At 39.0% G+C, this 72,089-nt stretch overlaps 1 protein-coding gene and 2 long non-coding RNA genes across 3 annotated transcripts; 1 reads left to right on the top strand and 2 right to left on the bottom strand.

Moving 5' to 3' along the window:
* Nucleotides 1-37,457: 37,457 nt before the first annotated feature.
* On the bottom strand, nt 37,458-51,205 carry LOC126913204 (uncharacterized). Its single transcript, XR_007707906.1, has 4 exons — nt 50,943-51,205; nt 40,103-40,245; nt 39,061-39,208; nt 37,458-37,634 (listed from the first exon to the last, which is right to left on the bottom strand). It is a non-coding gene; the product is annotated as an uncharacterized LOC126913204 (long non-coding RNA).
* A 3,508-nt stretch (nt 51,206-54,713) lies between these two features.
* GDAP1 (ganglioside induced differentiation associated protein 1) lies at nt 54,714-65,456 on the bottom strand. Its single transcript, XM_035563155.2, has 6 exons — nt 65,090-65,456; nt 64,589-64,781; nt 63,194-63,367; nt 59,799-59,893; nt 59,220-59,334; nt 54,714-56,864 (listed from the first exon to the last, which is right to left on the bottom strand). The coding sequence occupies exons 1-6, from the start codon at nt 65,159-65,161 to the stop codon at nt 56,482-56,484; spliced, it is 1,032 nt and encodes a 343-aa protein (XP_035419048.1). The 5' UTR covers nt 65,162-65,456; the 3' UTR covers nt 54,714-56,481.
* LOC118256310 (uncharacterized) lies at nt 64,994-65,607 on the top strand. Its single transcript, XR_004781189.2, has 2 exons — nt 64,994-65,119; nt 65,442-65,607. It is a non-coding gene; the product is annotated as an uncharacterized LOC118256310 (long non-coding RNA).
* The last annotated feature ends 6,482 nt before the right edge of the window (nt 65,608-72,089 follow it).

Here is a 72,089-nt window from a genome sequence, read left to right as displayed (position 1 = left end):
CACTGTCCATTTCTTTCCCAGTTTCTTTCTTAGCTGTCTGCTTTCTCCACTGTCTTTCTCAGCAGATGCAACTAAGCACAAAGTCATACCCTTAGGCAGAAATGCTGTCAGCTTCCACACAGAGCTTCTGCTTGTTGGCACTGACTGCGCCAGAAGCTGTGCAAGGAAACAGTATGCCTTTCAAAGCTGGAAACAGCTGTTGCATGCAGACTGTTACCCTACAGTGCCATTTCTATGCAAGTATAATTGGAAGAGAATTTCTTTCTTTCTTGTTGATTCATTTGGTTTGATTGCTTTGAATTAACTGGAAAGTCCCATGTCTAATCTTATTTAAACTGATAATTAGTAACTTAGACAGATAGCTTGCTATAATGCAGATAGTTTGTTTCTCTATAGCCTAGCATTAAAAACCATCCAGTTCTGTAGTCACTGGAGGCCTTCAGCTCCTATTGAAATAGAGTGTGAAAAATCATGTCAAACCCCTTTTTTTTGGAGGCACTCTTTGTTTTACCATCTTCATCTGCAAAGGTTGTGCATAAGTTCAATCAGAAGCTTAAAAGGAAATTTTTATAGTAGCATAGTAAAGGCAAGGCAGTGATTCAAATGGAAAAGACTGGCTGATGGATATCATAAGTGAGCTAAGAATACCCACTTATGGAAAACTGAAAAGATATAGAAAAGACTATGGAAGCATACATTGTCTCAGCACAGTAGTGTTATCATGAGAATGAGATTATAAGCAGGATGAAGCAAATCCCTAAGTACCTATAAAACCAGGGGACTGATACCACTTCTGTAAATTGTCATTAATACCAATAAAGCCAGTGAGCTACACAAGTATAAACTGGTGCAATGAAGAAAGAATCAGCCCTCAGGAGTATAATTTAGATCTGAATTTGGTGATGGAAAAGAAGCCAGTGAAGGTGACATAGGAAATACGTAGTATAATTAATGAAGAAAAGGTCAGTCTGGCTGTGCCAGTCCGTATGTCCTGTACTTCAAACACTGAGCATTTAAATGGGGAGAGGAAAAAAGGAACTGCAACTGAAAAGAGCATAGGTGATTAAAGCTTCAATATTTCATCTGAGAAACCTGGCACCTAGTCATAAGTTAGAGACAGAAAGAGCAAAATGTGTCAATTTGCCAGTTCCTGCACTAAGGGTGGCTTTCAGTTTTATGATACTTTTGTTTGCACAACTTTGATCGCTTAAAGGATGAGCAGTTGCCTTCTTCTGGTGGCCATGGCTGCAGTTCTGTCACAGCTCCTGTTTTCAACAGGAGATTTGTTCCTTTGTCTCTTCCTTCTCCACTTTCCCCTCCTACTCTAGGACATCTCTTATATCCCAAGCCTGTCTGTACAGCCTCAATGGGAACTCCCGTGACAGAGGTAATTTTGTGGCTCACTCTGTGGTCTGCTGCCAGCACCAATGGAGCAAGGAAAGGAAACAGCACTCAGATGTAGCTGTGGAGTATACTACAGAACTGCCAAAAGACATGCTCAGTTCAGCTCCAACCTGATGTTATAGCCCATTCTAATTAGTCAGAGATAGTTTGTAAAATATTCAGTCTAGCGTCTCTCAGCATGAGTTAGCTATATCTGCATCTCAACTGGTTTTCCAACTAAGCATATGTAAATAACTGTCCTTGAACCTAGAATAATTTTGATCTTCTTTATGTACTCCCACCTGGTACAGCCATAACTATTCCCACTGTTAGCTTCCTTTTTATTGTAATCCATATTCTTCTTCAAGATATTTTTCTTGAAAGTGTGTACTGCATGCATGACACTCACAGCACAACACTGCAGAATTTCCTCTATGAGAGATCACATGAGATCACAGGCATGAGTGATCACTTTTTATCATGAGTGAATCACACATAACCGTGTGTCCTGCCATCATTGGTACCACTAGTCTTCCTGTCCAATTAAGCTATTCCTGTAATTGTCTTTCAATGGAAATTTTTGATTCCTTCTGATGGCAAGGACCAGTGAAGCCCCAGAAATTTTCTAAAATGAATATGGTAGCCTTCAATGGGCTCCATCATCATCTAGCCGCAGCAGCAATCTACTATTGTGATGTATTTTGAGGAAAACTGTTGATGCTGGCAGTCATCTTTCAGTGAGGAAAGATGTGAAGTTCCTTACTGAAGTTCAGAACTTTGAACTGTGGGAACCACCACCTAAACACAGCCCTCTTGAAAGACCCATGACACAGTAAGCTGATGAATCATAGGATGTTTCAGTGGGTGTTATTTAATGAAGTACATGAAATAAAGAAACAGATTGAAGCAATTGTGAGAGAGACCAACAAAAAGGTCAAGCAAAGAGCAAGAAAATTAATTAAAAAAATGGTGTTGAGAAAATAAGGAGAGAGTGAGTACTTCTTGGGCAGGATACTTTCAGGAAGGGGAATTCAAGAATTTGCATTGTAAGAATCTGCCTTCTATTGTTTAACTTAATTTATATTCCAGGAACAAGATAGTCATGTAGTTATGCCTCTGAAGACATAGAATTGCAGTGAAAACATAATAAAAATTAACTCTCCTCAGCCCTGAGACTATTGACTTTTATGTAGATAAATAGATCACTTTTCATCACAAAATAATTGCCTTTGATTTTGCAAGATGGCATTAAATATTCATTTTATCAGAAGACCTTCAAAATATCCCCTTGTTCAAAGAGAGGAGATTTGGGCAGTTTTCTGAGTGACCTGTTTTCTTTCAGTGAAAATCTTTCTCCAGGAAAGAAAACGTACCACAGATCTGACTTTTCCCAAGATATTTTGGCTTTTGTCACTTTTTGAAAACAAAACAAAACAAAACAAAACAAATATATTATCTGTGCTTTTCAGCTACCCAAAATAAAATATTGGAACGCAAAACCTTTTTTTTTCTTAAGCAATTGAAAATGGTGAAACAAGCCACACATGTTTCTCACCATAACCATTCCATTTGGAAGACAGAAAAAAAAATGGAGGATGGTTTACCTATTCATATAAGTAAAAATATACTCAGGAGTAGGCTGGCTGTATCTCACTAGCATGCTTTTCACTCTCTGTACCTATCTCTGTGTTTGACAGAAAACTTATTTGAAAGATAAACACTACAAACCAGCCAAGTTCTTTTTGTCTCCTAAGACACAATAAATCAGGAATTAGTCCATTCAACCTATTACATATTCCAGATTTGAACCAGTGAAAATCTGAGCAGAATTTGGCTTTGCGTCTCAGGTGTGGCTTTATTTATGACTAAACTGGTAACATGGTAATGGTGAAAAAAGCCAGATGAAGACTTTCTGGACGTGAATTGTGCTGCCCTGACAGAGAGGGACAAAATGATTTATTTTTCCTCATAGTTGGCAGTGATAGCACTTAGAATACAATATGAATGACAAAATTTATTCTTGAGTGGAGCATAAGGATCGACTGGGAAAGATTATCAGAGCATTATTAAGTGCAAAGCAGATGGTAATGGTGACACAGAAGGGCTGGGAGATGTCGGCAGGGAACTACAGGTTGAGGCTCTCTCTGCAACCCACTTGCTTCTCCAGCTCCTACTTCCAGCCATTCTGACCTCCTTTGGGTCTGCCCAGCCCCTCACAGCACTCCCACACTTGCCTCTGTTCCCAGGATAATAGTGAGACGTCTTTACAGAATAACAGGATCACAGAATGGTTGAGGTTGGAAGGGACGTCTGGAGGTCATCTGGTCCAACCCCCCTGCTAAAGCAGACACCTGAAGCAGATTGCCCAGGACTGTGTCCCGACAGCTTTTGAATATCTCCAAGGAGGGAGACTCCACAAAGACTCTGGGCAACCTCTTCCATTGCTCAGTATCCCTCACAGTGGAAAAGTGTTTCCTGATGCTCCTGATAGAGCCTCGTGTGTTTCAGTTTACACCCACTGCCTCTTGTCCTGGCACTGGGCACCACTGAAAAGAGGTTGGCTCTATCCTCTTTGCACCCTCCCTTCAGGTGTCCATATTACATTGATAAGGTCCCTTGAGAGCCTTCTCTTCTCCAGGCTGAGCAGTCCCAACACTTTCAGCCTTTCCTCATAGGAGAGATGCTCCAGTCTCTTCGTCTTTCACCATGCTTCTCTTGCACTGGGAGCCCAGAACTGGACACAACACTCCAGGTGCAGCCTCATCAGTGCTGAGGAGAGGGGAAGGATCACTTTCTTTGACCTCCTAGCAATGCACCTCCAAGTGCAGCCCAGAATACCATTAGCCTTCTTTGCCACAAGGGCACATTGCTGGCTCATGTTCAACTTGATGTCCACCAGGACCCCTAGGTCCTTTTCTGTAAAGCTGCTTTCCAGCTATGTGGCCCCCAGTCTGTGCTGGTGTTTGGGGCTGTCTGTTCCTCCCCAGTTTCAGGACTTCATACTTCTCCTTATTGAACTTCATGAGGTTTTTGTTAGCCTACTTCTCCAGCCTGTCAAGGTCCCTCTGGATGGCAGCATGATTGTCTGGCATATCAAACACTCCTCCCAGTTTTTTATCATCTCCAGACTTGCTGAGGGTGCACTCTGCCACAACATCCAGACAGTTAATGAGGGTGTTAGGATTCAACACAGTATCGAATCCTGGAGTTCACCACCAGTTACTGACAACTGGTGGTGTGCACCACTAGTTTCTCATTTTATTCAAAGACCCTTCCAATCCCAGCATCACTGAAGAGAAAAAAATAGCCCAGAGAGAGTGTGTACCTGCTTTCCCACATACCTCATGTTGTCATCACCAACAGGGGGAAAGGAGGCTGAGGGGAAGGGGGAGAACAGTGACAGCCATGCTAGCAGAAGAGCCAAATCTTTTAGAGCTGACCTCTGAACTCTAGCTTAATCATAATGTTTGGGCACTAGAACAGTCTCCCTAGGGAGATAATCATGGCACGAAGCCTGCTGGAGTTCAAGAAGCATTTGGACAACACTCTAAGACACATGGTTTAATTTTTAGGTAGTTCTATGTGGAGCCATGAGTAGGACTTGATGATTCTTGTGTGTCCATTCCAACTCAGGATATTCTATGATACTGTTAGGCAATTATTCTTATTGGTTTTGTTAACATTTTGCCCTGGTATCATATTATGCAGTGACGTCAATAAAGTGTATTTAGCACAGTAAACCACGACTGTACTCTGCAAGATGCAACTTTATTACATAATCAGTGAGTAATAACTGTTCTCTGCAGCTGTTCTCACGCTGTTCAAAAATATAACCCCTTGACTGCTGCCGAATGTACTCACATACCCGCATCAAGCCAAAATGACACATAGTAAACACCACATTGACGCATGGAAAGGTCTGGTACAGTGCTTCCTGTCTTTATGGCCGTAACAGAGATTACCAAACAGACAGAAAAAAAAAAAAATGCCCATTCAGCTCCAAAATACTGACCTCCAGTGGCCAAACCAGATGTCACAAAATATGTCCTCTGCTTTAGGACAAATGTGTAACACATATGGGTGTTTATTTTTCCAGTACTCCCAGTTGCATGGTGATGCAAATATTCCCATAAAAAGAGTTGAGCAGAGGGCTGATTTCCTCATAGATGTCTTATCTTACACCGTGGGCCTGCCCTGAAGTACGGTCCTGGCCAGAGCCCTTCATACAAGATGGGTTCCTTTTTTTATAGAGTGAACACTTATAACCAACAGCTGGACAAAATTGTTCACCAGTCTTTCTAAATAGGCCGCAGTTTAAAGCAGACTTAAAAGACACTAATGGCATTTTTGGTCTAAATTCCCATTCTTATTTTTCTGTTTTGAAGGCACTCATCCATGTGTTTGAACTGCTTTGCCATTAGAACACTTAATGATTGCCAGACAAGTTCAACAGGGACAGTCCTGATTTTCTGTAATTTGTCCTACTGTCCCAACAAAATACCAAGTCCCTTACCATGGCAAGATCCCAGAAGCAACTGTGATGCTTTCTGCTGGGCACATGACAACATTTAACAAGCAATTGTTACAATGAGGACACCAAGATAGGGCATGTAAAAAACCCGAGATGTGCTCATGCCTCTTTAAACAAACTCAAATTTTGTTCACCATATGCTTATGTGATAATTCCACATCAACACTACGATGTGGTCATTCAGCTCAGCCAGCAGAGGGAAAATCTTGTGGACTCCTCCCATCGCTTCATAAGCCAACAAAAGAGCTTACACATGAGCTTTTCAAAAGATGTGTAACAATTAAAGTCCCTCTGTGTTCCTGTAAGCCAAATATTTCCAAGGGCTCAAGCTGGGACAATCTGCAGTGAGCTGATGTGTGTTTCTCATGGACACACAACAAACCCAGGGCTAAATTTCTAAAAAGTAATTGTGTGATTTAACAGTATAAACCTCCAATTTAGGTATCCATATTTAATCAAAAACAGGGAAATTTAAACTTTTTTATAATTGATAACTTCTAAAAATGCAGTCAAGAGTTATTAAACATGATCAAAAATTGTTTGTGAATTTTAATCACAGGTGATGAACTGGGGGAGGAATGAAGGAAACCCCAGGAAGCCACGCTGGTGTTTATCTCACTTTAGGTACTTTGCATCTGAATGTCATTTGTAAATGGGAAGACATGGTTCTCAGCAAAACAAACAAACAAACAAAAAAATGATTTGCTTCGCTCTTAATTTAAAGTTCACAAAAGCCTTTGAGTTTCATCATGAGATGAATGGCAGAAATACTTCTGGAAACACTCAAAACAGGGCTTTCTTTTTCCAAGTGGCAAACTGTTCTGAATGGCAGCTTGCCATTTTGAAAATCATTTTCTATGCCCTTTCCTTCACTCCTTAAATTTTTACAGCAGCAATTCTGTGGGAGAATGCTTAGAAACAGTAGATTTTATTACATGTAGTTGCAATGGGGCATTTATAGGCCTGATAACATCTAGGTATTTATAGCAGTAAGCTTTGAAGAACAGAGCTGAGAGGCACAAAAGTCTCCATTTGCTCTCCAAGACACATGTACACAGAAGAGTAGCATACAGCACAAAGATGCCTGCATTGGCTTACAATGAACACAGTGTAGTAGAGGGGAATTATATCGTGTACAATGGATTACAGTGAAAAAGTCCCTGAGTGCAGAAGCCCTCTGCAAAGACTATCACCTGTGTCAGAAACAGCACAATGGTCATTCAGCTCGCAGCACCAGTACTCAGCATCCCTGGAGGTACCAACCTTGTTCTCAGCTCACAGCAGGCTCAGTTTCCTGAGCTGTACTCCACAATAAGTCTAACTGTGCCCTACAGGTCTATGCTAGCACAACACCTGAGCAAGACAGAATATGCAGCTGGGGGAAAGAAAGCATAGTGGTGAACATTCTCATCCACACATGCAGATCTAAGGCATGAGTGGGCAAGTACATTCTCAATGAAACTCTGTGTGTGTGTATATGTGTGTATGTATGTCTGCAAATACATGCAGGTGACCTACCTGTTCAAAGAAAGGTTGTACATGGTGCTTACGGACATGGTTTGGCAGACACTGGTAGTAGGGTGATGGTTGGACCAGATGATCTTGAAGGTCTTTTCCAACCTTAATAATTCTGTGATTCTATGATTCTATGATTCTACTTTATCTATTGCTATTTCTCTACCTAATCCCTACATATGATAATGGAAGGAATGTTGTATTTTTATTTGTGGAGAGTAGGTATGGTTTCAGTATGGCTGCAGCGCTGAAGCAAGCTGCCTTGATAATCTTATTCTGGCACAATGAGTAACTGATTACTTCAGAATATCTATGCCAACCCTGAGCAGCTTTTGAAATAGAACATGTGCAAAGGCACATGTATCCTAAGCATCCTTGTTCTCTCCTTCTGTATAGATATGTAGGTGAGACAGTCACTAAATTTAGTAGTTGCTATAGAAGAAAGTGTATTATTGCTTTAACATCAGGAAGTAATGCATTCTCTCCATTCTTCAGTATTTACTTTTGTGGATTTTAATGTACATTCAAAAAACAGGGTTCAGACATGAGCACTGTCAATGATTACAGTCTTTTTCCCTTTTTCCTAGAATTGTCTTTCACATAATGCTTTCCAGACTAGCTCAGCTTTTCATAAACAGTGTAGTGAAACTGTAATAGCATTACTGCAGGTTTGTTGTGAGTAAAGCCATATTAACTCTGACTGGCTGTTGGCTTGGCAAAATTTGCCAGCTCTGTGATGCAAGGTTCCTCTTTTTCTTTCTTTCTTTCTCTCTCTCTTTTTTTTTCCTTTTTTATTCCCAGCACCATCCAAATTTCTTTCTCTTTTCCAGAGTATTGTATAATTTGCCAGTTTTGTGTTTTTTTTTTTTTTTCTTTTTTCCAGTGTAGTTAGCGTAATATATCCCTGAAGCAGAGAAACGGCTATATTTTGACATCTGGCAAAAACAAAGCACAGAGAATAATGGCTCAAAAACAAAGTAGGACAAACAGGCTTGTCTTCTGAAAGGTGGAGAAAAAAAAATGAATATTCACAACTGTAGGCCAAGCTTTTAAATTCCATAGGCCTAAAAGTAAGCACTAAATGAAGAACAGTCCTGGTCTGCATCACCTTAACAGACATTCTGAGAGTAAGATCACATTCATGAGGAATATCTAGAATGAGAAGCATTCAGTTTTACTAATCGTTTCTTTTTTAATAATTCTGTTAAAAGTAAATGGTCTTCTCACTAGTGCAGAGAAAGGATTGCTAGCTGAAGTATTATTCTTCAAGTGCCATATATAATCTCACAAGGAAATAAACTTCTTGGCATTCTTCTAGTTTCTTAATGCCAGTGCCATCGTAGCCAACAGTGAGGGAAGGTAGGAAGAAACTCAAGTAGGTTGTGGAAAGAACACTAGAGGGACAACTCTAAGGCACAGACTTCCAATTTAATTAAAGTCTATGAAGCCTTTTGCCGGTAGGCTAGCATTTGAATCAATGTGTTCACAAATAGAGCTGGCCATTGAAATGAATTTCCATTTTGCGATAATTTCCAAGTTATGAAAATGTTTTTGATCCTGATTTGGGAGGAAAAAACAAACTCTTGAAAATTTTCACAGAACTGAAGTCCAACCATATTTAGTTTCAGAAACTCTTAAACACAAGGTGTTTCCAAAATGAAATGTGTTTCCTAAGATCCCTGGCAGTCGCCAGCTGCATCAGACACAATTATTGTTAATAGTAACAGTAACATCTGTGTGTTACTGACTACTAGTCCAAAACTGGTTAGTGGTGAGCCTCTGCATAACCAGCATGTTATTATAGTGCCAGCTGCAGCCAGTAATGGCCAGGATTCCCCAGACAGCAGGCCCTGAGCACTTCAAACAGCAAAGTTTTGCTGCGGGAGCTGTGGGACTTAAGGTGGAAGTAGGACTGATTCAGAGATACTGAATGTGGAAACTAACCATAGATTTTCCATTCCTGGACACAGAAATCCTCATGCTCAAGGTGGACAGTTTTTCCAGCTACCTGGAAAACCTAGGGCTTTCCAGCCCTTGGCGCATTCTTTAGATGCCTACTAAGGTGGCAGGAAAGGAACAGACTGCCCAGCATAAAGAGTTGAGATTCCACCTGTCTCACTAGGATGTAGGAAAGATCTTTCTTACTCCAGCTGCTTTCTCACGTTCCTTGCCACCACTCTACTAGAAATGTAGGTACCACTATGCTATAGTTGTGTGCAGTTCATTTGCTCTGACAGCCTACTTCACCAGCTTTGGAAACAATGCTTCTTCAAAGCACCTATTTGTGCAACACTGCTCTGCAGAAATAAAGCCTTACATCTCCCACTGCTTTCAAGTTTGTGACATGAACCAGAAATGAGGTACATCTTGTTTTACAAAATAAGCAACAGCAAATTCTGTTCTTACTGAAGAACCTATTTTACTTCCTTTTTTTACCTTACTCTACCAGCAGGTCAGCTGATCTCTGCACCATTAGACTCTTTAGCCTCTGCTAACTTGATAGTCTCACTTCTGCCTCTAACATCAGACTAAGCAAAAGAAAAAAAAAAAAGGAAAGAAAAAAAAATTGGTGCTCATGGACCCTTTCTCATTGCTTTGGTATTTAAGGGTCAATCACAGAATCATAAAATCTCAGAATGTCTGAGGTTGGAAGGGACCTCTGGAGATCACCTAGTCCAACCTCCCTGCCAAGCAGGACCACCTAGAGCACATTGTGGAGGATGGCATCCAGAAGGGTTTTGAATATCTCCAGAGAAGGAGACTCCACAACCTCTCTGGGCAACCTGTCCCAGTGTTCTGTCACCCTCATAGTAAAGAAGTGCTCCCTCCTATTCAGCCAGAACTTCCTGTGCTTCAGTTTGTGCCTGTTGCCTCTCATCCTCTCACTGGGCACAACTGAAAAGAGTCTGTTTCCATCCTCTTGACACCCTGTCTTCATTTATACACATTGATGAGATTTCCCCTCAGCCTTCTCTTTTCCAGGCTAAACAGGCCCAGCTCCCTCAGCCTGTCCTCGTACGACAGGTGTTCCAGTCCTCTAATCATCTTAGTGGCCCTCCTCTGGACTCCCTCTAGTACCTCTATGTCCCTCTTGTACTGGGGAGCCCAGAACTGGACACAGTACTTCAGGTGTGGCCTCACCAGGGCAGAGTAGAGAATCAGTTCCAGCCTGCTTGCCTTTTTTTTTTTTTTTTTTCTTAGTCTGTGGAAAGGACAGACTAGCTGCTGAAGTTAAAATCTGATTGACTGGTCATTTCAAAGAAGCTGTTTCTGTGAAAGACAGAGGAGACAATATGTGTCAGCCCCATTTTCGTGTGTAAAGAATGACTAAACTATGTCTCAACTTTCTTAGGCAGAATCACACAGCATAGCTAAAAGGGTAATCTTTGGTTTTCAAGACTAGCAGCTTTGAGTTCCACCCCACCCTCCACCCTCACCCCAGAAAAAAGAGCCTGACCACCCCTTTCTGTTTCCTCTCTATTGCTCCAATAGAGGCATCTGACCTCTCTACCAAAGATATGATTTTATGGCTCCTTCAAAAAGTCTGCACTCTCTTTCAGGCAGGAAATGCCCTCACTCACTGCTCTCTCCATGAGTTGTTTCTTACCACCTATCACATCTAGACCACAAGCAGTTTATTTCTCCTCTTGGAGATTCCTCCAATGCTACATGGTTGTAGAAAGATGGTAGAAACCTCCATCCACAGCTACCTTTAAGAATTAATCAAGTGTACAGCCTTTGGCTACAGACCATCCTGGCAAGGCTTTGTTGCCCAAAGAGCCATTTGTGGCCACAGTTAGTTAGGCATGACTGAGAAACTTATGACATGATACTGGAAGGAACATCAAATCCAGTTTCTTGCTACTTAAGGAAACAATTTACTGTAGTTCCATTCCTCAAATTACCATACAATCTTGTTTCTTCTGAGCCTTCATTTTGGTAGGCTAAACTAGCTAAGTACTCTTGGAATCTGTCTACATCTGAGTCCCGCTGCCAGTCTGGGCAGCCCCCTAGTCAGGTCTGACCCAAGAGCTGTGCAAAAGCCTTCACACAGCACCATGCCAGGGTTGGTATGCCCTGACAAGAGGCTAGGTGTATTGTCCTGAGCACAAAGCTATTCTATTGCCATTCTGTGGTTCTGAAGAACATTGTTGAAGCAATTTGTAATGAGACTACCCTGGGCGATGCCCTGCCGGGAGCTTCAGACCTGCTATAGATGTACCCAGCAAGGGGCAGGGGATGAGCAAGCACATCCCAGAGTAGTCAGCTGCCTGCTGCCTCCACCAAAAAAACATGGAAGCATGCAGCCAGCTGTCTTGCATATGCCTCATTTTCTTTGGAAAAAGGTAGTCTAGTAGGACCTGGCTGCAAGCTGGATTGATTTCCCTAAAAGACAGCATGTGTCCCTCAAGCATGGAGAATCACAATTTCATGTCATCAAGTGCTCTTAAAACATTGTTATTTTTCTCAATCTGTGATTATTACCAAATCATCTCATCTTAGTGAGATTGGCCCAACATAGATTCTTTATGCATGCCTCTAGCAAATTCCCATTAGACTCAGAGTTCCTTCTTAAGCAAAACCCATGAAGTTTTCTTTTTAGCCAGTTCCTTACTCACCTTGCAATTTTTCTTCTAATTCCCATTTATTTCAGTTTAACTAATAATTTCCTATGTGGCAACGTATCAAACACTTTACTGAAATCCAGACAGATCTACTGTATTTCTCTAGTATAAAAATCCATTTTTATTAAAGAAAAATATTGGGCTAAACTTCAAGATCAGTCGCTGGTAACCGTATATTGCCTTTTATCCTATTTTTCTTTTACCTCCTTGTGCTTCATTATTTTTCCTTTAAAATTAGTCCTCAGTCTTTTACTACTGTTTGGGCTATGCTAATATAACTGACATTACTCAAAACTTTTTTCTACTCTTTTCTGTTCTTCCTTTGCACAATAAAACCAAGTGGTTTAACTTACTAAATATCCTTTTTATTTGGTTTTGGAATTCCAGCACCTTCTCAGTTTAGGTTAGAACTTAAGCTCACTGAGCTTTTCTTCCATCTCGAGTTTTTAATTTCCACTTGTGCCCTTTCAGACTAATTAGCCTTGCTGCTTCGGATCCATGTTCTACACCACTGCCCTTATTAAAAGCAGAAACTCTTGTTTCACAAATCGTGGTGGAGTCTGGTTCAGTCCCTGCTGGCCCCAGGACTCTGCAACCACAATGGCAATGGAAGGCCATCTCATAAGGTCTCCAGTTCAGAGTAATTTTGTTCTGGGAGGCTGTACAGTTCATTGTATGGGATTTTCTTGCTGTTTGTATTCGTGTTACAGGGACTGTTTATTCAGACTATATACCTCTGGTGTGTAACACATGTTGGGTTGATTGGGAGCATTATATTTGTTACTATTTTAAAATCACAAATAACTTAGATTTGTCTGCACTTATAAAATTGTGAGTATATAGGAAAACTTGGCATCCTCTGAAGTTGTGTGTAGATCTTGGAATAACACATAATACTAACGCGTTAATTATGATAGCTTAAATATCAGATGGATAACAGAGCTATAAAGAAAGCATCATAATTTTATGGCAGCCATATGAGTAAATCACGTGAACTTGTTCTTGTAAAGGCCAAAAGACTCTTGAACTCTGGATTTCTTTCAGATTAAGAAACAAAAACAAAACAAAACAAAACAAAAAAAAACAGATGTTCTTTTTCTTTGTTCATTATTGACTAGATAATAGGAGGTTAGTTTGAAATGACTTTTTACAGTTATTATTATTGGAAGGCTGTTTTCTACAACACAGACTTCAGTCTGCAAAACAGCCTAGCAGTTCTCAACCTTCTACACTGGAAATAGGTTTTCTTGAAAAAGATACCAAAGTGAATGCCAAGATCAAACAAGCCTAAACATTTAGTAACCTTTTGGTCCACATCTTTCTACACCTGTGGTGATGTGGGAGGAAAGAAAAAAACAGCTTCTTTACAGGATTCCCAGTGTAGGCTGTTAGTGAGTCTTTGTGAGAAAGTGCACACTATCACAAATACATACACATCTAAGCAGGAGGGACCAAAGGAGCAGGTTACCCTGACAATATACTGATGTAAGCCAAATGTGACCTAATTTCTCCACAGAACAATCCAGGCAGAATTGCTTCCAAGGGATTTGCAGAGAAAAATCCTCCTTTTAGTATCTTCTCTGTGCTGTTTTTTTAGGGGAGAGGAAAGCGTTTATTATCTAGTTTTTTGACATCAGCACCCCAAATCTTAACCCATTCTTCAATATCTTATAATGTGCTTGGTTACCTACTTCTTCAAAATACATTTGTTAGACAGTAAATGTCCATATTTAGTCAGCAAAAGTGCCCTAAGGCTCTGCTCACATTTAAAGTTTTGTTGTTCTAGGAACCATTCAGGCTTGTGTGAGGGCATGGACTTTCTCTTAAATCACTTGCAATAAGTAAAAATTCCAGTGGTAACAAAAAGTCAAGATAAATCCAAATCATAGCATGCAAAAAAAAAATAGTAAAGAAAGTGGTATAATTTTAGCCACATCTGTGTACATTAGAATGATTTATCAGTCTATTTTTTCACTGTGAAATGTAGAAATAAAATAAATCTGCAGGAAACAGACTAAAAATACCTAAGGCAAGTTAACAGTCTCCTCAGTCTGTCGTTTTCTTAGCTTTGCAACTGATTGAAAGTAAAATCCTGGGAAAAAATCAAAACTTGTCATTTAGATTATTCTAGGAGTGGTAATTTCACATTTAGATAAAATACCCACTTCAGGTACTTCAGGTCCCTTCAGGCTTCAGGTGCTGCACCACTACATGTGCTGCCTTTTGGGTCATATTTATTTCAGTCCTTAAGATCATTTCATAAATAGGGAGAGGTTAGCAAGGATCTTGGAGGGTTCAATCTGCTCCTCAGATTGCCCTTCTGTTCCCACTTGACAGTCAATGGTGCATATTTAAAGAAAATTTAGTAAGATTCACTTTCTGTCTTAACTGCGCTTTTATATATTCAACAATTCTATGGCAGGTATAGCTATTACCTTATCCTGTAAGAATTTTGTTCAGTGCAGGGCAATTACAGTAATGGTCAGATTCTGCATTACTATGCAGAAATTATAGCAACCTATCTACAAAATGCAAACTGTAATCGTATGCCAAATATGAACAAAAGATTCAGGTGTTATGGGGATGATATGTATACATGACTTGCATCTATAGGCTTTCCTTCACTGCGTCCATAAAACAGATCTGTAATTATTGCATGAAGCTTTTATGGTTAAAATTTAAGTATCCACACCAGTGACTTTTAAGGATTTGGCACACTGTATCAATATGAGTGTATCTAAGTCATTCTACTGTACATGTGTTGTGTAAACAAAGTGGTACAATTCTTTTGAGGGAAAACTCAAATACAGTCTTAAATATTGTGGTGAAAAAAACTTGTCTCTAGAAGATTTTTACTCATGCCCCCTGCATAATTTGACACAGTTCTTGGCTTCTGTTAAAGAAGTTTCCAGAATCTGCTGAAAGTTATTTTAGTTCTTGAGAATTCATTCAACAGTGCAATTTGTTGAGCATTACCATGTATCCAAACTCATTCTGACTAGTGGAAGGTGTCCCTGCCCATGGCAGGAGGGCTGGAATTAGACAATCTTTAAGGTCCCTTCCAACCCAAACCATTCTTGATTCTATGATACACAGTCACTATGTGTTTCAGGACAGAGTAGAAAGGGGCTGACTACGTGCAACACATGACCTTATCAAAATACTGGGCTGCAGACTAGTTATTTAGGGGCATTGGGCACCAATGATACAACATGCTGATGCCCATAGAGTGAGAGGATTTTGAAGTGCAGCAGGATAGAAGATGCAACTACAAAAATAAAAATAAAAATTAAAATTAAAAAATGACAAAGACGAATTTTAAAGTAAGGCAACATTTAGGGTTGCATTGTAAGATTGATAGATGGAGGAAAATAAGATATGAAAAACAGGGACAGTTACAGAACAGTGTCAAATCAGTTTAACATGGAGGAAAACACCAAAGAGAGACCAAAAAAGGTGTGAAAGAGCAGTTCCAATAGCTTACCTAAACAGTTGCATACAACCACTTGAGACCCGAAAAAGTGTCTGTGACATATACACAAAACTGGCAAATAATACACAGGGAGCAATGGAGATAAATCTAGACCAACAACGTGGGTTCCCGAGAGCACACTCAAGCAACACTAGAGGATTCTTCTTAGACAGTCAAACTCAGCCCAAAACTGGGATATGACTTTGGAGAGCTGCAAGCTTATTGAAAATTTAGCTTTGCCTCATTAAGCCTTCTTACTCAACAAAGTTCATAAAAATAACATAGGTATATAAAGTACTCTGCTTGAAATTTGTTCTGGCTCTGATATCCAGCTACACTGTATTTTCAAAGATTGACCAGGGACAATTTCTCTTCCCAAATCCTATCCACCAGTGCTCATTAGTGCAATTTCTCTGTGAGTCTGTAATCAGCCCTCATTTTTTCTAGGCCATCTTCCCTTTCTCTCTTCACTTGCAAGTAGTGATCCCATCTAATCTTTTTTCACTTCACATTTCAGAACATTGTCCCTTCCTTTCCTTTCAGGATTTAAAATAAAATAAAATAAAATAAAATAAAATAAATATCGTAACTTATTTTGTTGTGTGAAGTATTGATTTCTTTCCTTTTTTTTTTTTTTTTCCCCTTTGGCAGATTTACTTTCACTTTGCCCCTTGCTGTTTGTTTCACTTGCAATTATCACATCATTTTCACTCCCATTCTACCTTGGAGATGGCGTTAGAATAATTTAGCCCTCCTTTAGACATTGTTGTAAAATCTTCCTTCTCTTTGTAAAGGACTGCCTGTTTGCTATTTGGCTTTTAAGATCAGGAATAAAGATGTTAATCCTTGCTCAAACAGCCCTTTGTCATTCAACACCTTCTGGGTCTCTCACCTTCATCTCATTTCTCAGGTACAGCCAAGATATTCAGTCCAAAATAAAAGACATGGAGGTAAGTAACACCTTCATAGCACTGCAGATCTGCTGCACATCAGGAGCTGATTATGATCCCAAGTATATGAGCCAAGGTTTAGGACTGATCCAAATTCGGTCTCTGCTACTTCAAAATCAAGCTAAATAGTCAGCACCCAAACAAGCATAGCTATAGAGATATTTCCTTCCTTTTTCCCTGCTACCTGACACCAGGAAAATCTTTAAAATAAAGCTCAAAAGCATTCAAAGATTTTGCTTGTAATAAGAAAATTAACAAAGAGTTCAATGAATCACTGTGAAGGCCCACAGATATCTGTATCCACTGGTAATGTACCAGATCTCCTACTGTGTTAAGGGCAAAAGAGTCCACACTGTAAATGTTAAACAGACAGGTCATTGATCCATTTGTTTTTCTGTGATTTTCCCAGGCTTGATGTCTTCTCCAGTCTTCCTGACTACACCCATTATCTGTTCCAGCAACTGGCCTACCACAGAGGATGAACTTTACGTGATATAAGCCTTTGGTGAATCAGTTATTTTCCCGTAAACATTCAGTTTTTCAGTCTAGAATTTCTTAAGGGAAACTATTGCTATAAAGCAGAAAGACATTGAAATCATTATGGGCTCCACATGTTACAGCGACAGAGTATTTGCTTGTAAATATTTTATTTTTACAGAATAAAAATGAGCCTCTTTGCCTCTTTTGTTTGCCTATCCACTTTTGTTTGAAATGAGATCCCCCTTTGACACCGTGTCTCAAAAAAAAATGAAAAAAAAAAACTTTAAATGTTTCATGCAGCTTGCTTCATTTAAGAATACTGGCACTCACCTCCGGTTTATGTTGGGATTTTTTGCCTCTTTTGGCATCCATAGCATATTGTGTTCAATTGCAGATGGACTAGCTCCAATAGAGTTTAAGAGTTGTTGTCTTACTTTCAGGTATTTCTGAGATCTGTTAAAGTTCCTTTATCTCCCTCTAACACAGGAAGCATTTTAATACAGAAGTAGGTATTTTTCTTTCATAAGAATTTTAAACAATGAAAGACAAGGCTGGGAGAAACTGGCAAGCAACAGGCTTCCTAAAATTGAATCTGAGATTCAACTGGACTTTATGTATGTTTCAGAGGGCTGTTTTCAAGCCTTGTCTTTTGTTCCTCTTTCCAAATCTACATTCTGCACATTCCAAAATCTTCCATGTTCCTTTTGTGGCTGTATCTATTGAGTGTTTTGACATGAAAACGCTGAAATTAAACAGAATTAAGTAATTAACTGATTCATTAGGGATGATTAGAAAGCTGGCAGTCTCATTCAAGAGCAAGCAGCGTTTAGGAGTCCCAGGAGGATTCATTTTTCACATAAAGCAGGCCTACAGATATTCGGCCCACAGGGCAGGAATGGCAAGATGAAAAGGAAAGCTCACAGTTACTGATGCTTAAATTAAATTGATTGATAGCACCCTCTTTTTAAAGAGGAGAAAGCAGTTAGCCCTCCATTTGCTAGTGCCATTCCACCATCTGCTATAAGCATTCCCTCAAGGAGGGCTATCAGGCAGGTACCTTGGCTGAACTGCCTTGCTGTGAATACTGTAACAGATACAGTGGGCCGCAGTGGAGTGCACTGAGGGGATATCCTATCACATGCATCAGTAATTTTTTTTAAATTGAAAACTTAGTTCAACTCTTGTTGATCATGGTCAATCTCAGTTGACAGGGCTGGTTTGTTTGAAGTTATTTAATATGCTAAGTGAGTGGGATAAGCTTTATGGATAAGAGTAGGCGGTTTCATGAAGTTGGGAAGAATTCTCACCACCTTACTGACCTTTTCCTCAGAAGCTATGGTTACATTTCAAATATCTCACTCCAAATTATTTCCAGTTTTCTGAATTTATTTATTCAAGTATTGCATTCCAGAAATTCTAGTTCTTTGGCACTTAAGCCATGGGATAACTGCTTTAAATTGCCTTAATTTGCTTTGGAGAAAAGGTTCCTATAGATTGTATACACCTTTGTCCACAAAATCTCATATTAAAATCAGGGTGAGTGGAAAGCAGCAAAAATATTTTTGAAGACTTAAAGCCCACAGATTTGAGAAAGCTCTTTCATTTCCCAGTTCTGTGGCAATTCCTCTGTCTTACACGTGATCATGAATGGATTTATGAGATAAATTTTTCTGTGGTAACGAGTGACAAAACTTAATGACTCACAAGACCCCTTGCTTGCCTGCATTACTGTAATCTGTACTTCCCTACTTCTTAGCCCAGAAAGGGTGGTACAGTTGCAATGGCCGTGGAAAGCCTTGGGTTTTTTGCTTAGCTCTACTAGTCTGCTGCTAAAAAGACATTCTTACTTTCAGCTTTTGACTTTTTCCCTCCTGTACCACTGTGCTTGAATAATATGCACATCATTAGGGTGTGTTTCAAAGGAAATTCACTACTTGGCAATCAATGAGGAAGCACATACTGTGCTTAATGATTAGTTGGCATTTAATCACACATAAATCTATTATGGGATTAAAAGTCTATCATGGTGCCAGCCTCAGGAAAAGAAATACACAGCTGCAGAGACTACTTGTTGTGCATACACATGGTCCTGTACACCTTTGCTCTGATTACAGATACATGAGCACTTTTCTGAAGCATTCTCTGAGAAAATGAGGTACAAATTCTGGATTATATTTGCTAAAAGAGGTTAAGAAAGTCACAGAAACAATAGTTTAGGATAAGTAATAGCAAGCATTTTGCTAAATGAGTAGTCTGAGGCATTAAAACCATTTTTCCTTGCATCTCACACACACCCAAAAATCGCTGATTGTCTGTTATTCTGAGAGACTGAACCACCCCCATTTGATTGTTTCTTTTGCCCCCAGTTACCCTCCTTCTTTAGCCTTTATCACAAATCTGAGTTTTCATTTTGGATAATTTGTTTTTAAATCTGAGGTCTGTATCATTGTGGAAAGTAGTCAGTTTGTACTTTCTTTGTTGTTGAGGTTGTTGTTTTTATTTTGTTTTGATGTTTCATGGTTTAAAAGCTTTTCTTTTATTCCAAAATCATTTCCTAAAGTAGATCTGAGTAGTTTGTATGTGTCTGTGTGATTATTCCTTCATTCATATACACATAGCTGTACACATTTGCCATTGTTTTTATTTGTGTTTAAAGACAAATGATGTCTGTAAAAAGATATCCGTTACAGATTATCTGAATGAATCACAGAATCCCTGAGGCTAGAAGGGACCTCTGGAGATCATCTAGTCAAATACATTCTTGTTTAAAGCAGTGTCAACTAGGGCAGGCTGCTCAGGATGAATGCCTCCAAGGATGGAAACTCCACAGCCTCCCTGGACAACCTGTTGCAGTGTTTGACCACCTTCACAGTAAAAAGTTCTTTTTTTTTTTTTCCTATGTTTAAATGGAATTTCCCACGTTTAAGTTTCTGCCTATTGAGTAATGTCCTGACATGAGATACCACTGAGAAAAGTCTGTCTCCATCTTGTTTACTCTCCCTCATCAGGTATTTATACACCTTAATAAGATCCCCTTGAGCCTTCCAGGCTGAACAGCCCCAACTCTCTCAGCCTTTCCTCATATGACAGATGCTTCAGTCCCTTATTCGTCTTTGTGGCCCTTCACTGGACTCACTCCAGGGTGTCCATGTCTGTCTTGTACTGAAGAGCCCAGAACCAGTTCCAGAACCCAGCACTCCAGATGTGTCACCAAGGCTGGGTAGAGGGGAAGAGTCTCCTCCCTTGACAGACAGGATGTGTACTGAACATCCTGAGATGATATTCCAGGTGTTAAAGCTGACATCTCCAGTGCTCAGCCAGCAAAGACAACTGGAGAAGGGATGGTAAAACTAATCCTTTTCTTACGGGGTAATAGGAAGTAGTGACACAAGGGCATTTGAATCCCCCATTGCCAGCAATGTGGGCCTGCAGCAAAGAAGGCAAACATCCCCAGCTGCATTACAAAGAGCATTGCTAGCAGCTCTAGGGAGGTGATGCTTCCTCTCTAACCAACCCTGGTGAGATATGCCTGGAGTGCTGGGTTGAGTTCTGGACTCCGCGGTACAAGACAGACACAGACAAACTGGAACGAGTCCAGTGAAAGGACCACAAAGATGAATAAGGGACTGGAGCATCTGTCATACTGAGGAAAGGCTGAGAGACCTGGGACTGTTCTGCCTTGAAGGCTCAAGGGAACCTTCTTGGGGTGTTGGTCTAGGTGATCTCCAGAGGTCCCTTCCAAACTCACCTATTCTGTGATTTTACAAATCAGAGTGTCAGGGCCCCAAGGACATTAATAGGCCTTAATCACCTTGACCAGCCGCACCTGGGGTGCATTCCCTGCACTGTGCCCATGACCCAGGAGGTACATTACAGCTCAGCCTGGGGCCATCAGTCTCTGCCTGGTGACATTCTACCCACCTTCACTTCAAGATGTGTTATTTATTTCCTCTGTAGTAAGATTCATTTCAGCTTAGTTTTACTTTACTTTTTCTAATATCTATGCTGTGACTTCCTGGTTCAGCTAGCAAGATAGAAAACACACAGAAGTCTACTTCCTACCTGCATCTGAAGTCTACAAATAAAGATACCTGGGGTGGCTCTGAAGAAGGACTGTAGATGGTCTGCCCAGTGAGCTGTAAGCCTCTCTGGTGCAGAGCAAGTAAGCAGACACATGTCTTAGCAATGAAATTGAGACATGAGAATGATTGTGAAGACAAACAGATTTTTGTCTTTCTCATAGCCATTGTGATGGAGTGGATCAGTCTCTGCCTGAACATGTGAGGAAAGATACAGAAGTTTCCACAACTGGAAACCTTACGTTTGTTTGGCCCACAGTAATATAAAACAGGAAAGATTTTATAGGGGTACTTCATTGTTAAAATTCAGGCTGATCCACAACATATTATTTCCTCAGCAACAATGTGAGTTACAACATACCTTCCCTGTACACTTAATATTGTTGCTTAAGATTATACTGCATTTACAATAGAGTTATACTGCATTTGATTTAGCATTCATAATGACTCCCATTGCAGATAATTATCTCCCAGAAGACCATTGCTAATTGAACTGAAGTTTTGCAGGTGGGATGCAAACATATGGTAAGCACTCTGAAAGCTGCTGTTGAAATGCAGATTGAACAGACTGAATGAGGTGCCCCACATTGGACCGCTGACAGGAATATCTGCAGGTTTAAGCCGACAAGAGAGTAATAAATTACAAATTGAAGTGCCAAGAACATCAGACTGTTTTTTTGCCTTTTTTTCTTCTTCTTCTTCTTTGTTTTCCTTCTGCGTGCAGGTTTCACTATTGTTCCCTAAGAATGCTAGAATGTTAGCAGAAAGAATTTGCTGGTTCAGATTCCTGGATAACATTTCACTTTGGTGAAAACTATTTGCCTTGGCAAGAGGTTTTCAGTTTTCCAGCTATCACTAACATGTGCAGACAAAGTCTGAATGAACAGATACTTTGTGTTTAATGTTCTAAAAGAAAATAAACAAACAAGTACAAATAACTTTTGCACCAAACATCAGTTCACAATACATGATCCCACTGATCTGAGTAAACAGATACTGATGTCAAGTGTTTAGTCCCATAACATGTGACAAAGTTCTCTTTTTGTCTATCAAATGGCGGTATATTTGGATGCAATGGCAGGAAATAAGCACTCTTTCTTTAACATCAAAGTGGAGAAACTGGATCACTTCCAAGAGACAGAAAACAAACAAAAAGCAAGCTGCTGCAGTATCTGTAGAAGCCTGTCCTGGTCTGTCCACAAGGCAGATAAATTGCAATACTGATTGAATGAGGATGATGGCACGTGAAGAAAAATCAGCACACACTGTAATAGGCAACTGAAGACCAATTGATCTCAGTTTAATGTAGTTTGAAATATCTTAGTCTACTCAGACACCCCACGCTGTGGCTCCCTGCAGAGGATGACTGAACTTATCCCATAGTCATTAATATCAAATGAGAGCTTTTTAGGCCTAGGCAGTTTTGTGCTATCAACAAAGACATCTAAAAAGACCACAAAGAGAAAAAAAAAAAAAAAAAAAAGTAGAGCAAAACAATCCCAATCATTTATTTTACATATTTCTTCTACTATCTTTTAATATAACAAAAAAATGAACGCATGTTTTTACTACTGTCGTTATCAGATAGGTCCAGGTTACAGCTGTTTTGCTGCAGCTTCAGTTATCAGAACTACAGCTTGAGATAAAGATGCCTCCTTGTTTTACATGAAAATAAAAGTTGGTTGGCACAAAAGGAAGTAACCCAATAATTTTTTAAGGAAGTAACCAGGCAACTTTCAGGCAGAATAACTGAAATCTGAAGACACATAGACTTTTTTGTTACAGTTGCCTGTATTTACTGAGACTCACTCCAAAATAACCCTTTCTTCTCGACATGTCCTGTTAAGTATTAATTGCACTAGACCACTACAGCACTAGAGGGAGCTCCAAGATAGAGTCAAAGCCAGCCCTACCCAAAAAGTGGAGGCCTAGGGTGTGCGGCGCTAAACACAAACCAGTGTATTTGAGAGGGTTGTATTTGCCACTCACTGCTATGTCATATGATTACCGCCATTTTCTTGTTGTGAAATTGATAATACTCTGCTTTGCAATAGTCAACAGATTTCCTGTGATAATACAACTGCTGCTTGCTGTCTCTGGTACTCTGACAGAAGAGAGATGAAAGCTGCTGTGGAATCAGGGTATGGCTTCCTACTAGGGAGTTTACATGATCATATAATTAAAGATTATTCTGCATACATGCACAAGAGGAAAATTAAGACTACACAAACTGTCTTAACTCATTTATTTTCTTTGCTTCAAAAGGCTTGACTCTACAGTGTCAAGTTACTGGTTTAACCTTTTGTATTCAATACTTTATTGTACCCAAAAGAATCTATTAGATACTTAATTATAGAAAACAAGCATACATTTTGTAGACCAAACCAGATATTTAATGTGCAGAAGAGATATTGCAAAACATTAGAAACAACTGGGCTGTTTTAGTAACATGCCACCTGAACAAAGTAAGCAGGTCAACATGGAGCCTTGTTTGGCTGCTCTGGAAATTACAAGGTGAAATGTGTGAGTGGAAGGCCCCATCTTTGGAATTCAGTCTCTTTGGAGGTCCACCTTCAGAGGACCTTCTGCAATACAGAATCAGGAATTCTTGTTGTGTTTTATGAGGTTCTTTGTACAAAGAGTTTGTCTCATTTGTACTGCAAATAAAAATGCATGAACACATAGAGCCTATGGGATAAGCTCTAAGTGAAATGAAAGAAACAATTCACCTGCAGATGTAATATCAGATCAAGTTCATCCTTAGAGACTCCTGAATCAAATGATAGGATTTTGCAGGAAAGTGGAAGCTAACAATTTTTTAATGCAAAGACAACTATCATGAGTAACCCTGAAAGCCTTAGGGTGGGACTCTTAACACAACTCTCATAGAAGGAATTATTTTAGTCCAGCCCATCTCTGCCAGTGGCCAACAACATATACCACAAAGTAAAGTTTCCTAAAGGGAATTCATGAAATAAGCTTACTCTAGATTCCCTCCCTCCTCCCCCCCTAAGTTAGCAATTGTTCCCTAAACCATGAGAATTTATAGCTTTTATACTACACTGTTTTAGCTCCGTAGTAAACACAGGAGCTGGCATTAACAGATTCTGTATATTTTCTGATTTTCTGTATCAAGAGAATTTCCCTATTAACAACTTCAGCGGGTTGTTTCTATTTCCAACTTTCAACCAATCATCTTTCAATTCTGCTAGAAACCTATTAGAAGAAAAATAAATCAATAGGGAGAATGTGGAAGTAATTCACAGTTTATTGTTCTATTATGTTCTAATGGCTCTACTCCCTAGATTTAACAGTTCCAGATTTACTCCTGCTGCCTTCTGTGACAAAGACCTGAACACAGTTTTAATAACACCTGTTTCTCTCCTATTTTTCTCCAAGTTTTCTGCTCCTTTCTCAGAGAAGAAATAACTACCTTTCAGATATTCTCTGATCTTTTCACTGCATGTCCAGTCTGAGAAGTTTTTTCCAGAAACACAGACACAGAATGGCTGAGGTTGAAAGGGGATCATCTAGTCCAATTCCCCTGCCCAAGCAGGGACACCTGGAGCAGGTTGCCCAGGACCATGTCCAGACAACTTTTGAATATCTCCAAGGATATCTCCACAACCTCTCTGGGCAACTTCTTCCATTTCTCAGTCAACCTCACTGTAAAGAAGCGTTTCCTGATGTTCAGAGGAAACCTCCCGTGTTTCATTTTCTGTCCATTGCCTCCTGTGCTGTCACTTGGTACCACTGAACACAGACTGGTTCTGTCTCTTTTCACTCTCCATTCAGATATTTGTACACATTGATAAGGTCTTCCTTGAGGTTCCTCAGGAGAACCTGAGGGTCCTCCTCTTCTCTGGGCTGAACAGTCCAGCTCTCTCTTCATAGAACAGATGCTCCAATCCTTTCATCACCTCTGTGGCCCTTCACTGGACTCTCTCAAGCATGTCCATGTCTCTCCTGTACTTGGGAGCCCCAAACTGGACACAGTATCCCAGGTGTGGGTACTCACCAGTGCTCAGTAGAGGGAAGGATCACCTCCATCATCCTTCTGGTAATACTTTGCTAATGTGGCCCAGGATACCATTAGCTTTAATTGTGGCAAGGGTGTAAGCTTCAGTGTAAAAATGTGTTCCTGTGTAAAAGCCACTCATTGGATGATGATGCTTTGCCAGTTTTATGAAAAACATTTTCAACCATTTCTCACCACAAAACCAACTCCTTTCTCCAAATTCAAAGTTTCCATTTGAAATTTTATCCTTAAAATAAAATGATATTGACAACTAGGCAGACCTCCCAGCTCAGTAAGCTATTTTCTCCCTCTTTTAATCTCTCTCAGGTGGTGTTACTGTTTTTCCTACTCTCTGCACCTCTGCAAGCACACCACAAATTCTCCTCCACTGTTTCATTTATTTGTCATTCACTGCAGGAAGAGAAGCATAGGCCTATCTGCCCATCCATCCGCATCTCACTGGACATGACTACTGATCTACAGGTCTGTATAGGAATACCTCATGCCATGAAAACACAATGTACATTCCAATAGCCTCTTGTTCACTTGAGCCACATTAAATTCATAAAAGCACTGATTTCAATAGACACTAGAATGCAAGCATAATGGAAAGAAAAAAAAAAAAGTACTTCTCATTCGTCTGTTCTCTGAATGTCTATCTTGGAGACTTAATGAAGGTTAAAGGCATCACTGAATCTCTTCAGACACAACAGGCAAAAAATAAATCTATCATTCCACGCTTAATTTGTTGGTTTTATTTCAAGTGCCACGTTTGGGGTTTCCAATTCCAAATGACTGTTGCTCTTACAGTATGATATTTGAATATTACTAATCCTTGCAGGGACTAAGAATAAAAAGTAAAATATTTTTTATAACAAAAGTGTTTTCAATAGTAAGACACAGGATTTCATTAGCTTCAAAATTAAAAATAGAAAAAAGCCAACACATTTCAAGATGAGTTAGAATTCTTTGGAACAATTCTGATCTGTTGATTTTCCAGCAGTGCAGCAAAACTACAATGATCAAGGAATAATATACTCCAGACAGTGCATGTTGGTATAATTATGGCATGCCTCAGGTGGTATTATAAAACTTAAAATCAGTGAACTTGAACCACCCAAGAAGAAAAAGAATTACTCCATCAGCACTGCCTGCGGTGTCAGCATTCTATTGTGGAGACAGTAGAGCAGACCTGTCTATCTACTCAGTTCTAGGCACCTTGGAAATATTATTTTTGTTTGTTGCTTTTTGGTGTGTTTTTTGTTGGTGGTGGTGGTTGTTTGGTTGTTTTTTGGCAGCAGGGGAGTATTTTTTTGCTGAAAAACAGTTATAAGACACAGGGCACTGGTAAGAAGCATTGGTTTAAAATTATCTATTAAAATAAAGAAAGAAAGAGAGAAAGAAAGGATCAGGAAGACCCTGAACATCCAGGACGGAATTTCTGTTGTGAGAGATTCACTCTAATATACTTTAATTGTGAGCTAACTGGAGCTAATTGCAGTCTCAAATTGAACAAGAAGTCTGTGTGACTCAGTTCAGAAATGGGTTTTAGAAGTGCACTCTTGCGAATACACCTGAACTCCTGCCTGCTCTTGAACAAAAAAAAGGTCTTCCCCATTCTTTTCAGATAATCAAAAGGCTGGAGAACCTGCTCAGTGAGGAAAGACTGAGGAAATTAGGTCTTTTCACCCTGGAGAAGAGAAAGCTTAAGGGGAACCTTTTCATAGTATTCCAGTGCTTAAAGAGCAGCTATAAAGAGAACAGAGGTTCTCTGTTCATGAAAAGCCACATGGAGAAGACAAAGAGCAGCAGATAAACATTGCACTGGGAGAAGTTTTGTTCTGATGTAAGAAAGACATTTTTCACTGTAAGAAAAATCAGTCACTGGAACAACCTCCCAGGTTCATGTTAGAATCCCTAGCACTGAAGGTTTTCAAGATGCAATTGGACAGGGTGCTAGATAATCTCATCCAGGCTCCCTTTTCCCACAAAACATTGGACCGGCTGATCTTCCAAAGTTCCTTACAACCTGGCCCATTCTATGATTCTGCTTCATAAACAGAGTATCAATTGTGTATGCAGATCCAGTTACAGGCTGTTACTAAAGTTCTCTCTCACCATGCTAATGAAGTTGCTGGGGAAAAAAGCCTGAGAAGTCTTAAAATTTTGCTTGAAACATTCTATTGGTTGCCATTCCTTGTCACCACATGGCACAGGCCAAATAAAAAATCATGGAGCAGATCCTCCTGGAAACTACACTAAGGCACGTAGAAAACAAGGAGGTAGTTGGTGACAGCCAACATGGCCTCAGTAAGGGCAGATCATGCCTGACAAATCTGGTGGCGACCTACAACAGGGTTACAGCACTGGTGGATAGGGGAAGAACAACTGACTTCATCTACCTGGACTTGTGCAAAGCATTTGACACTGTCTCACACAACATCTTTGTCTCTAAATTGGAGAGACACGGATTTGATGGATGGACCATGCAGTGGGTTACGGAATTGGCTGGATGGTCACACTCAAAGAGTTTTAGTCAACAGCTCAATGTCCAAATAGAGATCAGTAGTGGTGTTCCCCAGGGGTCAGTACTGGGACCAGCGCTGTTTAACATCTTTGTTGGTGGACAGGGACAGTGGGACTGAGTGCACCCTCAGCAAGTTTGCCAATGACACCAAGCTGTGTGGTGCGGTCAACATGCTGGAGGGAAGGGATGTCATCCAGAGGGACCTGGGCAGGCTTGAGAGGTGGGCCTGTGCAAACCTCATGAAGTTCAACAAGGCCATGTGCAAGGTACTGCACCTGGGCCAGGGCAATCACAAGTACAAATACAGGCTGGGTGGAGAATGGATTGAGAGCAGACCTGAGAAGAAGGACCTCAGGGGGGTGGTAGATAAAAATCTCAACACGAGCTGGCAATGTACACTTGCAGCCCAGAAAGCCAACAGTATTCTGGGCTGCATCAAAAGAAACATGGCCAGCAGGTTAAAGGAGGTGATTCTTCCTCTCTACTCCACTCTTGTAAGACCCCACCTGGAGCATTGCGTTCAGCTCTGGGGCCCTCAGCACAAGAGGGATGTAGAAGTATTAGAACAAGTCCAGAGGAAGGCCACAAAGATGACCAAGGGGCTGGAGCACCTCTCCTACAAAGACAGGCTGAGGGAGTTGGGGTTGTCCAGCTCGGAGAAGAGAAGGCTCCATAGAGACCTTGTAGTAGCCTTATCCTGCTTCTTTCAGATTGCTCTGAGAACTTGCAATTACTCTCTCCTGAGCTTAGCTCTCAACAGTTGTAGGGAGCAGAACAAAAAAGAATTAATGTTCAAGTATAGGAACCAACAGGAAAGGAAACAAGTCATTTGCCTCAAAATGTCAAAATATCTCATGGTAGCATTGGGTACAACTATATAGCACCAAAAGTAGTGAATCAAATACAATGGGAATAATATCAAATACTTACTTCTCACTTACAAAACCCACTGATTTAATAAAAAATAAAATTAAAGTAAAACAAGCAAACAAATAAAAAACAGAAAACCAATAGCGGGCCTGCAAATCTATGAATTAATTATTGGCTAATAAAAGTTAAATTACAAGTTTGCTGAATTAAACTCAGCCATTGAGTTCCAAAGCCTATTTTAGCCTGGCCAGCAGTTTCCTTCACTTCTACGTGAAAAAATTACTTTACACTTGAGGACCTACAAATAAAAGAAAGGAAAATAAATCAATTAGATATAAACATAAAAATAAAACATAGTCTTCCTAATATTTAATTAGATTTGCAACTTAAAATGTGGAGCTAAATAGGAATCATTATTTTGCAGTGACTGTGTTAGGTCATTTGTAAGTATCCAGTTGCACTGCAGGCACCAAGGATTCTGAGGTTCATATTCCTGGAGTGCAGGTATCAAGAACATCAACTCTTGGCTGGGAATCATTCTCAAGCCTTCAGGTATTATTTCAAAATACACACGTAAATTAAACATAGTAATTTTCTAGAGTTGTTCATTTATTTCAGCTTAAGTGATATTTTCTCAACTACCAATAATGCAATGGAAAAATATCTGAACTTGTTCTGGAGCCAGCAATGTATATGGCCACATCTGGCCCATTTAACATCCCAGTCAATGCATCTGGGCACAGTTCAGGATTAATACAGCCCTACTGCTTCCAGACCCTACCTATCTACCGTGCTGAATGTGCTGAATGGAAATACCGCTATGTTTGCACCACTCTTGCAGATCTCTTAACATAGCATTGTGTTACTTTGGATAAGTAATCACAAAATGAACAAAAAAAAAAAAAATTAATGGAAATTTGTGGAAATATGGCCTAAAGTACTTGGACAGTAGACAAATTAATTGACAAATGAATGATTTGGTAAGGAGGGGGTGGGGGCAAAATTTGTGTATATTTTTTTCTTTCTTAAATGAGGCATGTAAGCAAACAAATCCCTCTCACAATAAGACAGCTACATGATGACTTTCAGGCTATTTGCCACTTACCAGTATCATGTTAATGTTGAACTGTGTGCTGAGGGCCACAGCCAGATGCAGAGGTGGCTTAAGGCTGTGTACAGGGACAACAAAAAGTGTAAGTTTTACAATAATGGAAATGTGGAGCTGTCCTGGGATTTTTATGCTTTCATGTGACACTGTATGGAAAAGAAGGCTTTGTATTTGTATTTCCTGCTTCTCTTCATCAAATGAGATATTCTAGCCTCTCCGGCTCCATTCAGTCGCTTTACTCATTTTCGGGTAAGACAATTACGTTTTATATTCATATTTTCCACATCCACACTCCCTGTGTTGTTTTTTTTCCAGGCCACTCCATATCCCTCTGTCTCTCCATAGATCAGTTTCTACTGAAATCAGTGGAGCAGACTGTACCGTTTCTGAGCACGTTTTACTGATGTGGTATCTCAGGATGGAAAATTACACAGTTGTATCAGCTCATCTTCACTGATTGTTATCAGAGAACAGGCAGCAACTCATATCTAAATTCATAAATGCAGCCACTTAGCAAGGGAAGCTGATTCACCCCATGACAACTGCCTCATCCTTAAGACATCTAGATGACATCTCACATTGGATTTTACTCACCTGCACTGCATACAGCACATCAAAGTAGCAGGCTGATTATTTTGAGCAATTATTTCATTCAGTAGAACAGCATAAATTTTGGCCCAATGGCAAACCTGAGTCTTTTGCCCACTTACTTCTTTCCTGAATTAACATTCAGTGTTCCATCACAAGACCTCTAACGAAGGGATGATTTAACATTCAGCAATATGCAAAACAATGAAATTCAAAGCTGCCACAAATAAGCCAATCACTATAAAATAATATAACAAGTTAACATGATGCAACAATAAATAATGGAATCATATGCCATTGTGCACAAACATGTTCATCTGAAAATACACAATGGTCATGTTATGGGTGGGCTCAAGCAAATGTTTACATCTGTTCTGTAAAATCATGGGTTTAGTACCATCCAAATGCATGAACCACAAAGGCTGATGTTGTAATTGCAGTGATGCTACATCCAGATTATATTTGCTCCTAGGGGACCTTTATCTGTTACTGATGATCTGTTGAGAATGTCTGCCATAGCCAGCATGATAGTTTTATCAGAGGGAAGGACACAGAGGGAGGGACATGCAGTACTGCAGAGGCTTCCATTAAATGATAAGAAAATAACAGAAGTTTCAAGGGTTTTCTGAGAAGGATGAGCAAATGGGAATTCTGATACAAACACTATGTGAATAAACAAGCACATTAGAGAGAAGTGTCCTCAGCTCACCCCTTATTAAATTAGATAGCCTGGTTTGAAAAGTAAGAAAGTCTGCTGGAGAAACAGCCAGACTACTCATACTCCATCTGACTCTCGCTTTCTTTGTCATAAGGCTCAAGCACCTGGTTAGTTACCATGGGTCAATGAATTACAGTGCTTCAGCTGAGCTTCAAGAACAGTCCAGAAACAACTTTCAAACTCTATCTTATAACAAGTGAAATGCATTTGCTTTAACACCTTTCATCACAGTTTGAGAACATGTTTTACTTTACATCTGCAATGGGCTAGGAGCACTCCTGTGGACAGTTATCACAGTTCAGTTGATGCATTATGCAAGCAACTGCAACTCCATCCATCTTGAGCCCAGGAAGCCATCAGACATGGGCCACCATTCAACTGCTTGCAAAAACCCCAGCAAACCTTGATTGCTGAACTTGAAGGAGGTAAGAAAGGAAGATTAAAAAGAGAAGATAAAAACAGAAAACTCGACATGTATCTAAAGCAAGAGAAAAAAAAAACAGTATTCAGACCATGGAAGAAGATACATTTAGCTTTTATACATCCTAAAGGGATTCCTACTTCCACATCTCGGATTAAGTATGCTGAACTAGTGGTAATACATTTGAACTTTGAGTACAGTGCTGCCTTTTAACCGAAAAAAAAGAGCTAGACAAAGTTTACAGATAGTGTGGAGAATGAAGTCTTCTAGTGCTCACTCCCAGTCCCATCAGTGACCTTCTGCGCACTCGTTCACATTTGGGGAAAATTCAGAATACAAATACAAATTGCATGTCTGTAATTGGTATGAGTCAGCCTCTTTGCAGCTGGATAAATCCCAAATCATCCCATCAGTTTTATGGTACAAATTGGGGTTTGCGATGATTTAACTGGGGGAGGGTGCAAAGGAGCGCCAAGATCTAGTTCCAATGAAGCCATAAGGACAAGATTTCAATCCTGAAACTTATGAAAGAATAGATTCTATAGTAAAAGGGTAGAGGGCAGAAATTGCATTTTAAAGAAAAGAGAGAAGGGGCAGAGGGATATATATGTTGTTAAATTAATATTTATTAGCTGACCTCTCAAATACTTGGCTGTTATGTATAAGCTCTCTCATTACCTACAAGACTCCTGTCATTTTGTCCTCATGCTTGCAACTCAACACAGTTTGCCTCTTTTTAAAGACAGAAATAGTGATAAATACAAATACCTAATTTCCTTTGGCAATAAATACTGAAAAGCTAGTGTACAAGAATAAGAAGAAATAAAATAATAATAAAAAAAAGCTACTGCTTTTGAAAGTTTTCACAATAGTTATCAGAAAATAAATCTTCTTAATATAAATTGTTTCAACTTTGTTTACTATCATTCGGCCATTTCCAGCAGTAAACATTACCACACATCATATCAAGTTCAGAACTCTGGCTCCCTGGCTGCAGCAGAAGTACCACTCCCTGAGCATACGTATGTGGGTAGAATGAGCACACTGAGGCAGAACGGATCTTATTCCTGCATCTATGTTCCCCCCACCTCTAGAGTCTTTTCTCTCATCTTTTCTCCCCACTATGCCAACATCTCCTCCAGCCTTCTTGGAAAGCCTGTGCCAGATGAAAGCTGATACAGTGGGATGCAGCATTGGTGTGAGCAAGCAGGAGGGGAATGAGCACACAGCATCAGCAGGTTCAGCTGCATAGAGCTTGCCAAACTCAGAGGAAGCAGGCTGCCTTGTGCACACAGATGAGCAGGTGACAGTCTGCCTCCCTCCAGGGGAGGCTGACAAAATGAAGGAAATGATCCTGGGTGAGATTCGGGGGCTGTACGGACAACAATGTTTGAGGAGGTGCGGGAAGGAAAGTTTCAAAGTGATAATCACAGCTTTATTTTTGCCTTCGCTTTTAACTGTTCTTTTTCCTGTCTGCACCTCTGTTGCTCATCCTCCTCTGTGCTGCTGAAGCATAAAATAGGGGACATATCTTTACTGAGACAGTGTGGATACTTAGCTTCCAAACCAAATCACAAGACAGATGAAGCTCAAAACTGTTTGTTTCCTTCAACACAGGTGCCTTTTAAGCTACTTTGGTAGTGTTTTGTAATAAAGCACTGAAGAATATATAGCACATGGGAGGTTGCTATGCTTTAAATTCACACCTCAGGTTATTTCACTGCATGGAAAAGTTATGACTGAGGAAGGAAATGGATGTAGTTTTTTTTAAAATTGTTGGAATTTAAATGCAGAATTAAGAAAAGAAGTGCTAGTTTACATCTAATCAGAGCACATGAGGTAAACCAGTCTGCAATACTTTTCAGGTCTTCCATCAAGCCTAAGCTGTCTTTTGATTTTTAGCTCTGCCCTTAACTCAAGAAGGTCATAAGTGTTTACTTCCAGACAAGTTTAATGTCTTGGCTTTCTCTAAAGTTTTTACCAAGTTGTTGAATTTGCAGAATTTGTAACAATTGAGAGCAAATTTTCAACAAGGTCTACTTCAGACATTGGTGGCATATCCGTTAAGACGTCTGCAGGTCCAAAGGCCCGTTAGATTGTCTGGCTATTAAAACCACTTGCCGTGGAGATATTCCTATAATGCAACAGTGCTAACTAGAACAGTTCTGCAGAATACTCTTTGACACATTCCTGTCATAATAAGTGTTATAAATATGGCATTTATACTTCCTGGCACTGTCTTCAAAAATATATCACAATTAGTTTAGAGTTTCTGCATTACAAACACCAGAACACCGAAATTTCTTAGTTGCCAAGAATGGATACTGGGATGGACAGCTAAATAGAGAATAATAAGAAAAAAAATTTGCCCAGGGTTAAAGTTAGTCTTTTGTGCATTAGTTATGTGTTTTAAATTAAACAAAACAACAACAACAACAAAGCACTTAAACAGGGCTACAGTGGCTTGGGTGTACATACTGCCAAGAGCTACGTATTGGTACTTCTAAGGACAGAGAGATTTTATGAAAATGGTATCTTCAGGACACTGTTCTCTAATAGTATGCAAATAGATACAAACTGTAAATCTATCAGTAATGAACTAAGAAATTAACTAAGACTATCCTCATCTCTTTCTTTTTCGTCATTGTTTTCTCATGTTGCAAGAGTATAAAATTGTAAGTCTTTTACTGTAATGAATTTCATTTAAAATGCTGGTTTGAAATCATTTAGCTGTATTACCATCATCTTGCAATTATTCTGCTTAATTTTTACAATGTTAACTAACTACAGCTGTTTCCCTTGGCTCATCAGTGATTCCTTCTGAACTTGTGTTCCATTTTCGAGGAGCTGAACCCTTCCTGGAAGGCAGTCCAGAATTTTCATTTATCATATTTCTCTCCAAGAAACTGTAGCTGTTGATAAGTATCAGAGAACTTGACTGCTTTCAAACACCACATGTTCCAGCTGTCTGCTCTGAAATGATGTTTTTCTAAACTAAAACTTTGTTTCATCAAGGATAACTTCAATTCAAAACAAGATCTAAATCCTAAACTGAGAAAGATTGCACTGCAAATATAAGAATTCTATACCTTTTCATAACATCTTTCAGATCAGGATCTCAGATGCTGAGACATTTAAGCTTGCTTAAACTTTTCCATTCGTGAGAGAAACAACATCTTAAAGCAGAAGAAGTGGAGACAGAAAATAGTTATGATCCATGGGATACCTGAGAGGGAACTCAGTAAGACTGTGACAATTCTGCTAAAAATCTCTTTTTAAATGTCTGTTTCTGAACTTGCAGTATTTACCACGACTATTTCATTCCCAAGACCATCCTTTATTTTGATTATATACACTGTTTTCAGCTTAGAAACAGTTGATGCCCTCCTCAAGAAAACGAATCGTGAAAAAGAATTTTTAAAAGAAATGTATTACTTGCACTTTTGCTTGTTTGCTTCATTTTTGGTGGTACGAGGAAAGAATCTGAAAATTCTTTCTTCAGACTGAAAAGGAAGAAACAGAATAAAGCAGGTTAAAAAATCATTTGTGGTTGGCCGCATCAATAGCATGTTGGCTTTTTCCCATGTTGCCCTAGAGGCATGATATGCATATAAATTTACATACCCCCACAAACAGGTACAGAATGTACAGGTGAAGTTATTTGTTAATCCAACAACATGAGTTTAGCATTAATAACCCTTACCCTTACCTGCAGCTAGGTCTATCTCCAAGGAAATAGAAATATGCAGTTGCTGAATATTACTCTATGTTTAACATTTGGCCATTTATTGCTCTCTTTTGGTGTTCCTTGCTGTCAAGTTGACTGAAGGGAATCAAGTGCTGTTGAATTCATCCCAGAATGGCCAAAGAACAAGAATTATATCTTTCTTTCCCCTTAAATAAGATTACAGGTCAACGAGAAAAAGAAAATAACATATTCATATCATCCATTTGAGAAATGGAGAAGAGCATGAATTGTAGGCTAGTAAGTGTTATTCTCATACATCATGGCAGAAATAATTCCTAAAGCACTGTGAGTTTGTTTTTTGTTTGTCTGTTTTGTTTTCTAGTGACAGAATACACTGGGAGCACAAGCCTCAATGATTTACAATAGGACTCTGCTGTGGTTTAACCCAGCAGACAGCTAAGTACCACACAGCTGCTTACTCGCTCTCCCCAGGTGGGATGGGAGAGAGAATTGGAAAGGTAAAAGTGCGAGAATTCATGGGTTGAGGTAAGGACAGTTTGACAGGTAAAGCAAAAGCCATGCATGCAAGCAAAGTCAAGTCAGGAATCCATTCGCTGCTTCCCATCAGCAGGCAGGTGTTCAGTCACTTCCAGGAGAGCAGGGCTCAGCACATGCAATGGTTTCTTGGGAAGACAAACGCCATCACTCTGAACATCCCTGCCTTCCTCCTTCTACCCCAGCTTTTATTGCTGAGCACAACACCACATGGTGTGGGACATCCCTTTGGCCAAGTTGGGTCAGTTGTCCTTGCTGTGTCCCCTCCCTGCTCCCTGTGCACCCCCAGCCTCCTCACTGGCAAGGCAGCACGAGAAGCTGAAAAGTCCTTGGCTCTGTGTAAGTACTGCTCTGCAACAACTAAAACACCAGTGTGTTATCACCATTTTCATTAAAAATCCAAAACACAGCATTGTGTGAGCCTATATGGAGAAAATTAGTTCTATCCCAGCCAAAATCTCAACAGCACCCACCCCTTACTTCATACCATTTACGACACGCTCAGGTCCCATACATCCTCATTAATCACCACCCTTTAATTAATACACAGATATCATCCCCTTGGTCTAAGGATCACCTCTTTGAAATGTTCATAAAATGTTCATAAAACGTCCACTGAGTTCTTTTAGTCCATGACTTATCTTCCATCTGTTATGGTGGTCATTCAGGACAGGAAAGGTGGTGTGTTGCATGGAGTTATTGGATGCCAACGCCAGCTCAGGTTGGGTCACTGCTGCACTTGCTATCTGTCTTGCAAGGCTCATCCTCCATTGGTTTGAGTGGTTCGTGCTATAGGAATTTCCTATAACATGCAATTCAGATCGTGGGTTACAACAGTTTAGAGGAATCCATCACAATCTCCACCCCTGGTTCCTTCAGACCAAGCTACAGGGTTTAACATTGCAATGAGCTCCTTTCCTTTCCCATGGTCTGGCTAGCAGCAAAGGGTTGGAGATTGTAATGGGTATGCCTTATCCATTACTTATATCCCGAAATTTCTTCTGAAATTCCAACTATCATTCAATTCATAAGCAGTGGCACAAAACGGGATGAAGGCAACACATACTCGTAACACAGTATCATGCCAAAGTAGTTGTTTTTTTTAAAGAATAGAGGAAATTGCACAGGATAAAATATATGTTGACTTTTGTTAGTTATTTGTTAAGTACCACATAACATTCAGACAGAGATAAGTACAATTCAGTGAAACTTGCATTGACTTGTTCAAGCTGTCAGAGAAAAACAAAGCATATGTGGGGTCGTTAATAAAGATTAAAAGTATCATCCACAAAATAAAGAAGAAACCATTTCCTCAAATTCTGTGCAGGACTTGATTGTTTCAGCTGTCAGTGTCATTGGAGAGTTTAGGAACTGAAATAAAGGTATGATTCTCCACCACAGATTTTTATTAGACTAAAACTAGTGTAAAGAGATGTCAGATCTCTACTGCAAACGGAAGTTATAGCTGCTGTCCGAATACCTGATTAATTACTCTGTTACATGACTCTACAGTTTATAAAGAACTCTTAGAAAATCCTGTCTCTGATGTAAGATTAAGATAAGGTGATAATCTTACACTAGAGTAAAAGGATATCAGCTGAGTCAGTTGGCCATACAAATGCATTTTTACTCATGCAAATCTGGACTAACTTCACTGAATTTTGCAAAGTTACACTTGCGTAACCAAGAGCCACTAGCTGCCTACCTATGAGTCAGAGGGCATGTCACAAAAAAGGAAAGCGGTCTGTTATTTTTATCAGTCACTGGCACCATAAACCATGAACTTCAACTGATACCACCGATTGGCTTAAAATTGCATTTTAATGATAGAAATGAATAGTCAATGTTGAGAATTCTCTCTGCCAAAGTTAATGATGGATTTGTCTGTTTGCTTTTTTACCTACAAGTTATGACATTGTGATGGGTGTTCATTGAAGAACTCATTTTCAGCTTTTTCCAATTCAAATGCTTCTTAAAGGTTGGTTCTCAAAATGGTTCTCAAGGCATCTGTCTCAAGGATCTCTCGGAGGATGTCTCTATGTACCAGGTCTCAGGTTTATACTGTTCCTGTTCCTTTTGTCTGTACTTGCATACTGTCTGGAGGCCCTGATGAGGACAAAAAACAATTGCTTGAAATAGTTTTCAGTATTTGTTGAAATGGCTTTCAATAGATCTTGACCTCATGCAAGTGTGAAGAGCATTCAAATAAAGACAGCAAGTGGGAGATTCAAAACAAACTAAAGGAGACATTTTTTACATACAACGTATGTTTAATGAAACTCCTTGACACAGGATAGTGAGTGCTAAAAATTTATATATGTTTAAGAAGAGACAAGATAAGAACACTGAAAAGAAATAAACAGGGGATGATTAAACGCACAGAAATCATTTCTATCTCAGGTAGTCCCTACACTACAAACCATTGTCAGCTGGGAATTTTCTCAGAGCAATTGTCAAGATATTATTCCTCTAAACTTGTCTTCTTTCCTAGGCATTTGCTTCAGGCTTTTGTTCAAGACAAGAGAGTCGTGCAGAATGACCTAATACAGCCTCTCTTCTGTGATGATCCTTGGCTTGTTTTCATATACAGAGTACAAAATGGACTTTAAAACAACAAATGCTGAAACAGATGGTTATGTCATGGCCTGGTTCTTCCCCCTCCCCAGGACTTACCAGTTCTATATATCAAGACAGATACCCTTTAATCCCTGCCTGTTTTCAGTTTCTGGGCTTTTATTTCCTTACAAGGAGTTAAATGGGAGATTAAGGCAGTACATGTAAAGGCCCTGGTTCTGCCTTCATTGTTTCCGCCTTTAAATGTTTGCCAAGATATGGCTTATCTCAGACTTCTTGTTTGCTTTTCTTACAGACCGGTATTTAACTGCACAAATAACCCAACAGTCATGTTAACATAATGTATTCATTAACTATTTTAGCAGTTCCTCATCCATCACTGTGAATATTAGAGCTTGACCTGGACACAGAAGCTATTGTCTTTAAGGACAAGCATCTATTTGGTTTACAGTTCATTCAACTGAATTAGCTTGAAGTGATGATAAGCATAGCTGAGGTTATTTAAATGTGAAGGAATATAATCTGAAACTCCAGATTTATATTTTCTTTACACTGTGGAGTTGTCTGTAATTGCTATTGTCAAATGTAGTTTTGAAAGAGCACAATGGAAAGCTGCATTTTCTTATTTTTACTTCAAGTGATTTTGCAGCTGCAACACTTTTCAACACCTGCTTTTAAATTTATACATGTTCTGTGAGAGGGCAGACCTTCCTTCCTCAGCAAAGATGGTGCTTCTGGTACAGCAGAACTAGAACTAATCCTCTACAGTGCAGTGGGAGGACCCAGGGACATAGCTCCATATCCCAGGGGCTGATGGTATTCTGGCACTTGCGGATCAGGGTGAGAGGTAAGTCACGTACCAAATAGCAGAAAAATATGAGGAGTAAGGGTTAAAAATCACAAGGAATAAAAAACTATTTCTCTAGATTCTCTGGGGAAGCACTGTGTCTTTTCTTACCGTCTTTACTCGCCTTTTCCTTCTCGTGCATGTTTCCAATCCAGTTCACATCCACAAGCTGAATGCATCATACAGCTTGGCAATTCTTTGGTTGGTGGATAAATTCAAAGCATTGCTTGTATACCAGTCTGTAGATTTAATAATTTAGCTGTAGAAAAAAAAAGGAGCACTGTTTGTTTTTTTTACCATTTAGAATAGAAGAAGGTTCGTTCCTGAACAGAGGAGAATGAGTTCAGAATGAGTTCTGCTGTAAATGTCTGAGGTCAAGTCAAAGAGTTCAGTCCTTGCTACTGTCATGCCAGAACCTTTTATAAACTCTGAATTCACACCAATATATAGATGACTACTCTTGGTTGTACTTTCTTAACTGGATTTTTTCATGTAAAAACAAATACGTCTCTTTCCAGTCTCATAGGAGAGCACTGGGTACAGGCTGCAAACACTCTCGGGTAACTTTCATGTTTAATTTACAATTGCAACACCCAACCTCACCCTGACATTTATAATCTTCTCAAGAAGTAATAGATCATAATAACTGTTTTTATATCCACCAGAATTTTAGAAGTCAAATTTTCACTGTGTGTAGTACATAAATGGACATAAGGTATAAACCATTTAATAAAAATGTTTACATTTTAAACTCCCAAAGGCTTCCCTGATGGTCCACGTTTACAATAGATTAGATTTATCATATAGCTACTTTATGAGGGCTCTGAAGTTACAGGACTGAGACTGAATCCATTTGGCTTGTTTCACTTTTGGACTTTCCCTTCTACTTAGCTGTCAAACAGCAGAAGTAGTACGACCCAGAGTTTTCTTGGTCAATGAAAAATAACTTTTAGTATGCTCTTTCAACAGCATTTCCATTGACAAAATATTAGTGGTCTTCCAGGATAACTATAAATAACATGCTTTTTTGGAGGGAACGGGAGTGGGTGGGGGTTAAATGGCAGGATCATCCTGTACCTTTGGAGAAGTTATTTCCCAGTACAACTCTAAGTCAATAATGCAACTGTTGGAAAGTTTTTGATGCACTACTCACCAATTTTGCCATATGGTCTGTACCACCAAAATGCCTTGAGGCTTGTTTTGGAAGGTCCAAAGCAAAACATTTCTCACAAGCAAAAGAAGATTTGGGTGTTGTCAGGAAAGTTTTCATGGACAGTGAAAAGCACCAGCAGCTTACTGAAATGCAGAGAAAAAAAGAACAACATGCAGTAATAAAACACAGAATGACAGAATGTTAGGGATTGGAAGAGACCTTGAAAGATCACCTAGTCCAATCCCCCTTCCGGAGCAGGAACACCTAGATCACATCACACAGGATCGCATCCAGGTGGGTTTTGAATGTCTCCAGAGGAGACTCCACAATCCCCCTGGGCAGCCTGGTCCAGTGTTCTGTCACCTTCGCCGTAAAAAAAAAAGTTTTGTCTCATATTTAAGCGGAACCTCCTGTGTTCCAGCTTGCACCCATTGCCCCTTGTCCTATCATTGGATGTCACTGAGAAGAGCCTGGCTACATCCTCCTGACACGCACCCTTTACATATTTACATAGTGTATAATGGACATAAAGGCAACAATTGGCTCATGAGATTTAGCATTATATATATAATACTTAATATTTAGTAATTATATATATGTTTAGTTACATTTCAATAAAATGAAATATTATTTTTCCTCTTGAAGAGAAAGATTACATGTATGGTTACAGTTCTGAAAAGCAAAAAGGAAGTAAAATTAAGACACTTTGCAAAGTGCAATATCCAAATGAATTTCAAAGATGATTTTCATCTTTCTACAGTTAAATATATCTTAATTTTTTCTAAAACAATGAAAATATAAAATTTCCACACGCTCTATAGATTAAAATTTTTACCTACAACTGATTTTAGAGTACAATCTGATTCAATGACAGATATTCCAAAACATTAATATATCAAAGAAGATATTTATATTTACTTTGTGATGTTGTACAGTTAATGTGGTTTATTTATAAATTTTATTAATCCTTATGTTTTATTTAATAAATTGTATAAAAATAACATAACACTGTTTTTATCTTATACATAATACATATTGGTTATTAGGTTTATTATATACTTTGTTAAATTCACTATCATCACTACAATCAAATTCATATTATTTATGAAACAAAAGTAATAGTAAAGTTATTATTAAAGGTAAAGAAAGAAATGGAGCTTGAGGAGGGGGAGGAAGACAAGGGAGCAACCAAGGAGAATGAAGAAAATCTGAGTAGCAAAGAAAAAAAGAAAAAATTGCATGGGAAACACGAGGACAGGTGTACAGGAAAGAAACAGAGAGAATGAGAGAATCAAATTCCATGAGATGGAGAGTGTCATTCGGTATCCACTGAACTCAGCTGAATTTGGAAGCTGTTCATCATCTAACAGGAGTATCTAGCATTTTCAAGAAAATAAATGCCAAATAAATGGAAAGCATAACTAGACATAGACTTGGAGGGACTGAGTCACAGAGATCAAATAATAAGGAAGCAAATAATGTATAGCAGGAAAGAAAGAAGAAAGGTTGAAAGGTCTTCAACAGGTTGAAGAGATAAGGGGGCAAATGATAGCTTGAAAAATGATAACCAGAAATCACCAGAAATCAATAATATTTCAGAGAATGTTATTTTAGAGAGGGAGGTGGGAAAAAGAAATGGAGGGAGGGAGGGAATTTCATGGTAAAAAGTGAAAAAAATGGGAATGTAGGGAGAGAAACCACACAAGATAGGAGAGATATCCAGTGTGAAGCAAAGTGCTGGTGAAGAAAAGAAGGAAATGTATAAAGATGGGTGGAGGCCTGGAGAAAATTCCAGTTGTCAGAGCTGCAAAAGAAGAGAATGAGAATGGAAATTTGAAGAGTTAGCACAATAAAGAATAAAATTAGAGACAGAAGCATGAAAGAGATCAGTGCAAACATTCATTTATTTCAGAAATGAAGCTATGCTGTGCATATTTGTCTGTCTGAAAATATTTTTAGGGAAAAGCATTTTTCCTTTGTACAAGCAAAGGAGAAACAGTACAGCAAAAGAAATGGAGCAGCACTGCCTAATGTCTAATACACTTAACATTGATATTTTTCTGATCACCAACTCCTTGCCAGCCAGCTCTGTTCTAGTGAGTCTGACCTATAAATTTTTTCAATGCAGTAAACTCAATCGTGACCAAAGCTCACAGGCATGGGCACCAACCTTTCATGCTTTTGATTGCTTGCTTGAATGGCTGCATTGGCCTAAGTAGTACTCTCCATTGAATTGAGCAACTTAACCTTTTGCACTGTGGCTAGTTCCACTGTCCCTTGTCAGGACACAAAACAGAGGGGCAACAGAGACTGGGATGAGGAAAAGAAGGAGCAGAAAACCAATGCTGCTCCATCCCTCGTCCACATGAAGGCCATAAAAGCTTCTGCTTCTCTCACTATGTGACATAAATGCTCACAGATGAAAAATGAAATGGAGGAAGCAGAAAGAAGGTTGACATTGAAAAACAGAGGAGATCCTTTATGATATTATGGAAGAGGAACAGAAATGGCAGCGAGATCTTGGGTGGTGATCCTCTACTGGTGTGTCATGAGAACTGCAGTGCTGCCAGCTGGGTGGCCCACAGGTGGCCCATGGCTGCAGTCCATCAGGTATGGACATACCTCTCACTCCCACCCCGCCATCATGGCTGCCAGTTTCATTATTGCACCTGCTGAGGGCCCGCTGGGCTCCTCCGACTGCCCAAGGCCTTGGCGCAGGCCAGGTCCTCTGGCCGGTCAAAGCCTGTTCGAACTGGCCATGAAAAGAACTGGCAGTTCTCTACTGTGAGGGTACCCAAGCACAGGCACACATTGCTCAGAGAGGTTGTGGTCTCCCTCCTTGGAGATATTCAAAAGCTGTCTGGACATGGTCCTGGGCCACTGGCTCAAGGTGGCTCTGCTTGAGTGGAGGGGTTGGACCAGATGGCCTCCAGGGGTCCCTACCAACCTGTGGTTCTGTGTAGGCAATGACCTATCCCTTCCTTCTAGGAGGTGGTGGTCTTTGATGTCCAAGACCCTCTGTACCCATGAGGGATGAAGCAAAGGCTTGTGAGGTGGGGAGGACTCACAAGCCAGTGCTCCCAGTACTCCCACGGTTGCTCTGTTTTTGAAGAGGTTCCCCATAGCCCTTGTTCAGTCTCCTGAGCAGCTGGGGCAGGTTCAGTGGTCATAGCTGAACTCCAGTGACCTCAGAAGAGGACAGGAAGGGATGGGAGGCAGCTGAACCTACTTTTGCAGATGACAGCACTTGGGACTTTAGGAGGGGGGAAGTCAAGTAACTGTGCCCTGAGTGGAGCAGATGACACAGTTGGCCAAGTAAATGTGAAGTACCTAGTCAGCCTGTTCTTTTCTCTGCATGAAAAATGAGAAGAGTGTTGCTATGAGGACTTGTTAATGTTTTTTAATAATCTGGAAAATAGAAACTTAGTAATTAATTACATATTATTAGTATGTATTCTCAAACTAGGATGGAAACTCTTCTGTCATAGATGATTCATGATAATATGAAGCTGCCAGTGTCACCTATGATGTCAATTCCTTGGCAAGAGGGAAGCTTTCTAAAGTAGACTCTGAAATGACAATTTTTATCTTGATCATTCATCACAGTTTTCTTCATGGTCAAGAATGCCTTTCTCTGAATGATCATATTGTTGAGATAATTAAAACAATATAAAATAAATGGGATGAATAAATGTGTTTTTCTTACAAAACTCAGCATTGAACAAGGAGTATTATTTTGTGACTAGATTTCTGCATGCAGCAAGGGTGTTTATAGCAATACAGATGGCTTGTGATTCAACCTTAATTTAAGTTTCTGGCTAGATCATGCTTTGTATCAACTGAAATTATAATTTTAATACCAGTTCTGTATTTAATTCCAAAACTGTTGGAGTTGTGTATTTGTTTACATATTTTGATCCAAGAAAAAATCTAAATGGCAGTAAATAAACAGCATCATGAAATCACTATTTATTTATCAGTACTAACAGAATTCATTTGGAGTGAACTAATTTTCCAAAAGGGAGTTTAAAGGTCTTGTGGGTTTTTTTTTTTTTGTCTTTTTATTATTATTAATATTGTATTTATTTTCGAGCATTTAAACTTTATTAGCATGTTGCTGAAAATGCTGGATTTGTGATGAATACTGTTCTCACTTGTGCCTTTCTGTGTAATAGGCTTTAAGTTAGTAAATACACTTCAGAAGTTATGGGCTCCAAGTACAGATATTTCCTTATAATCTTACCTTTTGGGAAAAACACCCTGTGGAAATTTTCTCCTGTAAAATACGGTAGTTTAATAGTTTTACTACTTTGCTCTGCTATTTTTATAGACTGATTATTGTACGTAGATACATTATGAAAGTATATACCAGGAAGAAAGAAAATTTGCTTAAGCTGTAACAACATTACTAGTACAAGAACAATGGGGTATGACTAAACTATGAAAGCTGGAAATAAGCTTAGGTTACAAACTTTAATCATTGAAGAAGTGAGATTCTGCAGTAGATGCTTTGCAATAGATAGGGGAGCCAGAAGCCAAACTTATTTTAAGACACAACCTGACAGAAAAGTTTGACACACCGAAGAGGTGTCATAGGACGAGGAGGCATGATTTTGGCGTTTTCCATGGTAGTTTACAATTTAAAGCCTCATGCTGTGAAAAGGGACAGAACTATTTTAAGTATGAACAAGTAGGCTCTACCTTCCAGCCCTTTGATCTTTGACCTCTGCACCCAAATGAGGAGATGGCCTCAAAAATTGATAGTTTAAAAGCACTGGTTCAAAGACTTGTAAAAAAAAAAACAGGGAAAAATAGAGGCGTTTCAGGGCAGACATGAAATGCAAACTAAGGAAGAGAAAAAGCAACAAAAAGTACTTGACAAAATGGTGCCTTTTTGTTTGTGATAAACCTGCTCTTAATTCTCTCCACTTAGCACTTTGTTTCAGATGAAGAAAGGAAATAGACTTGCTGAAATTCATGTAATAATGATAAGCAGGGGAAGCAATGCCCTGAAACTGAGCTCTCTTTTTAGACCTCCAAATCCAGAATATTAAAATTATTAGGCTTTTTGCAAATCAACTGTGGCACAAAGCTTAGGGGATACTCCTCAAATATCTCTAAAAGCAGCATAGTGGGACAAATTTAGGCAAGTTCTTAGTATGTGCTTTTTTATTCCTGAAAGTGAAGTAAACAGCTAATAGGATGTTCCCCTCACTTGTTTATAACCAACCACCAGACTGAGCATACATTAGCAATTTCAGTAAGACTAAACAGTAACAATGAAGGTTCATGTTTCTTAGGAAAGAAAGGGAAGGAAAACACAAAGATGTGAATTTAAGGAAGCACATTTCAGTACCTTTATAGTGTATGTTATACTTTACCTAGAATTTAATGTAGGAACAAGAGGAGTTCAGGAGAGATGACGATTTCTTAAGCAGTCTGTTATATCAACTATTACAATGAGGAAGAAAGAAAATGTACCAAGATGTTTTTAGGCAGATTTGAAGTTCTCTATTATCCTCAAAACACATGGCACCATTCAAATTAGGCTAAATTATGACCAGTGTTAATCAATAACCTAAGAATATAGGCCCAATTCATAGAATAAAATATCTCTTCCTCTAGTTAACTATGTCAAAAGTTATCAGAACTGAACTTTAAAAAATTTTTTAAAACTTTAAAAAAGTTATCAGAACTGTTAGCTGAAATACAAAGCAGAAGTATATATTAATTTGTCATTGTTTGTCATTGGGCTACTTCTGTTACAGGCCTGGAAAAGTTTTTCAGAAATCATACCTCATCTTCCTTACACACACTGTATCAGTCAGACTTCAGAGACCAAAGGGAAAAAATAATCTATCATGTACAAAAACTCTGTTTTAAACACAGCAGCAAGGTTCACAGTCAAACAGAGGTACTACCATTTGGAAAATTATCTAGTGTTTTCTTAAAGCTACTTGAACAGACAGTGTGGAGTCATTGCCACTTGAGAAAATTATGCAAATGCCTTACCCAAACACTCCTGACCATAAACCATGTACTTGTACTGAGCTCCTTTTGGTAAAGCACAATGGATACACTTCATCAGCAAATCTTCAAGTGTAGTCATGTAAACCCCATAAACATTTGGCATGGCTAGGCTAGAAAGGAAAATTCCACATGCACTCACCTGAAATCTGTCTCCCATGTAGTACAGTTAAGAATAAGACAGTTGCTAAAATAATATATGTAGGTGTTTAATGGACTTTTCTGCAGCTTAAGGAATGAAGAAATACATGTTCCCAAACAGCTAATTAGCTCCATTTTTAAATCTGTCCCATGTTCAATATTTCATTGCAAGCAGAGAAGTGAAAAAGCTTAACATAAAAACTACACAAATAAGCACTTGCACTTCTGCTGAACTTTCCAGCTGGTGACGCTGGGGAAGCTCTGGAACAGTGGGAGCCACATTGAACAACCACTGGTTATTATTTTGAACACTTTTTCAGAAGTCACATTGAACCTAGTCAGGCCACTTCCAGAGTAAGTTCAGTGAATGAGAAATTTACAATTGGTAGCCAGTGAATTAACTGGTCTGATCTAAGTTTTAGATAGTCTGAATATGAGACTCAAATAATAAAACTCAGAAAATGTTAGTCCAACTATAGAAGAAAAAAAAAAGTTTCCACAAGCTTTTGTAAAATTAAACTTTTGCTTTTGGATAAATTACCAATCTATCAGACTGATCACTGTCAGACCATGCTCTATCAGTCATGCCCATTATATGCAAGTGGTTTAAGGAATTTTATTATGTGAAAATAACCTGTTTCTAAACCTTACCTTTGTACATTACTCCCACATGAATTGCATTATATATGGACATCATATATTATATATGGACATTATATATTACATATGGACATTAACTGTGGGCCTGACCTCAGAGGTCCTAACTGCCCACAGTCTTACTGAGTTAGGTGAGAGCTTTAAATTCCCAGTAGCCTTGATAATTAGACTGATACATTCTCATATGCAGTCACGCAAAGAGCATTGTGTTATAGATGAAGTATTCACAATATTAAATGGATCTCTGTTATTTAAGGTCTGGAGAATTGGCATTGTCCTTTGCAGATTACTGCAAGAAACTTTGTTATATTTATCTGTGATGGAATTTGAGTGTTGAAGAAACGTAAAGTTAGAAATATGCATGTATTTTCCTCATGGAAAGCTAGGAAATACCAAAAGTATCTGTCATATCAATTACAGCTAATGCCAAGCAGCTATTATTACCAAGAACTTTGCATTAGAGCATATAAAACTTGATAAATTCCCTACTTTCTTAAGCTCAGCAAGCAATTACTTTAAATTAAACCATTTTGCTAGCCAGAATCAGTCGGTGCAACTCCAATATCCTTACACAAAGCACCGTAAATACGAATGGCAGCAGTGATATAATAGGCAACATTAAAATAGGCCATTATCTCATGGAAAAAAAATAATATATGTATATATATAGAGAGAAAAAAGTCTGCATAAGGTTTTGCCCTTTATTCTTTTTTTGTAAAGGTTTGAAAGGGACACCACCACCCCTCCAATTTTCCTATTCCCATAGTCAAAGCTAGGACTCTACCAGCTCTGGTAAAACTGTTAAAATAAGGAAGTATTCTGTTTCTGTTTTTTCTCATTTATGACACAAGTATTTAACTCAATCCTACTGTATTCTTACAGTATTAGTGTTAATGAATATGTCTCATTTAGTTTTGTTAAGCACCTTTAGACTGCCAAATGCCAGTACTGTTGAAGTACACCATATAATTGTGACACAGTAACATTAGACAATGTCAGCCTCCTATTCCAAAATTCAATTCTGTGGTTACATGTCAACAGGACACAACATTACAAAAAGTGCCCACAGCCAGCAGGAGCCTGGGGAACTGCAGGTTACAGGGCAAACAGCCCAGATTAGAACCACTCCTGCGCAAACAAACACAAGATGAAGGACTGCAGTGTAGCAGGACAAAACCACTTTTGAGGCAAGGTCCTGCGGAGAGATTAATTATAATACATACAAAAACATAACATTTATTAATACCTAATAAATCGTTAATGGACGTAAGCAGGAAAGTTACTTACTGCTGTCCTGGATTCATGTTCTAAACTGTGGCTGAAATACAGAGTATCTCCTTAAACAGAATCATTATTGAATGGGTCAATGAACCATGTAAAAATAATACTTGTTTCCTAGCATAAAGAATGCCCAACAAAATGTTGTTTAGTTATGCTCTCACACACAATAAGCAAAGTCTCTTCTCTATCTGCTCATCACAAGACTACATCCTGTGATTGTATCCCCTCCACAACACAGTATTACATGCACTGCAGCATAGCTTTCTATCATCAGCTGTGGATTTATTCTTTATTCAAAAACAAATACAATGAGATTGTCTTTGACAATGAGAACTGATTGTCTTTGACAATGAGAACTGATTACCTTAGGGTAATCAGTATGCTAATACAACTTAGCTTTTTGCAGGTCCTGTTTCAGAGTCTCCATAAATGTTTTCCTGGTTCATTTTCTCTCCCATAACATGATGGTGCTGAAGCATCAGTAGGAAGCATTAAGCCAAAGCCTGCATTTCAGATCTAATTCTTGCTGAGGCAAGAATTCTGCCTCTTCCTTACAGTCCTTGCTCCACAGAAAGCCCTCTTGGTGTTTCCTTTATGCAACATAATCTGTATGAACCAAAACACCTTTTGCAGTTTGGAAGACCAAGAAAAGTTTTTCAGTCTTTCTTCAAGGCAGTTGGTCTGAGGAGAAAAGGTATCTCCAGTCTTTAAATAATAATACCTGCCTCTTTACTTCAAGATGTATGAAAGAAATTTCATGGCTGATCTGACTGGTACCTTGACTTTATTGCCCCTGCTCTGAAGAGGCTGTCTTTGGGCTGTCTTGTGAATGTCAAGCACAAATAACTTAGCCTTGTGTCCTTTTTTCCCTTCCGTGTCTTTAAGAACAAGATATGAATATGCTTGAACATGTTGGGCACCTAGCTGTCCAAACACTTTGAGGGATTTCTGAGTTTAAGCATTGCCACTCGTGTTGGGTTAGAAGCTTGGTTTGCTTCTCCTCCTGTATTTCACACAAGGCTTGAACAAGGCTTCACACAAGGCAATGAATTTCATACAGTTACGGCTGGACTTCCACCTCCATGTGCTGCTACAGATGGACAACTGCAGTCTCAGCTGATGTTGCCAGTGCTGCTGTTCTGCCAGCCATTTAGGGAAGATTTTCATCTTTCCCTTTGTGCAAAAGAATCCTGAGAATTTCTTATAACACAAAAGAATGGGCAGAACATATATCCAGTATATCCAGTATTAAGAAAATTAACTAAGCACAGTTATCTTTTAACTTTTATATACATACATATATATATATATATGAGAAATCTGTTGTCTTCTTGTTTGCTTAAGTTTCCTTATATCACAGTCACAATTTACACAACAATAGAAAAATTAAATCAGCTATAGCTTTTTGGTTCTCTTTCAAGTCCAAAGAATAAAAAAAATTATGATGCTGTTCTGAAGTCAGTCCTAAACATACATTCTTGGACTTGTTTTAAAAAGCTTCTTTATTCCAAAAATAACTCCATATTCCAAAATTGTTGATTCAGTATGTGCTGCCCATCTTAAAAGCTTAAACAGCTTTTAAAAACTTAAGCTCTGCATGTATTCTTTGTTTCTGAAAGGTATTGTGAAGCTTTCATCGTCTCTGTAACAGGTTGATTAAAACAAAACTTTTCAAGGCAAAGACTTAAAACATGACTCATGGCATAATGACTTTAAAATCAAATTCAGATCTGATGTAAGTAGATGCATCACTAATTTTTTTGTAATAATGACTCATACCAGCTCTGACTGTGGCTCTATTAGAAACTACAATCTTGATACCTCCATTACTGCAACATTGGCCAATTTTGTTTCCTCCTTAAGTTTTAATGGCTTCTGCCTCTGTGTTTTAGAGCAGTCTAAGAGTTATCACAATGGAAGGGTCCACAACTCATTAATGCACCAGATTTGGACAAAGGGCATCTGGCCTCAACTAGCACAGACTGCCTGTGAGTTCTTGTCTCTGGGGCTATTTCTATTAAAGGAGTCAACAAGCTAAGCGATAAATCCTTCTACTGCCTCTGGCTCTGGGGTGCAATCCAGACCTCTAGTTTGGTGTCAGGCTTATGATAAGGTGTCTGAGGAGAGTTATGCAGCCCAAAGCAGATGGACATTTCTGAACAGCAGTCCAACTTAAATACCTGTATTAGGGAGCAGGCTTCACTATGCAGTCAAGAGACGTATTTCTTCACAGTCTTTCCCTCCACTGGTTTCAGTTCAAGTGAGAGATAACAAATACATCCCACAAAGTGGCAATCCAGGAACCTTTGTCCACCATAGGACAGCCACCCACAGCTAAGCAAGAGAAGATGATGGTGCTTCTCTGCCGCTAGACACCTACTACAGTTCATTTGTCCCCTAGAACCTGAATTCCTTCCTCTTCACTGTACCCATGTTACGCACCTAAAAATATTATTTCCGTGAAGTCAGCATTTGCTAACTCCATTTTTAAATACAGCTGCCAGAGAAGGCTGTGTGGTAATCCCTGCCCTCCATAGCATAGCTGAATGACTGCAGTCTCAGCCTTCCACTTGTTCAAACCATGCTTAGTCAAAGGAATTGCTTCTGACTCCTCCAACGCCAGACGCATTTTGTGCTCATAAATCAGGCAAAAGAGGGAGCCTGACTCTGCAGCCTGCTGCATAGGGTACATATCTACAAAGGAGGAGCTTTTCTCTCTACTTCTGACACTTACCAACTTCATATTCAGTTGAGGAGATTTCACTTTCTGTGAGGTAAATACCTCAGCAACCAGGTGACAGAAGCAGTGGTCTTCTCACACCTGGTCTAGCCCCATGAATGATGTATTTTCTGTTGCACACAGACATCACCTGCTAAAACACTTGAAGTTAGGTAACCTTTCTGAATAAAGCCCTAAACGAGCAATTTTCAGGACAGCAACTCTTTCTCAACAGACAGAACTTTTTGTCCAGTTTAAATGCAGGAGCATTCAGCTTCTGACTTGAATGATCAACTAATGATGCAGATTAAATAACACAGCACCAAATATGTCTGTTCTCAAGCCTCTACATCCAGTGTTAGCAATGGTATCGTATCTTGCTATAAAGCTACCAAAAGACAACAGTTGATGATGTCTTACGTAGAAACAGAGTGAAGGGGAACACATACTCACACAGAACTATTCCAGTAACACCAACAGTCCGACTTGTTCCCTCTCTGCATGATCCCCAGCTCTGCCTGAAAAGCAATCTCCTTTAGAGAAGCTACTTCTTTAGTCATAGATAGGCATGCAAAGAACATCTTTAATCCTTCCCAGGCTGCTGGTGGGGACTGTATCTGCCTTCAGAGGGATTTAGACAGTGTTTACAATCCTATAAGCATCTCAAAAATTGCACAATAAAACAGAGTTTGGACCAAGAAAGGATGATTATCATTTTGTTAATTTGAAAAAAAATCAATTATATTTTCATCATTTTAACTTTAGAACTGGATTTTTTAAATAAATATAGTAATATATGTAACTGTCAATTATCTGTTTTTAGCAGAATAACCAGGAAAGGGATAAAAAGGGATATTATACAGAATATACATAAATAATCTGAATTAGATTAATATGGAATTATTCTGTGTGTGTTAGTTTACACAATACTCATTTATACAATATTTATTTTTTGAACTGTAGTAAAATTAATGCTGATGTAATGCTAAAATGAAAATAGCTAGAATTCAAGTCTGCAAATTCCAACAGATTCTTCCGCCAACATCAAGCTTATCCACAGCTTAACTAGTTAATGGTGCAACATTTTTAACAGCACATGGAATAAAGCACCATGATTGTAATTTAGAAATAAAAACGGAAATCAAAATGCTACTGAAGTACTGTATGAGTGAGTTAATAGTATTGTAGGAACTCTGGCTTCTGGAATTTCCTGAGTTTTGCGTGCCTGACTTTCTGACTTGGTATTGCACCAAACCTAAAAATTTCCTTTTAAAGAAAGGAACGAAGAAAAAATATACTTTGTTTGGGATCTTTCTACATGTGTTTGACTTCCTCAACTCATCTTGTAAATGGCCTAAGTGCAGCTGTACACCTCTTTGTCTAACATGAACTAAACAAAGAGACGAATTTATTAAGGCGGCCTCAGTGGAGAATAATCAATCATATGCCTTATTGCAGAGCAGTGTTCTCTAGTTAGCTAGATCCACTACATTTCACCTACTTTGTCTCCTGCCATTTCTAATCATCATGAATTAGACAAGGCATACCGGTCTGCTCTTTAAATTCTAGTAGCTCCTTGCTCTGAAAATTAAGACTTAAGTCAACTAATAAATGCCTTTAAAAATACGATATGCAACAGTGGATATATGACTGTGAATCTGGACAAGGTATTTATACTCTTCCTACTTAATGTCCCATCCACTCATTTCTTGTCTGTTTTGACAGAAGCTCTTCTCAGCAAGGGCTCTGTGTATGCTTCTGATTAATGCTAGTATCAAGGCCACTTCAGAGTTGGTCCAGAGAACATACCTGTCATAATCTCCTGAAACGCAAGCCCTATCAGCAGTCTGATCCTAGCAGCTCTGTTGACTTTCTGAACACTGAAAGAAAGCACATGCAGGCCACAAGTAAGTACTGTTATTTATTCCTGTGCTTAACAAGAAAGATGATCCAATGCAGATTACTACAGTGCAAAACAAAAACTTACAGCCAGACGCCCACTAGCTGGGGCACACTGGTTGGTCTCATTAACAACATCGATGTAGACACAGCTTATGCATTTGTCACAATACCTTACAGAATGGAGCCCCCAGCTTCTGCAACTCAGCAATATAAGCCAAGAATCAGGGTCACACTCAGAAGGAAATATTTTATTTTATTAACATGGATTAATTGAAAGCACAAAAAACACTTGACCTCCTTTAAATAAATAGTTTTTTAACATTATTAAATAGCCTCTGTTGAGCTTCATGCATATACAGGTCAGAAAGATAACCAAAGAAAACTAGCGTTCTAACTTTTGTTTCCATATACATGCAAGTCAATCTGTTGAACACCTTTTAAACTGAAATATCAGAGGCTTCTTTCCTTGGACAGCATCAGACTCATTATAGAAATATTGTGCGATCCTCAAATGTGCTCAGTTTTACTGAAAAAAGAAGACATAAACCAGTCTAGAAAGTAGTCTTAGAATCTATGTTTATTTTGCTGGTCCCACATACAAAGATATGATATGAAATCTATCTGATGCATGGTACGAGAACAAACAGCAAATGAAAACCAGAAGATCGTTTGTTGTATCCAATATAAATATCGGCCAGAGGTACCAGAACAAAGAAAATCAGACAGACTGAAAAGAAAATTTATAAGCACCACACAAAAGGTACTCTGCACAAAGAGTCATACACAGTATATGTGCTTCTAAATTTCATCCTATTTCAACAAATTTAATCGTGGATAAGCCTTTTGCTGCCACCTGTACAGAAACCAATGTTGCACACAGTACTTCAGGGCAGTGAAAATAAGCAGCCTATCAAATAGAACAGACCTTTATTAAAACTGGGGACCCAAACTTTTCTCAGTAAGTTTTATCCACACTCATTCTTGCAGACAAGAAGTTTAATTGTTACTCAGTGATACTCGTTTTAATGTGACCTATCATGTAAACTGTGCCCTCTGTTGGACAATCCTATTTATCCAGTGTAGAAACTACTCACAAGCATAAATTATAGATATTAAAGAACTAGCCTGCAGCAGACTGAAGCACTTGTTCTTAGGCTCTTGAGACACTGCTAGTTTGATGAGGCTGCTCACATCATCCATCTTACACTGAAATCATGAATATTTTGTTCATGAAAACTTTATGAAAATCCGTGATCTCCAGCACATCTAAGGCATGCCAAAGTGTAGCCCTAGAGGACCACTGACACCTGGTGGCCAATTCAGTCCCTCCCAGATCCTGCAAGCAACGAGCACTAGCTGTAGTGCAGACATCACTGGGGTTTGGGGGGGGGGAAGTAAAACTACACAACTTCATCAATAGTTAGCCTGTATCACAGGGCATGGGGCTGGTAGTTTAGACTAAACTAGTGCATCTTCTGGAAATATGTGTGTTCTGATCTACAATTAACACCAAAAAAAAAAAAAAAAAAGAAGGGGAAGGAAGAAGTGAAATGTAAATTTATCCATCAGAGAGCTGTCATATATAACAAATTTCACTCTGACTTGATTGGATTGTATTTTACAGATGACCTGTCAGAAAGACATGCCAAGGAAGTTTTACATTACAGGGCTCACTCTGTGTTTATTAACTTAGTGTAACTTGTTGGTTACACCTAAATGTAGATGAACTGAAATGTACAAACAAATTCAGTTAAAGCTGCCAAAACATCAATAGTGTTGTTGGATTAAACTTACACGAAGTTTTTCTAATAGAGCGGATTAAAATCATCAAGTCCTTGAAAACAAATGAAATAGAGTTATATAAAACTGACTTTTTGATTTAAAAAAAAAAAAAATGCTTCCTAGGTAAGATTTTCTCATTAATGGAAAGGAGCTATGAGATTTAGGTCCTATTTTGTTAGAGAACTTACAAAATATTAAATTATAAGTAGGAGTTTTCAACAATTTTATCCACTTTGACATTGGCAAGACAGTGAGACTGTCAAAACAGAAACTGCCTCTGCTCTCCCCAGCAAACTTGAGTGAGGGTCTTCTCAGTGCTCAAAAGTAATTATAGGGGATGTCCACAGCTACCAGCACTGGATAGAAAATGCTCTTAGGTCTGTTAGCACTGGCTGCTGACAGGCAAACACCAAAAGCTGTGTTTTGCTTGTTGTAGTTATATACAGCTTGTAGATATTCTGAAGCTTTCAGACATTCATCAGAATACAGTAAAATTACTCGACTGCCATCAGAATTTTCAGCCATTCCTGATTGCTTTCTCTCTGCAAAATGATTCGAAGTCTACCTTCCGGTAAATGGGCATCCCTAACTGAAACAGGAGCTCAGTTCAAACTTAATAGAAGTGTCATTACATACTGAGCAGTGAAAAGTATCGAAGTGTTTTTCTATACCTTACCTACAAGACTGTAGCTTCATAAAAAATCCACAGTACAAATCATCTGCCTCCAAACTGACCCGTATTTTCGTTTATCACCAATATGACACCTCTCCCTAAGTAAACAGATTGCTAAATTACTGTTTCACTTTGAATCTAGGCTACCCAACCAGGCTGAAACGTAGTAAACTATTTTAAATTACTTCTACAAAAGGTGTTGTTGTGCATACATTACCCTGTTGGCTGTGGCACGTTGTGAGCAAACGTTTCATAGAGGCACATGCAATTAGTAACATAGCTTAGTAGCGTGCAAAAACCAGCCAGTGCTCAGAGTAGAAACAGGTACGGGACACTAACATGGAGAAAACTGTATCAAGCCACCACAGGAGTAAAAGAGAGAAGGAGCAGATAGGAAAGAAAGCAGGAAATGTGCAGTGGTATGACTGAGCCAGGGCTGCTAGCTGAGCTGAGTATCTGGCTGGGCCAAAAGCTACCCAAAAGACATTTAAAAGACAAGTGTCAGGTTCTTCTCACCCATCTGTGTATCAATGGAAGTCCAGAACCTGCTGACACCTCTACAGAATTTCACTTGAATGGCCCACAAATCATTCCCGTTTATATGCATTTCAGGTCTCTTCCTACACTACTGCATGAACATACTGTGAAAAAAGTGGCTTTACAAGGCTGCTTTGTAACACATTCCTAAAGGTCCAACTGTGAACCAAGACATTCATCAGTACAGGGACACTTAGCTCTGAAGGCACTGAGCCTGTGTTCCACCCAAATCCTGCTCCGAGCACTTAAGCTAAGTGCTGTTTTCAGTATTTCAGTGCTGGTTTCTGCACAGTAATGCATTTCACCCACAGTGAAAAGCTGTCACATTGCTGCATATCTATTAAATAAAACATTATAATTAGGTCAGCTAATGGGTAAAGAAGACCGAAACAATAACCACTTCAACAAAACACCATCACAGCCCTTATACCTCCTCATCTAAAAAGAAAGTATCTTCTTTCCTTTGTTGTCACCCCTCAACATATATTTTCTGCAAATATCTCAGCAATGCCAATCCAATTATACAACAGCAGGAGATGATTACTGTGTGACAATGTTCTAATTCACAGACACAGCCTTTCTTATATGCTTGTATTTTACTGGGGATAGTCTCCTAGTGGGGTAGAGATGACCTCCACTCACCACCGGGGACAAACAGGTCTAAAAATAATTTTGTCTGGTTCTAATTGACAACATCATGTTGGCAAATCTCTTCCGAAGACACACGAAAACAAAATAAGCCATTCCTGCCAGCGTGCCGACCAGCAGGGTGGTGCCAAGAACTCTGGGCGCTCTTTTCTTGGCCACTCGAAACGCAGTTGGCAGAACTGCTGAGATTAATATATTGTTGACATGTCCTAAAACTTTGTAAAATGCTTTTCTCTTCACGACACGCTCATAATAGGCTTCCAAGTTGGGCCGTTTTCCATTTCCCCAGTTTCTTCTTGCTAAACCCAGAAACTTCAGCCGATGTAATGTGACAGCAAGTGACACATCTGCTAAACTGAAGAATTCACCACAGAGCCAAGGCTGACTTCCATCTTCTAATCAGAGAGAAAACATAAAGAATTAGTAGCTGATAGCATACACACACACATAGAAGCCTGCACGGGCCAAGACTTAGTTTAGTGTTATTTCAAGATGTTAATAAACAATACCAACACTTCAGCTAAGCTGTGACGTTAATAACATTTTACCAATCTTCTTCCCATTGTTCACACCCTCTCTCCACTGTTTATGCAGTAACATAAAGGTTCAGCAGCCTGGCCTAAATTTGTAAAGGAAAAAAGAGCCACATTTCAGGTTCTTAAGTTAACCCCTTACCAAACACTTATTTTTTTCCAAGTATATTTCTCAAATCTGGATTAAATGAAGCAGGAGTGGAAAAGTAGCAAGGTGGGTTAGCTTTTGCTTAAAAACTACCATTTGCCTTCTGAATTTATCCTCTTGTCCATGTAACTCAGCTCTATGGTATTCACTCAAGAGCTTCTAATTTGCTACAGACTTTCAAGTCAAAAAGGAATGAGTCTGGTGACTAATCTGCACCAAACACATCGGCTCAGCAAGAAAACAGTTTGTGCTACCTGTCCTTCCTTTGTGCCTTTCTTGACCCAAAACCTTGTTGTCTACGCTAAGATGTTTGAGAACTGATGGGTATTCACACTGTCCACCATTACTCAGGAGCACGGCTGGAGACCCCAGGCTCCCCCTCTAGTAAAAGGAAAGAGGTTAATCCTCCTGAGATGACTCAGAGCAGGCACTGCTAGGCAGCATCACACCGCTAATTTCAGTGACATGAACTCCCATCTGAAGGGGCTTATTTGTACTGACTGTACAGGGAGCTTGTGAAACCTAGGCTATGAAATCAGGTATCTAGCATAGCTGCTAGTGTGAGTACTCTGCTCTAGCTTAGATCTCAAACAGAACTATGTCATTCCCTCCTCATTTGCAACATTTTGCAGTTTTTCCCATGCTGCAGGCATACAGAACCACTGGCATGAATGTTCATCTGCACCTCTGCAGAATCAGAGGAACTCTGCAATATCCCTGTCAACCAATTTGTCACCTGAGGAAAGCACACCACTGTACAGCACGCCTCTGGTACCCGTCCATTTTAACCGGCTATGTAGGTCCAGAAGAAAGAGAAAGTCTGTCCTATATTGCTGAAAGGATATCTGGGGATTAACCCAGTGCACTAAGGTGATAGAAAGGAAGACCACAGAAGGTAAGCTGTGTGAAAGAAAGAGGTCTGCAGTGGCAGCAGCGGTAACTGAATGAGGGATCTGAGCACTAAAAGCAGCAGACATGCAGAGATTGGCCATCAGCTGAGAGCAGCACTGTTCACCATCACCCCAAACATCAATACCTCAGACAAAACTCAAATAGGTATTTAACAGTCATACGTTTTACTAAATCCTGTGAGCTTGTCAGCTTTCACAAACTCATCACTATCATACCAGTTGACTCATTGGAAAGTTTATTTAACAGAAAAAGCAAAGGGCTGCTGGGAATGGTGACAGACTGTTTGCCAAACAAAATACTACTATCCTGTGTGAGCTAAACCACTTTCCATGCCTCTTTAACTGTTGAGTCAGTAGAAAATTTACCCTCCATTTTCAATTGCTGTTTCAAATCTACTGTTTTAATAGTAACCAATAACTGTTACAACAGCTATTTATAGAGCCAAATGCACCGTTATTGATCTGAGCAGATGCAGTTGATATTGACTGCTGCTTCATTCAGCTCCCAGTGAAGCCGGAGGAAGGACTCCTACTGACACCACTGGGAACTGTACTAAACTCTCAATAAGAAGACAACTAATCCTATTTAAACAAAATTAAGCTTGTGTTTAGGTGGGTGGCAGGTAAGCACCACTGCTTTTCAGGAGGGTGTTGCGGGGTTGCGCCAACAATCAGAGCGCTTACACAGATTGCTAATTCTGCACATGCCACAAATTCCAGCACCCCAAATCTGTATGGCATTTAAACAAGGTCTTAATTTTAGATTGCCTGTGTTTAACATTAAGGTCATGAACATTATAGTGAACTCAATCCTACAACTACAACATCAAGAATAACATTTGTAGCTACAATTTTTCTTGTTTTGTTTACAAACGACTGAAAAAAATTGTGCAGCCAATTATACTCACAATGTGCTGAAAATGGAACAAAACACTAAGACTTCCACTCACTAACTGCAGCAGTAAACTGAACGAGTATTTAAAATCAGTATTGATCTGTTCAGTGAACCTAGATCAGTGTATGCTAAAAGTACCTATTTGGATGCACTAAAGTACCTATTTGGATGCACTAAATGATCCTATAATGGTGCTGTCAGCTGGTTTACTCAGTCTTGCCAAACATAAGGATCAAGAGGATTTAGGAAGAATAGTACCTTACCTGGTGTTTCCTCATTTCGCCGCTGCAATTCAGTCTCAACCTGATCCAAAACTTTCTCCAGTTCATCCAGTATTTTCTTCAGGTATTTTATATTATCATGATCCAGCAGTTTAGACTAAATATATATAAAGGTTAGTGTTTTAATCACCGTCTAGAGTTTATACTTTTATAAGAGAAACTTCTACTTAGATATGACAGTACTTAGATATAAAATATGATTTTCTCTACATAGTCAGCTGGATACCATTTGGATACTCAGAACAATTCAGATAACACCAAAAAAAAAACATTAGAGATGTCAGATATTGAGGTCTGCCTCAACCTGCAAGGCACTCAACAACCCAACACCACCGCTGATGTGTGCTTACCTCTGAAGTCTGTGGGACCAGTCCAAAACTTCAGCACACACTTGAAGCGTGTAGCTGATTTGGGGGATAGAGTGCTTCACGCCTTGCAGGGTTAAATCACTGCGTGACTATACTGATAATGACAGGTGAAACAAATGTTTGTATCGTGACAGCAAAAGTCTCACACTAACAACCTGGTACTAAAGGGGTGGAACACAAAGAGTTTTCTTACTTTAAGGCGCTTCTGTTTTGCTATATAGGCATCTTGAAGGTCTGGATTTTCTTCCGCAAGTTTCTTCAACTCTGATTCTGTGTTACTTATTTGGCCTGATACAAAAGACAAAGTAATGACATTAGATATCCAAATACCCATACTTCAATCCCCAGAAAATAATCAATACTTTGTGGAAAAATATCACACCAAAGAAATGGGAAGTGGTACTTCAATGAAGCACCCTTGCCAAGCTGGGATTCAGAAACATCACTGTTTGGAAAACTTAACTGCTGCCTAAGTCGACCCCACCAAACCTTCTGCTCATCAGTTTGCAATAAGCTATATAAAGTGGTGATCTGTCAGGTAACGAGGGAACTCCTGTTATTATTTTTGTCTTATTCAGATAAAATCATTTTGCTGCCAACAACTACGTTAAATCCCTGAAACTCTACTACAAATACCCCATGTCTCTGATTTTTTTGTGCCTCAATTCCTGGGTTCCCAACATACTTTTCATGCTGTAAATATGCAGACAGGCCCACAGTGAGACTTTCAATAATGCCACTGCAAGTCATTTGCACAACTCCACAACAAAAGCCTAAATGCTATTGAATATGGAACTAAAATGTTTTCAGTCGGTTAAAATGTGACAGCAAAATCCATGGATTTTGGAAACGTTTATTAAGGAGTATATGGATGCACTAGAAAAATGTTCGTTACGTGGCTTAAAGAAATAAAGGTGTTAAAAATTTAGGTAATTTTATTGATTTCTATCACACATGTATATCCTTTTCTCTCCTGAATATAGCGCTTTGCTTGAAAATGACATACTTGCAAGCCTAAGGCATCGAAAGATACTGCATAAGAAGTTATCTCCTGAAAATAAATATTTCTAGTAATAAACTGAGAACAGAATAATTATAAGGCATGAATCACCTCTTACTTGTACATGGTAATTAAGATTAGTTCCAATTAAGTCTTTTAAATTGAATTGATAAAAACTTCTTGCTACAGAATAATGAACTCACTGTTTTATACATTCTTTGTTTCAGCCTGATGTGACTGTGAAAGCCATCTTTCAACATAGTATATGAAGAAGTTGAAGGATTTCATCACACAACTAAAACCTTCTATATGCAATTAATTACTCAGTTGAATTTGGTATGCATAAACAATACACAACTGGATGATGGGTTATTATATCTAGCACTTTGAAAAAGATCAGCTTTTCAAAGCTGAAAACTAAACCATCTGGGAAAAGTTTGAACAAGCAATGAGACTGAACAATGGAATTGTTTAGGAACACCTATGTGCTATTCAAACAATGCCTGAAATCAAAAAAGCAGGCTATGCTTTAAACATAAAAAGATATGAAAACTTCCCAATTTAGACAAGTGGTAATTTTATCTCTACCAACATAAATGTGTGCATATATGTGTCTGTGAACTGACAACAGTTAAAACCAACTAGAAGCAAGAAAGGAAAGCACATACGCTTGACAGAACAAAAGTCAACGTTGGAAAATGAACTGTAATAATGGCACTATTACCATGTGAAAACAGAAAAACTATCAATAATGCCTATGAGTAAATCAGAATTGCTCAGTAAACAGCTATCATCCACATTTGGGGGGGTGGAGAAGTACACTGATATGGTAATTCACATTACTTCAGTAAAAAAAGAACACTAACTATGCTTACTGAAATTACCTATTCAAGACCAAACCAGATACTTTCTATACAAATTTTACTTTTAAATAGCCATTGATCATCGGAAAAGCAACGCTGACTTTTGAAATGCTCAAGAAGTTTCCAGCAGACAAAAATGAAACCAATACTGTGATAATATTTTACAAAGGATAACTCATGTAACTACAAGGAGAAATAATTGCGCGACTTCACTTCTGACAAAATAATGGGGTGGCTGATAGGAGAACTGACTTGCTGAAAATTTTATGGAGGAGGAGAACAGTTTGTTGGAAATAGAGTTTCTAAAGCTCACACAGCATCTTCTGTGATGTTATAAATTTGGTTATATTATATCTAAAAGTCTCTGCAGTATTTGACTTTGTTCTGTGGAGCATTCTAGAATACAATACAAGAAATCCACATGATATATGACCGACCATTGACTGACAAAAAAAAAAATCAGAGATCTCAAAACATAACTGCAAAGAGGGAATCATCATCCAGTGGAGTTCTCAGGATTAAATTCCTCGTCTGTGTAGAACTATTTGTTTCTTTTCTTAATATTTAGGAGGAAACATAAAAGTGTTAATTAAAGTTTGCCATAGTATTAAGATGAGCAGGGACATAATTTAAGAAAAAACATGAGGTGATAGCCAGTAGTTGGACTGGGTGATAACCTGGGCCTAAGAAACCAATACAATCCAAAACTGCTTCAATACAATCCAATACAAAATATAATCTGAAGCAAAAGATGCAGTCCACAAAAGGTACAGGTTATGTTTCTTGCAGAGAGAGCTGCAAGTCTGCAAGCAGTTCTGAAAAGCTAGGTCATCATTTATCATCAGCTGAACAGGGAATACCCATACAATTCTGTAATACAGTAATAAAACAAGAATAAAGAATTAAATATTATCTCCAAATTGATACCAAAGGGAAAACAATCTGAAGTCCAGTTCTGGTGTCCAAACTCAGAAAAAAAAAAATCTATGAGAACTGAAAGATTATTTGCCAAGGTTTTTTCTCCTGAGTATCACTGAACTTTTTTTAAAACTAAATATTTCTGAAAACTACTGGATTTGAATCAGGAGTTCATTTAAGGAGGTTCTCTGTTATACAGGAAACTGGGCTACAAAACCTGCAGCTATTGCTTCTGCTCATAACGTATTTTTCCATGGGAAAATGGTATGTGTAAAAAAGTCCTCCAGGTAAAATACTGACCCCAGGGAAGTCAAAGGACATTTTACCACTGATTCTATCAGACCTACACTTCATCCTTTACCCTGGTTCTATATTGCTATGTTATTTGTACCCAGGACTTTGGTTTAAATTGTACTTCAACAATTTCCATTTCCCAGATGAACCTAGACTACTTCTTTCCACTGCTGTTCCCTGGAAATTTCTTTATAAGTATTAACAACAAGATAGGAAATTAAAATATTTACAGCTGTCACAGCTGTCATTTTCTGCTATGCACAAGAAACACATTCTCCAGCATTAGCAAAATTAATTCCATACACACCTCAAAAATGACACTTCCTCTTTTCCATTTTCAAATCGTAAAACTACAAAATCGATAAAAAGTATATGCAAAAATTATCCAAGACTGCAGTATTAAAATCAGATACGTGCTCAATATATTCTGCTTAAGGCACACTGAAGACACAAGATGAATGTAATCCAATATCTTACTAAATGACACGCATTCAGATCTATATCAGTACATACTACGAATTCTGCTTGTAGCATAGGCTGGAATCATGGAGTCCACAGTTAACTCAGGGTGGAGGATGCAGCCATGTGTGTAGGCGTCCATAGGCAAGGAGTCCAAAAGCTCTCTGTAGTGTTGCACCCTCGGATAATACATGCTCCCTTCTTCTGGCATTAACCTTGGCACTTCCTCTGCAATACAGTTACAAAATAGAAGTCAGAAAAGAATCATGCAACTGATCAAAAGTCATACTTCCAACATGACCTCAGTTAGTCTAACTAGCACAAACAACACAGCCATTGAGAGCTTCTCTCTTCCTCACTGTCATTCAGTAGTGTTATCAGGGCTCAGAAAAACGTATGTATGCAATGCTTTATTTTAACCATTTGAGTAATTCTGTACCTAAGCAGCAACCCACGTAAGAATGTATTTAAGAGGCCTTCAAACCAGAGAATTCAGCATGTATGTTGTACTTCTAGCACTGGGGGATCATGGCACACAACCCTTCAGCCCTCTCACAACATGGGTTCTGATAAGCTACTACGCCTGAAACACTACGACAGCCGTAATGCTGTAAAAACTGAGGTACAGGAATCCCACTCGAAACTTTATAATAAGTATTCCTGCACACCACTGAGTTTTACCCTACCTTCAATCTAACCAGGCCCTGCCTCCTCACTTGACCAAAATGCCAGTATAAAATGCATATCATGTTGGCCTAACAGCGAAATTTTCTTCATTCCTTAGAAATCATAGCAGAAACCAAAACCCCTGAAACACAAAATGCCACCTCTTCACACCTAAAATAATATGGGTCTGCATTTTCTTAAAAATTGAGGCAGTCTATTTTCCAGCAATACAGACATGAAGAATTTCAAAAGCAATCAATTGCAAGTATTTTCTCCCTACTTTTTTTTAACATATTTATTCCATTTTGGCTCCAAAAATAATTGACTTTTTCTTTTTTTTTCCCCAAGATTTTTCTGGAATTAACCAGTAGCGTAAATTATTCTTTTTTTTTTTTCTTGCTGGAAAGCAGGGTTTGTCTGACAATGGCTGGCACTGTACAACATTATTTTCAGTGGCAGCCTCAGTACAGAATTAGCACAGCACTGTGCTGTCATCTTATGGGTGTCTCTGTGCCACCAGAACGGGTGAGAACGACAGAGGCGTTTCTTAGCTTCGTTAGTTTCATAGCTTCTTGTGAAGGTACCAGAAGGTCACGATCTGTTCATTTTAAAGGAAGGTGTTTTTATCCCATACCACCAGCTACCAGAACAGCCCATTTACCTCTGGGATTATAAATATTTTGTGCTTGTGAACAAAATAAACATGAAGTGATACAGAACTGACTCTGACACTGCTGCAAAATACATGGGAAAGATGACACATTCAAATGTCTTTAGGATTACCATCTATAAATGTTGCTTCAAGGTAATCGATAATCTGGGTGGCCTCACAAATAATATTTTCCCCGTGGATAAGGACAGGCACTTCTCCAGACGAATTTAAACGCATAAACCACGGCTCATTGTGCTCACTCAGTGGCAGATTTACGTCGTGTTCTTCACACTTGAGGGCTTTTTCTGCGATTGCCAAACGCACCTGAAAAGGCATTGTCAGAGAATCAGGCAATATCCCGAGCTGGAAGGGACCCACAGGGATCATGGAGTCCAACTCCTGGACCACCCAAAAAACAGACCATGTGCCTGAGAGCGCTGTCCGGACGCTCCTTGAACTCCAGCAGCTCGGTGCTGTGACCGCTGCCCTTAGGAGCCCATCCCAGAGCGGGGCCCTGCAGGGCCCCTCCCTCAGCCCGCCGCGCCCCGGCCCGCCCGCAGCCGCCTTCCCCTCACCGCCCGGCTTCGGCAAATGGAGGCGGCTTTGAGCCCCCTCGCCTCGCCTCGCCTCACCTTCTGCGAGGAGAAGGACTGCGTCCAGTGGTACAGCACCAGCGGCGCCGCCGCCCCGCCGGGCCCCGCCATCCCCGGCCGCCGCTCCGGGAGCCGAGCGGGCGGTGCGGCACGGCACGGCACGGCACGGCACGGCACGCTGCGCAGCGCCGGGCGGGGCAGGAGGCCGGGGCCTGCTCCGGGAAATTAAACGGAGGGGCTGCAGGGGGTAACGGGGGGTGCTGCTCGCCCCCAGCCGGCCCCTGCTTGCGGGGAAGCCGCCGCAAACCCGCCCGAGGGAGGCGCCGAAAGATGGAGGAGCAGGTTAAAAGGTCACAGGGCGTTTTTAAAAATCGTTTTTTGTTTTCTTCAGCAGGTATTTTCACCGTGAATGTCAAGAACAATGGCGTGCTATCAGGAGCAAAAAAATGTAACCGGAACACAGCTCCCAAATCGGATCCTAGGGGTATATATAGTCCATTGCTAAATGCACCTCACTTGTAGCCATAGCACAAAGAAGTAAAAATGCAGAATAATACACATTGTTTTTGCCTCCAGTTGTGTCCTTTCAATGTCAAGAGAGACAAGGCTTCTCAATTTTATTTTTCTTTTACAGAACGTCAAGAAAAATTGAACTGGGGCGGGGGGGGAACAGAGGGTACATGATGTAAGGTCTTGTAAAGCATTTGATTTAACCAAAAACAAAACAAAACAAAACAAAAAACAGCTTCCAAAACAAACAAACAAACAAAAAAACACAACACTTGTTCTATATCTCAGCCCACCCTGGAGGCAGTTCAGGAGGTGCAGTTGCTGGTCGCGTCTCAGGGATGAGGCCTGCACCACCCGCTGCGTCGGGGCGGCGAGGCAGTGAGGAGAGCCGGCGAGGCCATGCAGAAGAACACTTTTTGCTTCGCTTCGCCCTCGCCATCGAGGCAGCAGGAAGGGTGACGGCATCAGGTGAGCCCAAGGAACCGACCAGTTTCTGTGTACCTGATGAATCCTGCGGGTGCGACCCAAACCGAGCAGTATGTTGAGAGCTACGTTCCAACAAGGGGTGTATTTGATTTTATGGGAAATTTTGGCTAACGTAAAGCAAGGAAATGAATATAAATCACTGAAAGAGACAATTTAATAGACAAATCTTATACATCAAAAGGGATGAGAATAGAAAGATTTAGAGGCCTAAATTTGCAGAAAGTGAGGCCTATGGCTATATTATTAAGGCTATGACACCAACCACATGCAAGCAGTCTGCAATCAAGTGTGAATTATTTATTACAACATTCTAAAAATATGTTTTATTAGTTAACATTGGGGGCAAATGTAAGCCTACTATCTTGGGAAAGGAGTTCAGAAGTAATGTAATAACTGACATATCCATGTATGTAGCAAGATTACCCCCCATGAGGACATTAAAGCTTAGATCAGAAAGTGATGAACCTCTGCAATTAAATATACATTAAAAATATTTAAATACTTTACCTTTGCAAATAAATAACATTTAAAATAAATTAAAATGAATTCATAAGGAACCAAGAAATGACGAATAACAGCAAAGATTTCATTTTATTTAGACTTTAATAAAATGCTTCTCATTGTGTCTTCACATCCAAACATTTTTCATATTTCATACATATTTCATAACTAACACCAACACAGGAAGCTGGTAATCTTCCCGCAGAATATCTATTGTATCTTTGATTAAACAAGGCCCGTGTCTTAGAATTTGAAGATTTCTATACCAGTTTTTGTAGGGAAAAAAAAAATCATTTGGCATATTTGAGAAAGAAAAGAATCCAAACCCAATTAATTATACATTCACTTCAGCATGTGCAATCATATTCAGATACTTCTTTTCCCTTAAATCCAGTCATAAGTATAGTTATGAAATACCACCTGTACATCCATGTTTACATTCCTGGTTTGCATAAACAACACTTCAGGTTAAGAACCACTTCGGATATGCCAATAGATACAGAAATGCTATTAAAGGTGGAGTCAGACCTGGTGGTAATTTCAGAGGTCGCTGAAAGAGCAGGCATACATACATACCTTGCGGTCAGAGTGCTTGTGGTGGGCTCCCTCCTCCCCAGAGCTTGCAAGAAGCTGTTTTCGGAACTGACCACAAGAGGCCTCCCTTTTCTAAAAATAGGAGGCAAAGCAAATTCTCCCTCCAGAGATGCCTAGAAAGAAATGCGGTTGATGCCTTTTTATTCTGAATAAACACCTGTCTATCCACGTATGTTTTCTCCTAGACCCCTATACCTTCTAATGCATGAATAAAAGTGAGCAGAAGTGCCAGATTATGGAGAAGCTTAAAGCATCTTGAAAAACTTTAATCCAAATACATTTATATAGACTTCTCCAAAACTATACAGAATGAAAAGTAAAGTTAGTTTCTGTTAGTGTCCTTTTTAATGTGTAAATGCAATGATTACAAAAGCAGCACAAAGCACAAAAACATAAAACTGCAAATCTCGTTGGCATCTTAGCACTTTGCCATTGAAAGCAGGCTGTTGGCATTGTGTGTTAAATCACTTTTCTTCCTATACTGATATTCTTGCCCTGTTTCTCTACATGGCCTCTCTTGGACCTTCTTTTTAGCATTTTGCATTTCTTTATTTTGTATCTGTATACATACAAAAAATGTATATAAAAATGTTTACATATACACACACCTCTATAAGGTTTTTCGTGCCTCTATTTTTACATCGTGGAAAAAAAAAAAAAAGTAACATACACAGGTACTACTAATAGATAAGCAGTACCAAAAATCAACTGAAGTTGCAGATGTATAAATTAGGTCAAGGATCTGGAGATCAGTGTTCTGGTTTTCTTCCTTACTTTAACACCCCATGATATTGTCAGGAAACAACTAGGCCATATGTGAAATGATTGATGCAAGTAAACAAAATGATCAGTTCTTTATACACATTCAAAGCCAAGTTTGATTTGTTTACAGAAATACATATATATGTGTATATATTGTTCTTTTTTTCTATGCAGCCAGAGTCATTATAGGTGAAAATTAGCTGGAATCTGCATATGCATCATTAGCAGAATCATTGGGTCAGTCCCAGCTGCAGAACTGGCCTAACTGAAAGTGGTGCAGGAGTTAATACTGGTGGGGAAAATAAGATGGATTCTATTCTGAACCTTCTGTCATCAATATTTATTGGGTTAAATCCCAGTTGCAGACTGTGCATTACTGGGTATGACATAAGTTAAAAAGAGCAGAGCATTAAATTCAAATACACAAGTGAGATTTAATATTGACACAAGAAATGTCTTTAATATTTTTATATGACTGATGAATGACTTTTATATGACTTTTAATATGACTGATAAATTAGATATGCAGCTATTTAGAAGTAGCGAGAGCACAGAGCAAAGTTACATCCTGACGGCCACAGTTCAGATATTTGTGCCCTAATGTAACTGTGTATAAAACCATGGAGGGGTGCCAACCTAAGTAACCCTAGATAGTTCATGCATATTCTTAAGAAATATAATTACTGACTTACCATTTCACATCCAACAAAATCCAGCTATCTATAGAACTTATTTACTCACTTTCAAAGTTACTTACCATATCATACTAGGTTTTCTTCTGGGGTTTCACCACAACATTCTGCTGAATTTTTCCCCAAATAAATGTTCCATGAAGAAGTTTCAAATATTGACACTTCAGAAATACTGCTTAATAATGTTTTTTTTCTTTATAAAATTATTGTTAATAGTTATACAGAAAGCCTATTACAAAATAATTAGTAGTGATTGCAGACATTTCTAATTCTTGAGATACAATAAAAATTGTCATTGTTCTAACACTTTAAGAACTTCAACAGTTTTAATGCTTGGAATCGGTTTTCCTGAAACATCAAGCTTTTTAATCAGGCACAAAAATACATTTAATATATTTACTTGGGATACAAAATAGCAATTTATTAGCAATAAAACTTAAAATGTTGGTATTGTCATTACAACTTTAACCAATCTATCAGTATATATCTTTTATACAAACAATATCTTCAAATTATAAAATCTAACTTATCAGCCAAATTTGAAAGATCTAAAGTGTTTATACGTACTTTGTTATTGTTGTCTTTGTACATACATGTAATATGCTGGCTAAAGAACTTGATAGTTCCTCAGGAACTGAGGAACAGAACAGTTCTGCAAATAATTCCATATGCCCAACTTCCCTCGCATCAACTTAAATGTCACTACTCGCCTGAGTAAAAATTCTATTAAAATGTTCTCCTGTGCTCCGAACCTCTGTGAGGAGCATCCGGGTGTTGATTTATAATCACTTTTTAAATGTAACAGTGATGACAGTTTGTTGAGCAAAGACTGCCGTCATGTTACATGATGGCACAGCACTGTCTAGCACACTGGGTTTTGGCTGCCCATTAAAAAAAATCACATACTAACACAGCACAAATAATGAATGCAAAATAGTATCTTACAGCTAATACCTGTGGCCAAGAACAGAACATTCAACTCTGAGCTAGTAAAATAGATTATTTAGTTGCTGAAACAAGGTCCACTAAAGTTAGTGGGGTGATTTGTAATGACTTCAGTGGATCATATATCAGGTCTTAGGCCTGTTCAAATTCTACTACAATCATGCTGCAAAATGTAAAGATCCCCTGGCTGCGATGACAACCAACCAAATAAAACCTTAAGGAAATCTGAAGGGTCTGAAACAAGCCCAAAGCTTTAGCATTTTCAAAAATTTCTAAAAAAAAAAATAAATTAGTTACACTTTTTATCAAAAATGTGGTCACAAAGCTTTTAATTGAACTTGTAGAAAGAGCTTAAACCAAACATTTGATCTTTTTCAGCCAACTGTTCACAAAAATAGTTTTAAAATACTTTAAAGAGTTATCATGTACATTTCCATTGTTAAGTAAAAAGATAGCTGACACTGAGGAAGTGCCATTACTTAAAACAATATTAATCGTTAAGACAACACAAAAAATACAGTTCTTTAAATAAGGAAATTCTTATTTTTTTCAGCCTTAATTCTTGCTGTTTGTTCATTACCTTTAGACAAGCCTGCACTGAAAAGACAAAAATATACTAAGAGGAAAATATTTCTGTTGGCATCTTTGAAATCTCACTTCAGGAGATAGTCAGACACCCATGTTAGATGGAAATATTAAAAAGTGCTTTTAAAAGCTTAGGTCATCCTCTGTTCTGGAGAGGAACACCAGAACAGGAACAAGAACAGGGGCCGTACTACGCAACACCAGATCTGCCCCGCGTCACCCAGGGATTCCATGTCCCAGCATCAGGGCCCGCAGGGCGATCCTGCTCAGGATTTCTCATGTAGGGGTAGAGGCCATAAGCACGGATAGAGTGTTTTCCCTTTCAGAGCAACATTTTTATTTTTTTGAACTAAAGCACGTAAATTATGTACCAGTGTTTTAGCATGTTTTCACAATTATATTATGACAGACAAAAAAGAAATTGCAATGGTCAATTATGATATTATAAACTTACTATATTTACTGTATTTTGAAAAGCTGAAGAAATTTTCATCATGTTCCACTTCTCGCTACATCCGTATCAGCCAACTGGAATTTTTATTCCTGATATTTCCCAGTGGAGGGCCCTGTGCATGCATGACTTACAGTAGCACCAGCTCTCATTTCTACGCTTGACAAAGGGAGACTCAGAGTTCCTGTTACACAACCTCCATTCTCTTCTGCCAGACAGCAGAATCCTATTTTGTTAGGCCTTTGGACGGATTTAGATTTCTTCTCCTGATTTTTCTTTATACTAACAAAACTGCTCCTCCGTATTGGATTTATAATAGTTCTTTGAGGTTTTCAGCCCCTTGCCAAGTGTTGATGAAAATGCACAGAAGAATTGAATTGTTATGTGAGACTATTTAATAAACCCATGAGTGCTGATCCAAAAAGGACTATATTCCACTCTAATTTATTTTTTATATATATTTTTAATCTGTAGATGAGTCTTATTTCTAAAACATCTCTGAGTTTAGTAATCAAGTATGTTTTAGGTGTACTGAATAGCAAGAAATGGTCAACTCTAATGCTTTGTGGACAAAGGTATTTTGTGGCACCCAGTGAAGTTAACTCCAATGTGAGTAATAATCGTTTAAGAAATTGGGATTCTTTTATTTGGTTGTTACAAACTATCTATGCCGCTTAAAATGTCAATTTTTCAATGCTTGAAATAAACGAGCAGCAGAATGTGGCTAGACAAATTCATTACCAAAAAGCACACACACGATATTCACCTACCTCCTCTTGTAAGCAAGACCCTCATTTGTGAAAGTATAAATAGGACAAGATACAGTTTTGGGCAGCAATAGATCTGGGCACTGAATAGCTGTCTATGTTCTTTTGGCACTAGCTGAAACATGCTGGCATGATTTTTTCTTAACTGCATAACGTCACTCACAAATAGAGAACAAACACCAGAGCTACTGCTCTGAAAACACACTTCCTTCGTCATATTTATCTCAATGAGCTTTTCATAAAAAAATAGATGTAGCGTATTATTGCCAGCTGATGGAACGCGTATGAAAATGCACTTGCATTTACGGAGTTATCTGACCAAAAAAATAAAATAAAATAAAAGCTATGTAGAGAAAGGGATGAATTTAAATCCTGTGTGTGTAACTGATACAAATAAAAGCATGAAGTTGTCTCCATGCCCTGTGCAAGTGCAGAGAAGTGAGTACAGCAGGTGATGGTATGTGTCTGAAATAACAAACCCTTTCCACTAACACCCCAGCTAATACACAGGGTGGCCAGGCAAAGCCCGAACTGAGAAGCTGAAACTAGCTTTTCAAATTTTACAGAGATGCATAAGTCTGGGGAGGGGAGAAGGCACCATACCTCAATTTAATTCCCATCATTTCAATTTTAAAGTCCTCATAGTAAAATACAAATATACATTTTAAAAAATAGAAGCTGTATTAATAGATATGTTCATAGTCATAGTCTATATTAATAGGTATGTTCATAGTCAGTCCATAGTC

Source organism: Cygnus atratus, chromosome 2 (genome assembly GCF_013377495.2).
Source record: "Cygnus atratus isolate AKBS03 ecotype Queensland, Australia chromosome 2, CAtr_DNAZoo_HiC_assembly, whole genome shotgun sequence".
Taxonomy (NCBI): Eukaryota; Metazoa; Chordata; class Aves; order Anseriformes; family Anatidae; genus Cygnus; species Cygnus atratus.
This window is presented reverse-complemented; position numbering and strand designations above follow the sequence as displayed.

Excerpts from the sequence above, each read along its gene's own strand:
- GDAP1 (XM_035563155.2), bottom strand. The coding sequence starts at position 65,161 with ATGGCGGGGCCCGGCGGGGCGGCGGCGCCGCTGGTGCTGTACCACTGG. Across the intron at positions 59,894-63,193 it reads TGCTACAAGCAGAATTCGTA|GCCAAATAAGTAACACAGAA; the intron begins GTATGTACTGAT and ends CTTTTGTATCAG. Across the intron at positions 56,865-59,219 it reads GCGAAATGAGGAAACACCAG|AAGATGGAAGTCAGCCTTGG; the intron begins GTAAGGTACTAT and ends CTCTCTGATTAG.